Source organism: Eucyclogobius newberryi, unplaced genomic scaffold (genome assembly GCF_026437365.1).
Source record: "Eucyclogobius newberryi isolate DKJ021-1_F unplaced genomic scaffold, fEucNew1.0.hap1 SCAF_19, whole genome shotgun sequence".
Classification (NCBI taxonomy): Eukaryota; Metazoa; Chordata; class Actinopteri; order Gobiiformes; family Gobiidae; genus Eucyclogobius; species Eucyclogobius newberryi.
In genome coordinates this window covers 9,377,279-9,449,367 of record NW_027315823.1, presented here as the reverse complement: position 1 = coordinate 9,449,367, position 72,089 = coordinate 9,377,279, and the positions used below count along the sequence as shown (strand labels likewise).

Below are 72,089 nucleotides of genomic sequence, written 5' to 3'. Positions count from 1 at the left end.
CACCATCACATGATTTATACTTTTACAACTTTTGGTCATCAATTTGATTAATTTAAACATGTTTAAATGAATGGGTTGGACTAACTGACGCTTGTGGGTCTGGTCTTGTTATTTTGAACTTTAGAAAGACTGACTTCAGTGAATAATATGAACCTCATTCTAAAATTGTCGAATCGTGTCACAGGACAAAAGGCACCCCTCCATGAAGGGCATGGACACTGACATGGACAATTGTCCTTCATAGGCCTTCAGTTTTGGGCGCTGTCAATTGGAACATTTCATTAGTAACAGAACTTACCGCTCGATCAGTTGATTTGCACACTTTCATGCTAGTTTTAGAGAGGGCACAGAGGATGTCCATATGCTTAAGTTTTACCACTGTAAAACAGTAGCCTATTTATTAACAAGGCATTAAAACATAATACAAAGTGTTTATGCATATAACACTACTTTGTCTCTGGGATGGGATACAAATGTTACTAATACTTGTATTAAAGATAATTATAGCCTACTTAGAGACCTTGCAGAATAATCTGCCTTCCTGTTGTAGGAGCAATAAGAATCGCACAAACTTGGTGGCTCCATTGAAGTGATCAGTGCCAGTGCCACCAAGCTCCATTTACTCATTTATATCTAAATGTTGCCACCTAGTGGCTCTTATGTGCATGTGGCTTTTCATTGCCATGGAAGTGCCTCCAGTTCCAGTTGTAAAAGCAAAAACCAACAGTATTTGACATTAAACGTTTAGCCTACATTGCATTTATTCAATAAAGGCATTTGTATTGCAAAAAACCCTCCAATAAATCAAAACGGTTTGGCCTCTCCACAGATCTGAACTGTGACTTACCCTGGTGATGCTACTTGTGACAGCTTGCCCTCCATCAGGAAAGTGACATGTTTTTTTTTTTTTTTAGTTATTAACTTCGTTGAAGAAAATCCATGTCCAAATCTGACCAAAGATCTATGGTTTGTGTTGTGTCCTTTTTGCAGCATCTAAAAAAATTGAAATCAACTTACCACTAATGTGGACATTTTTCTTTTAGAACTAGGAAGATAATATAATAATATAATAACATAACAACATAATAATATGATAATATAATAATATAATTAGTTCCATGACTGGGATTGACAGACAAATGGGACTTATCGCCACACCTCTGACAAATAGCTGAAATGTTGATCTTTCCTTGAATTTATCAAAATGTGTGTTGTAATGTTGTTATTAACATTAGACTACTTAAAATCAGTCTTGAAATATTTAGGCTAGCACAGCTTCCAAAGTTTGCCTCGTCAGACGAAGCCTCACCTAGGCCACGTGACCAAAGATGACGCAAAGCTATTGGGCTACGTGGACCGGAAGTAGCGTCTTCGGGCTTCTGCTAGCCAGGCTGCAAGGAAAGCGACCATAACAAACAACATTTTCCTGCAAAGACATCGAAAACAGTTGGATTTAACGATAAGAACGCTATTGCGTTCATACATACTAAGGGATTTTTGTTTTTTTGATATTTTTAGACGTGGACATGTCCTAGGTAATGGCTATATAACGCTTGTAAACACAAGCTTCCTAGTGGTAGCTGATACTGTAGATAATGATTTAACGTCACGTATTCATGTTTTTCTTTCTGACTTACTAGATGGCGTTTAAACATTTCCCGGATCTACATTTTGGTCCCTAAAAGGGCTCTGTTATTCGTAATGCCAAATATGTTTGGTGGTAAACGTACAAAAACTCTGAAGACAGTTTGACTTTAAACATCTCTTGCAATTATGAGTTGGTTCAACACCTCACACCTTTCAAGCTTTGCTAAACAAGCTTTAACAACAGCCCAAAAATCTATCGACCGTGTTTTGGATATTCAAGAGGAGGATCAATGGGGTGATACAACTGTAATGCCCTTTAACGGTACGTGTTTGTGTTTTATAATGGGAATATGAAGCAAACGCATTGTGTCATACGGTGTCTATTACTAATGTTTGTCTCTTGTGGCAGATGTTACACTGCCTGAGAAGTTGTCTTTAAGTGGTGGCTGGGGATTGACTCAGTGGGAAGCTCCCCCGGACGAAAAGACCCCCGACCCACCCCCTTCATCCGAGGCCATTACTACACCTGTAACCAGAACTGTTGTGGATGAATCGGAAAACTTTTTCAGTGCCTTCCTGACACATGGAGACGTACCAAGTCTCACCAAAAGTAATGTAGTGTCTGTTCCCCCTACCAAGTTGCAAACAAGGTTGCAAGAGAAAGAAGAAGACTCTGAGATTGAAGACGTTGTCAATCTTCAAACACCAGGAACTGTTGATGGTGTTAAAGAAAGCTCGGAACTACCTGAAAGCCAACCAGCTGAACCCACATCCCCAGCTCAGTTTCCAGACACCATTCTGTTGCAGCCTGTTTCCCCTGTGTCGTTATGTACAACTCTTGTCGAACCCTTGAACACAGAACATGATGAGACCAAAACAAGGGAAGTAGAAGTGGACACTGACCTTCCAGAGGTGGCAAAATCAGAAGAGCTTAAAACTCAGGCCACTGAAAATACAGAAGAACCGTCTGAACCTACAGCTATTTCTGCTGATTCCACCGACTCCACTCCACTTTATCCGTCTCCGGCCTCAAAGGAAGTGTCTTTGGAGCAAAAGGACCCAAAGACAGAGGACCGTCAAAATGACACCCCGTCTCCTCCGGTCAGTGCGTTCTCCTCGGGAACGTCCACCACCAGTGACATTGAGGTTTTGGACCATGATAGTGTTTTGAGTGAGAGCTCGGCTAGCTCCAGACAAGAGAACGCTGAAGGGAAGGCCGGGCTTCACTTAATGCAGGGCTCATTTCAGCTCCTCACTGCCTCGACCTGTGGTGATTTCGCTCGCCTGGAAGATTACAACAAACTTACAGAGAGTTCTGGTTCCTCTTCAGATGCTTTTGAGCGAATCGATTCTTTCAGTGTGCAGTCCTTGGACAGCCGGAGTGTCAGTGAGGTGAACTCTGATGATGAAATTCCAGGCAGTCGGACATTGGCGTCTGTAACTGCGGCTCCGCTAACTGTCGTGGAATCATCTGCTGGTCAGAAGGAAGAGCAGGAAGTGGTGGATAACATGGCTCAGGGTGAGGATGAAGCAGATGAACCAGATGAAGCAGAGGGCTTTGGTGAGACATTGAAGGAGCAGGTTGTGGATGAGATGGAGGAAAGTGGGCGCAGTGCCACTCCAGTGGATTGCGAACAACCTGAGCTGTTGGACCAAGAGTCTGAGACAAATTCAACGCTTGTTGAGTCTTATTCGCAAGAAACCCCCAAAGAGACCATTCCACCAATCACAGTTGAGATGAAGAGTGCGTCTACCTTTGAGATACTGGAACTGCAAAAGGTACTGCATGTTTTATGGTACTGTAGTAGGGTAAAGCAAACTCAATGGTCATTTATATATGTTTTGTTCTGGCTTTGTTGATGAATGACGTGAGTTATTCCTGAAATTTAAATATAATTTGATTTAGCAAAACATAAATACATATTTTGTGAAACTAACATTTTATTGGTTACTTACTGCTTTCTTTTGGTTATTAATTACTGCAATGTTTTCATTCAATATTTTAGAAAATATTCTTTTTTTTAGCAAGCAAATGAATGATATTCTGTTTCTTATTGTAGGTCATACATGAGCTGACCGGTCGTCTTGAGAAGAGAGAGTCTCAGCTGCTGGTTGTCAGTAAAGACAAAGCTCAGCTTGAGGAGGAGTGTGACAACCTCAAAGAGTGAGTATACTGACACACATAAACACTCTTGGCCCAGTGCGCAGTATCAACAACTGATAAAATATCCAAAATACAGAAACATAATCGTCTCTTATGTTTGTATTAAACAGTGAGGTTATAAGTCTTAAAGAGGAGAGCTCTACAGTCCAGTCCTTAAAAGACGAGTTCACACAGCGCATAGCAGATGCAGAGAGGAAAGCCCAACTTGCTTGTAAAGAGAGGGACATAGCCAAGAAGGTAAGTTTATTGATCTAGTGTTCTCTTTATTAATTACTGTCAACTTCATGCTTGTTTCTGGATGTATTTTGACTATACCAGGAGATAAAGGGCTTGAGAGAAGAGCTTTCTACAAGACTAAATTCTGCTAATACACTGGAGCTAATAAAGGAGAAGGAAGAGCAGATTCGGGGTCTGTTGGAAGAAGGTGAGTGTTACAACTTTTCTACTACTATATTCCAATTTATTTAATACAATCAATTGATCAGTTACATTCTCTTTGCACAGGTGAAAAACTATCCAAACAACAGCTGCAGCATAGCAACATCATCAAAAAACTACGTTCCAAAGAAAAAGAGAGTGACTCTAGGATCATAAAACATGAGAAGAAAATCAAAGAGCAGGAGGAAGAGCTCAGACTACTGCAGCAGGTTTGGTTTGAAGCTAAATTTCAATCTTTCATTTTTAGTTATTGTGTAAGATGTTACACTTATGATTACAATTTGACTCTGTTAAGGTTCTAGACGAAAAGGAAGAGGTAGAGAAACAGCACCGGGAAAATATCAAGAAACTCAATGCGGCGGTTGAGAGACAGGAGAAGGAGACAAGTATGTTTCAGGCTGACTCTGACGAGCTACAGGAGAAAAACAGAAGCCTACAATCCGCTTTAGACAACGCCTACAAGTAAAACCATTCCTTTTGTTATTAAGAGCCAGCCCATATTAGTAATGTATCTTAAAGGCAGTTGTTGTTTGCTGTTCTCAGGGAACTGGCTGAGCTCCATAAGGCACATGCCAGCAGAGCAAGTGAGGCGGAAGAAGTGTCTCTGAGCCGGGAAATCAAGGCTAAAGAACAGCTAAGTCTGGCTCTTGAAAAGGCCCAAGAGGAGGGCAGAGTGCAACAGGAGGCCCTGGCCAACCAGGTACCTGAAGACAATATCATTAGGTTAGGAAGACTGAAGTACAAGATCTCCCTGTAGTTTAATCATGCTATGTTGGTTTATAGGTGGCTGACCTCAGATTGACTTTGCAAAGAGCAGAGCAACAGCAAGCTAGGAAGGAAGATTATTTACGGGAAGAGATAAATGAGCTGCAGCAGGTAAAATAAAAGCCTCTAAAAGTTCACCTAAGTTGTACAGAAAATCTTGTATTACATTTTTATTCTGTCACTTTTTATAGCGCCTCCAGGAGGCCGAGACCAGGAACCAGGAGCTTAGTCAGAATGTAACCTCAGCAACCAGACCTTTACTGCGTCAGATAGAGAACCTACAGGCTTCATTAGGCGGGCAAACTGCATCCTGGGAAAAACTAGAGAAGAACATCTCTGATCGGCTTGGTAAGTCACACACACACACAAATCACTGTGGTAAAAAAGACAGACATGATATTTGTTTATACAATTACTCTGTGCTTATTTTATTATTGCCTCTTAAATAAGAAATAAAAAGATTCAAGGCCAACAGTTAAACATATTGTATTTTTTACTTGCAAACTAGAATGTATGTTCAAAAAGTAAAATGCCAACAAAAGTATCAATAGATTATTTTTTTTTTTTACTCTGCTGTTGTGTATTTTATTTTTTTTACAATGGGGAAAAGTTCAGATAATACAGCGTTTATCTATTTAGTGCAAGTTGATATGATTTAATGTCTTCTGGTCAGGATGTTTTTCTGAATTTAACATCTTCAGATTATGTTTATCATACATATAAATATAGGATGAAGATGAACAAGGCACAATAGTAAAAGTCCTTCTCATTCCATCGCAATATTTTGCCATGTTGCTGAGTTAGAGCAAGCTCATAATAATCTTAACATAAACGTTTGAGTCCGATGTTGCTTTCTGCCCCATTCTTCCTTCTACTTACTTCTTCTGGTTACTCTACCTTAGACCTACCTAATAACCTTCATCTCTTCAAAGATAAAACCAGTTTGGAGTGGTTAGTATTCACAGTTTCTATTTGTCTTTGTTAAAGCGGATGCACAAACACAGCTGGCTGTTGCTGTTGAAAAAGAGCGTGCTGCCTCAGAAGAACTGTTGTCCATCAAATCCCAGCTTGCGTCTCTCGAGTCGCAGAATTCCTTGCTTCGTCAGGAAAAGGCCAGAGTTCTGGCACAGCTGGAGACTGAGAAAAACAAAAAGGAAAAACTGGAGGATGAAAGTAGCAGGTAAAAATACAGACTAACATGGACAAGTTCGACAGCTTTTGGGCACCATTTACAACTTGGTGAAGAAAATGTAATTATTCTGACATAAAACAACTCAGAACTGTCCAAAAGAGACCAGGAGCTTTTCTGTGAGTAATCCCCTTGTGGAATGCGCTGGCCCTTTAAACTGGGAAATAGGCCAGTGACGTAGAGCGTAAGCGGGGGGGAGGGGCGAAGCGTGTGAGTCATCCGGCCTCGCGCTGTGTGTTCCAAAACCTCCCCGGAAACCCCTGCACTGTCAGCGGGCCAGTGGCGCAATGGATAACGCGTCTGACTACGGATCAGAAGATTCTAGGTTCGACTCCTGGCTGGCTCGATTCTTTTTAAATTGGGTCTAAAAAGAAGGACCAATGTTGAGATAATAAACTTATAGAAGAATTTGATGAATAACAATGATACGTTTATCTAGAATATCAAGTTATTATCTTATACCAAAAAATAGATATGCCATCTCCAGAAAGTACATAGTGTTGCGTGAAGATAAATGATGTACAACTGATAAATAAAATACAATGCAAGTCAAACAATACTATTAAGTCCAATAAGAGGGAATGACTGTGGTGATGTACACTGCAACTGACGGAACGCTATAGCCATAACATTTTAGATATAACTTTAAGAAATGCTGTAATGTATGTAATGTAATTAATGTAATGTAAATGTGCTTATTTTTTCTATTTAAACTTCAGGCAACGTGTCGAGTTGGAAAATCTGCAAGGAGAGCACACCCGAATATTAGAGGGAACAAAAAAGGAAAAGGTAAAGCTTGTATTAGGGGATATATCTTTCCTGTTTCCTGAAAAAAAATTGTTCAAACAAAAATAAATGTACTTTTCCCCAAGATTATATTTTACAAACTGTTGGAGTGAAAACAAGTAATAAAAAATGTTCAGTCCATGGCAGCCAGTACAATTAAAGATATTTATATAACAATTGTATGTTAAAACCCGGTCCTTTTATGCCGTGCCTGAATATAGACAGTCTTGGAATATTAATATTAATAATTGTTCTTCTCCCAAGCTGCTGCTCACCAATCAACTTGAGATGGAGAAAATGAAGGTGGAGCAGGAGAAGAAGAAATATTACTTGGTACAGGAAGCGCTGAGAGAAAAGGTGAATAACAAAATATACCGTTGTCGTTTTGCAATGCATCTTTGGGAGATGATGATGGAGATTCTGATGTAATTGTTTTCCTGCTTTATTGAATTTGAATATGTTTTGTTTCCCAGGAGCGCAGGGAGCTCCCAGCCTCCTCCACGCCGTCGCTGTCCCGCTCCAGCTCCATCAGCGGGGTGGACAACGCGGGCCTGCATACTTCTGCGCTGTCCCAGGTAACAACAGCCGTTTCAGATCACCCGCGGCAACAAAACTATGACCAACCAATCGTCAAATGCACTAGTAGAATAACGGCAGCGCGAATGTACTAAAAGAGGTGATTGAAATGAAATAGAGGTGATTGACATTTGTGATTTCTTTCTTATCTGATAATAAACCTCAAATGTTATGTTTCAAGAGAAGTTTCAACACATTCCTGCTGGATTGACATACCGTATTTTCCGCACTATAAAGCGCACTGGATTATAAAGCGCACTGTCAATGAATGGTCTATTTTCCATAATTTTTCGTATACAAGGCGCATTAAGCGAAACAAAACATGTACCACACACAATCGATTCGAGGTCAGTAAACACAACCAGAATTTTTTCTTCTCCATTATGCATTTTTAGGCTGGTGCAGTTTATACTCCGGTGCAATTTATAGTCCAGAAAATACGGTATAAGGCGCACTGGATTTTACGTCGCACTGTGTTTTTTTTGTTGAGAAAATTAAAGGCATTAAAGTGCGCCTTATTGTGCCAAAAATACGGTAATATTGTCTCGGATTTGTTATCGGGAAAACTCCAAACATTTCTGATTATACCGCCCGTCCCTATTAAGTAACAACATGTATTGAAAAAAACTTTAGGCAAATTCTTACATTTTTTCAGGCAAATTCTTCTATTTTTCTAAGCAAACTCTTACATTTTTTAGGCAAATTCTCACTTTTTTCATACCTTTTACGCTCAGATTGCTGTTGTGTGAGAGGCGAGGGATTCCAGCAGGGGAAATCTTTTGAATCTTAATGATTTGTTGTTGTTTTTTTCTTCTTCAGGATGACTCTTTAGACCATTCTTTCGGAAACATGTCGATATCCGTGAGCGGGACCAATCTGTATGAGGCGGCCCGGCTGTCCGGAGGCTCCAGCGTTATAGAGAACCTCCAGTCTCAGCTCAAACTCAGAGAAGGGGAGATCGCACAGCTACAGGTGAAACCAAACCACCAGATTAACCACGAAACGAAACGAAACACAAAAACGAGACAAATCATAATAATATGTGTTTGTTTGCGGTTTAGCTCGAGATCGCGGGGCTTGAGCGGAGTCGTGCGGTGATGGCGGAAGAGCTCGTTCGACTTACCAATCAAAACGACGACATGGAGGAAAAAGTGAAGGAGATCCCTCAGCTCAGAGTTCTGCTAATGGTGAGTCGGCTCAACGCTCATTTCTATATGTAATTCATGAATAACGCTAATGTTGTTTTGCAGGATTTGGAACAGCGACACAACACCATTCTGCAGATGTACGGAGAAAAGGCAGAGGAAGCGGAGGAGCTGAGATTGGACCTTGAGGACGTGAAGAACATGTACAAAATGCAGATCGATGAACTTTTACGAAACCAGAAATAAACAAGACACTTCTTTATCGGTGCAGTTGGATAGGCTTCCTAAATACCATTCACATTTTAATCTGCACACAAAACGTTTGATCACTGTGTCATGTGTATCTATTAATATGTTTCTTTTCAAAAAACATTATTCAAAATGTGAGGGGATATATCATAGATTAAATTTTTTGCTGATGTTATAGTATGTATCATGGTCTGAAGGAAGAATATGATGTACATTACTTTAATTAAATTATATGTTAATATTTTAATTATTTCCATTGGATAGGTTTATAACATAGGATACGGTAATGGGTTTTGCACAATACAAATGTCATTTTTGTTTGATCAAAAATGCAAATTTAAGAAGAATGAAAAGCTTGCAAAAAGTTTTGTTAACTACTCGTCGATGTGTGAAAGAATGATGTGCAAAAGAGTCACAGGCTTTTGACTAAAAGATGTACAAATGTATAAATAAACATTTATTTGGGTGGTGATGACGGGTGCAAGTTACTCCTGTGAAGCTCAACTCTGACAAACGCAGATGAATCAAACGTGTGGTGGACAGCGCCCTCTTGTGGCTGCTGGTCCTGTGAATGTTTCCGGTGTCATGGCGACCACCGGCGGCTTCTCCTCGGTCTGGAGCTGAGGAGAGCGTGCAGCAGGTCAGTGGAGAGTTGGTTTGTGTTTCGCAGACTTGGACAGGATTTATGAACTCTGTGGCTCAGTTTAACCGCGGTCTACATTTGGAAGCGTCTTTTTAACGATTGTATTTAAAGAGAGAAAACAGCATCACTTTGTTACTTTGTCATTAACAAAGTGCACAAAGACCCAAATGCGTCAATCACGTCATTGCGCTGCTTTCCACTCACATAAACATGTTTAAGATTGTTCTAAACGATTGTTCTACATAACTGAGGGTCACACGTTTACACGTGTGTTGATAAACATCGAGAGGCACGTTTTTCTTACGTAAAGATGAATGAACATTAATGACACGCTTTTCATCACAGAGACAAGGGAAATCATTCTGTTGGGATTGTATTCGTGTGGATTTGGTTACACACAGTCAATATGCCACTGGATGTAAAACATCTTTGTCTTGCTTTCCGAATATTTTGTTAGAATTTTGACTGAATGAATTAGGCCTTTCCCGGGAAAAAACTTATAGTAATTGATTCATCATTGTATCAAAATAGCCACCGACCACAAAATAAGTGGCATTCATTTTGACAGAACCTATTTTATTATTCTTAATAGCCTTTTAGTTTTACTACCCATTAATAACACACCCAATGGTGAAGAACGTTTGTGCAAAGTAGCATTTTCCTTCTTTTCCCACAGCTGTATATATTTATAGTTGACCATATCCTTTCTCACGCAACAGTCGGAACCTGCAGAAATGTTTCCTGTGTTGTATCGCTGCATTGTGTCTGCCCACAATGAGTCTATGTCAATGACAAGGAATATATGTTCCCTCACAGAGGTCCTCGAGGAGAGTCCCATGCAGCTCTGGCTCTGACTATGCGGCTCTTGGTTGCTCTGGGCATAGTTTCTTGTTTCATGGTGTTTTCATCTGAGGAGACTGAGGACAACAGCCACATAGAAGCAGCACAGCAGCTGGACTACAGCAGGGTTTCCCTGCCACCAGAGCACATACCCTACTTCCTCAACAACAACAAGAGGGTCGCCAAGCTCTGCCGCAAGGACACACACTGCCCTTTTAAAGTAAGATGCCCTGACTTTGTGACCATAATACAGAGATAGATTTTGAAATGCACAGAGCATTTGACATAATAAAACACAAATACTGAAAAACAAACTGTATTTAAAATGTTTGGTTCATATTTCCACCGTAGGAAGCCCTGGAGGACAAATCATCATGTTGGGGTTATGAAACGAACTGCGATCCGAAGAAGAGCTTTGGTTATCCTGTTTGCACCAAAGTCGACACAGGATGGTATTACTCGCAGAGCATTTCTGGGACATCTAGGCTAAGTCATTAAAGCTGGGTACACAACTTTCCCCCCCTCATAATTACTAAGTTATGTTTCCACCCCAGAAAGTGTATAGTAAGCAAAAGGTGTGGAAAGATGTGAATCAGACAACTACACTTTGTCTTCATCTAAACATTTTAGCTTTTCAAACTATATCTGGCTTTGGGACGAGAGCTGATTGGCCGAAGCTTTACTTTTGTGTCTGGAAAAGCTGATCTAAAGCTGTGCTAGTTGCCACAGAAGAAAATGATCCAAATGAACAAATGTGTAAAAGGATTTGTAAGAAGTAGGAACAAAGTTTAACTACCTCTTTGTTTTGTACCCAAGCTTTAAGTCTTAGTTTTGTATTTTTTTCCAACCAGGAAAGTCTTATTTTCCAAGAGCGTCCTGGCCAAAAGACCCAGATGTGTTTAGTCTAAGAAAATCTTGCCTTTTCTGTTAGGGCACGTACTCTGGAAGCGGCCCGGGATGTTTTCTGGAAGCAGGCAGATTTTGGCTACGTGAAGGAGCGTCTCTCTGAGCTCACAGTATTATGCAAGGCCAAGCAGCGGGTGAGTACGAGCACTCCCTTCCCTTGTTCCCACAGTTTGACGTCAACAGGAAGAACGTTGGCATTCGACATATTTGTGTGCCATAATGCTGTGTGTAGAGGCCCAACTAAAACACAGCAGTCAAGCATTTTAAGATTCTTATTCACTATTGCGCTCTGACAGCAAAATGCATCCATCTCCATTTGTGTGACGAAGCGAACGAATGAGTTGTTTTTGTTCTAAATGACACAGATGTATTAGATATGTCATTCGTGTATCCAGGAAGATTCCTCATTGAAATGCAGCAGCCACGCTCGATTCTGTAAGACAACAAACCTTTATTTGGACTTGCGGAACCCTCGGCGAGGCCACGAGAGGTCAGCGGATTTGAATTTGACCCCCGTCTCTGTAGGCAGAAGTCACACATAGTTTCTTGTTTTTTGAACGCCGTTTATGTTTACTCTGCAGATACAGGGATGATTTCCTTCTGCAGGGTCAGATCGGAGGCCGCTGTCGCCTGAACAAGCGCGCTCTGGCTGCTGCAGGAGAGCACAAGAGCCCGTTACAGTCCTGGTGAGGCAAGAGTCCTCTTTTACGCTCAATGACTGAGTTTCACTGTCAGGAAATCAACCTTGACATTTCTTTGGTCGGCCATGTTATTCCAGTAAAATTGCAACAACACTTTATTTTATTTTACTCTACACTTATGCTACATAAGTACAATATTTACACTTTAGTATGATGTATGACATGTAACTCCGCCCCTCTAAACCTTATTTACCCTGATACTACATGTTCTTACAAAGTATTGGGTGTTGTTGAATAAAGTGTGACCTAAGTTCATGTTTTAATGCATTAGCTGTTGTCTAATTGTTTATGGTGAATATATATCCTCTTTTTTGTGAGTTGTTAATTTGTTATAAATGAGTAAATGTATCTAATGCATTCAAGTGCATATGACAGTTTGGAGTTATAAATTAACTAAAACATATGATTTTCCCTATTTTGACTATTTTGAAAAGGATTAGGTTACTTAGCAACCATACTCTAAACCAGTGGGGGTCAAGATATAAAAATGAACACAATAAACTACTAAAATAATTGCAATAAACCTAAATTTAAATAGTTGAAACCTTGAATTTATTACTGACATCTGTTTAATTTTGCTGTGGGGTCTTATGGTTATTTTGGGGGTCCCAGTCTGAACAGTTTAGGAACCCCTGCTCTAAACAAGGGCCAAATGTACACAACAGTTATGAGGAATTCTTTATTATTTTTTAGATTTCAGCTCCGCGGCCTGTCATTTCAACAAAAATAAATTCAATAAAATAATATTAATTCTTCACAAACTGCCATTTGACTGATGTAAACCTATGATCGCTACTGCAGATACTGTCCTAAGTAATAATAAGGTCAATATTAAGATGTGTCATATATTCCCAGCCTTAAACACAGTTCAGGAGCTTTACAAAAATAATGACTTAATAATCTTTGGTGTATAAATGTTCTAACTGTCACTTTTTCATGTTTGCAGGTTCGCTGAGCTACAGACATACACAGAGTTAAACTTCCAACCCACAGAGGACCAACACTGTGACATGATCATAGACAAGCCCACTATTTTCATGAAACTGGATGCAGGTAAATAAAATTGATAGACAGAATACAGAAACCAAGTCATATTCTTGTAATATTCTTTAAAGACATTCTATTCTTGTTGAAGGTGTGAACATGTATCATCATTTCTGCGACTTTGTCAACCTCTACATTTCACAGCACATCAACAACTCCTTCAGCACAGACATCAACATCATTATGTGGGATACGGTGTGTATCTGTTATATATATATAAGTATCTGATCACACTGTTAGTATCATGCATTTATGTGTTTTCTTGAAAAGCAAAAGTTTGCAAATCTCACAATAAGATAATACACGTTTACAGTAACTCTAAGTTATAGGAAGTGTTCTAGCAGAAGGCTGGGTAACTGAACATTGTAAGTTTAGTTTAGATCTGATGTCAGTTAATGAGGTCCTAGAATCGACTCCCGGGCGGTGTGGAGTTTGCATGTTCTCCCTGTGTCCTCATAGGTTTCCTGCACCACTAAAAACATGCACAATAGGCTCCTCCCCTCTCGGGCCAGGACTCCCCTGGTTAAATAAAGGTCAATAAAATAATGACTATTGAAAACATGCTATGGCCTATTTCATTTTGCCTCCATTTATTTGACCTTAAAGTCCAGCAAACTGACCATTGTCCCGTTTGCTCGTATGTTTGTTTTTTCCAATATACTTTGTTCTTTCATTCATTGACATGTTTTTGTCCTTTGTCCCAGAGTAACTATGGTTACGGGGATCTGTTTAGTGAAACATGGCGGGCCTTCACAGACTTTGATATCATCCACCTGAAGACTTATGACTCTAAACAAGTATGTATGACAGTTTTTCTGTTTGTTTTTCTTCTTCTTTAGTTTATTTATTTGAAGAACGTCAGTTCAAAGAACTGTAAATAATACATAACAAATACAATGGAGTTATGTTCAAAAGGAGCAGGGAAAGGTTCAAGGAACTTGTGAAGTCCTACTCCTCATGCACACATCTGTTTGTGTGATCACACTTTCAATCTGTTTGGTCTGAACCTGTATGTAAATGAAGCTAACATAATGAATAATATGTGATAATAATGTAACTTGCTGTAGGTTGAGTGTGTAGCTGAACAGTATTGCCAATATGTCCATTTCTTTCCTTAGGTTTGCTTCAAAGATGCTGTCTTTTCACTCCTTCCAAGAATGAGATACGGCCTTTTTTACAACACTCCTCTGGTGAGTTGTCTTTACTCTAACAATGCAACAGCTGCTGTCATTAAATTGTACATCTTATCAGTGTTGTGTGTAATAAACATTTAGATTAAAATGCATAGCAACATTTAAACATAATATAATACAACAAATGACTTTTTTGTCTTCAGGGAAGTGTTAGAAGCAGGAACTATTGTTGTATCTAAGTATCTAATACTATTTTTAGAGCGGTGACAGTGTGTGAATATGGCTTCATATTTGTCAGGTGGTCATGGAAATAAACACTGTGATGCAGGTAATCATACGTGTATAAATCATATGTGTCTAAACTCCTTTGATGCTTGTGTCAGATCTCGGACTGCTCCAGTGACGGGCTGTTCAGGGCCTTTTCTCAACACGTCCTCCACCGACTGCACATCGCTCAGGCCGGACCAAAGGTACGGAAACAAAGACAAACATAAGTGATCATTTTGGTGGCCATACCTGCTCGTCGAGTCATTATACCTGCTCGTCGAGTCAATATACCTGCTCGTCGAGTCATTATGGCTGCTCGTCGAGTCATTATACCTGCTCGTTGAGTCATTATGCCTGCTCGTCGAGTCATTACACCTGCTCGTCGAGTCATTATACCTGCTCGTCGAGTCATTACACCTGCTCGTCGAGTCATTATACCTGCTCGTCGAGTCATTATACCTGCTCGTTGAGTCATTACACCTGCTCGTCGAGTCATTATACCTGCTCGTCGAGTCATTATACCTGCTCGTTGAGTCATTATACCTGCTCGTCGAGTCATTATGCCTGCTCGTCGAGTCATTATACCTGCTCGTCGAGTCATTATACCTGCTGGTCGAGTCATTATGCCTGCTCGTCGAGTCATTATACCTGCTCGTCGAGTCATTATACCTGCTCGTCGAGTCATTATACCTGCTCGTCGAGTCATTACACCTGCTCGTCGAGTCATTACACCTGCTCGTCGAGTCATTACACCTGCTCGTCGAGTCATTATACCTGCTCGTCGAGTCATTATACCTGCTCGTCGAGTCATTATGCCTGCTCGTCGAGTCATTACACCGGCTCGTCGAGTCATTATGCCTGCTCGTCGAGTCATTATACCTGCTCGTCGAGTCATTACGCCTGCTCGTCGAGTCATTACACCTGCTCGTCGAGTCATTATACCTGCTCGTCGAGTCATTATGCCTGCTCGTCGAGTCATTATACCTGCTCGTCGAGTCATTATACCTGCTCGTCGAGTCATTATACCCGCTCGTCGAGTCATTATACCTGCTCGTCGAGTCATTACACCTGCTCGTCGAGTCATTACACCGGCTCGTCGAGTCTTCGAGTCATTATACCTGCTCGTCGAGTCATTATACCTGCTCGTCGAGTCATTACACCTGCTCGTCGAGTCATTACACCTGCTCGTCGAGTCGTCGAGTCATTATACCTGCTCGTCGAGTCATTATACCTGCTCGTCGAGTCATTACACCTGCTCGTCGAGTCATTACACCTGCTCGTCGAGTCGTCGAGTCATTATACCTGCTCGTCGAGTCATTATACCTGCTCGTCGAGTCATTACACCTGCTCGTCGAGTCATTATGCCTGCTCGTCGAGTCATTATACCTGCTCGTCGAGTCATTATACCTGCTCGTCGAGTCATTATACCTGCTCGTCGAGTCATTACACCTGCTCGTCGAGTCATTATGCCTGCTCGTCGAGTCATTATGCCTGCTCGTCGAGTCATTATACCTGCCCATATCTGTGATCTGTGTTTGCCACCCATATCTGTGATCTGTATGTCACCCATATCTGTGATCTGTGTTTGCCACCCATATCTGTGATATGTGTTTGCCACCCATATCTGTGATCTGTGTTTGCCACCCATATCCGTGGTCTGTATGCCACCCATATCTGTGATCTGTGTGCCACCCATATCTGTGATCTGTGTGCCACCCATATCTGTGATCTGTGTTAGCCACCCATATCTGTGATCTGTGTTTGCCACCCATATCTGTGATATGTGTTTGCCACCCATATCTGTGGTCTGTATGCCACCCATATCTGTGGTCTGTATGCCACCCATATCTGTGGTCTGTATGCCACCCATATCTGTGATCTGTGTGCCACCCATATCTGTGATCTGTGTTTGCCACCCATATCTGTGATCTGTGTTTGCCACCCATATCTGTGATCTGTGTTTGCCACCCATATCCGTGGTCTGTATGCCACCCATATCTGTGGTCTGTATGCCACCCATATCTGTGTTCTGTGTGCCACCCATATCTGTGGTCTGTATGCCACCCATATCTGTGGTCTGTATGCCACCCATATCTGTGGTCTGTATGCCACCCATATCTGTGATCTGTGTTTGCCACCCATATCTGTGATCTGTGTTTGCCACCCATATCTGTGATCTGTATGCCGCCCATATCTGTGGTCTGTATGCCACCCATATCTGTGATCTGTATGTCACCCATATCTGTGATCTGTGTGCCACCCATATCTGTGCCACCCATATCTGTGGCCTGTATGCCACCCATATCTGTGGTCTGTATGCCACCCATATCTGTGGTCTGTATGCCACCCATATCTGTGGTCTGTATGCCACCCATATCTGTGGTCTGTATGCCACCCATATCTGTGTTCTGTGTGCCACCCATATCTGTGGTCTGTATGCCACCCATATCTGTGGTCTGTATGCCACCCATATCTGTGATCTGTATGTCACCCATATCTGTGATCTGTGTGCCACCCATATCTGTGCCACCCATATCTGTGGCCTGTATGCCACCCATATCTGTGGTCTGCATGCCACCCATATCTGTGGCCTGCATGCCACCCATATCTGTGGCCTGTATGCCACCCATATCTGTGGCCTGTATGCCACCCATATCTGTGGCCTGTATGCCACCCATATCTGTGATCTGTATGTCACCCATATCTGTGGTCTGTGTGCCACCCATATCTGTGGTCTGTGTGCCAGGGCGCTCAGAGGTTCACTCACTGGATGATTTAAATTCATGAGTCTATTTGTGCTTGTGCGTCTTCCTCTCTGTGCGTCCTGGTGCAGAGAGCGGAGGTCCTTATGCGCTCACATGACATTTGTAGCTTGTTTGTACCTCTCCTATGCTGCTCCCACAGCTCGGAACTCCTTTCGATCGGAATTTATGTTGCGTGAACGATCTTGCTGAAGGATTTTTGCTCAATTTTGGAAAACAAAGAGCGAGAATCCTACAAAAATGTCTCTTTTAAATGTGTAAATGTTTTTATGATTGTTTCCCTGGCTGCGCATGCGTGGTTGATATGCCGGTGTGTGTTTAGAGAGTTCCTTCAGTGTACAGTACAAAAATGACGACAAAGACTGTGTTCGAGCGGCTCAGAAGAGACAGAAATCTGCGGAAATGAAAGCTGCGATGCGATCCGTCGCGCTAATAAACAAATGCACGTGTTGCAGCGGGGCTGTTGCGTGGTAGGCGGCCTCTTGGAAACAACAGGAGGGTGGGGGGTGAGTGTTCACATGAGCATTTTAAAAAAAAGGGAGTCGCTTGAGTTCTCAAATTTGCAAAAAATCCTCTATTATTTTTTTAATGTTAGAATATTTCTAAAACCCTTTGGCAAAAATTTATGAAAAATTGACCACGGCAAACTTCAAAGTGTTGAGCTCCATGGACGCCTCCACCACCTCTGATATAAGTATTTGTATTTGATCACTTTATGTGTGATTCATCATTGTGGTTGTGCTGCTCTTTTCAGGAGGCGACAGTTCGGGTCACGCTGCTGGCACGAAGCACCGAGCACAGAAGGATATTAAACCAAGTCCAGGTGAGCGTCCAGCTTATCCACACCTGTCTCACCTTCAACCCGGGCCCAGGCGCCGTGCTCCGCCCTCCCTGTCGCTCTCTCTACACCCTCCCTGTCGATCTCTCACCACCCTCCCTGTCGCTCTCTCTCCACCCTCCCTGTCGCTCTCTCTACACCCTCCCTGTCGCTCTCTCTACACCCTCCCTGTCGTTCTCTCTCTCCACCCTCCCTGTCGCTCTCTCCCCCCTCCCTGTTGCTCTCTCTCCCCCCTCCCTGTCGCTCTCTAACCACCCTCCCTGTCGCTCTCCCCCCCTCCCTGTCGCTCTCTCTCCCCCCTCCCTGTCGCTCTCTAACCACCCTCCCTGTCGCTCTCTCTACACCCTCCCTGTCGCTCTCTCTCCACCCTCCCTGTCGCTCTCTCTCTCTACCCTCCCTGTCGCTCTCTCTACACCCTCCCTGTCGCTCTCTCTACACCCTCCCTGTCGCTCTCTCAACACCCTCCCTGTCGCTCTCTCTCCACCCTCCCTGTCGTTCTCTCTCTCCACCCTCCCTGTCGCTCTCTCACCCCTCCCTGTCGCTCTCTCTCCCCCTCCCTGTCGCTCTCTAACCACCCTCCCTGTCGCTCTCTCTACACCCTCCCTGTCGCTCTCTCTCCACCCTCCCTGTCGCTCTCTCTCTCTACCCTCCCTGTCACTCTCTCCACCCTCCCTGTCGCTCTCTCTCCCCCCTCCCTGTCACTCTCTCTCCACCCTCCCTGTCGCTCTCTCTCCCCCCTCCCTGTTACTCTCTCTCCACCCTTCCTGTCGCTCTCTCTACACCCTCCCTGTCGCTCTCTCTACACCCTCCCTGCCGCTCTCTCTCCACCCTCCCCGTCGCTCTCTTTCTACCCTCCCTGTCACTCTCTCTCTCCACCCTCCCTGTCACTCTCTCTTCGCCCTCCCTGTCACTCTCTCTCCCTCCCTGTCGCTCTCTCTCCCCCCTCCCTGTCTCTCTCTCACCACCCTCCCTGTCGCTCTCTCTTCACCCTCCTTGTCGCCCTGTCGCTCTCTCTCCACCCTCCCTGTCGCGCTCTCTCTCCACCCTCCCTGTCGCCCTGTCGCTCTCTCACCACCCTCCCTGTCGCTCTCTCCCCTCCCTGTCGCTCCCTGTCGCTCTCTTTCCACCTTCCCTGTCGCCCTGTCGCTCTCTCTCCACCCTCCCTGTCGCCCTGTCGCTCTCTCTCTACCCTCCCTGTCGCGCTCTCTCTCCACCCTCCCTGTCGCTCTCACCACCCTCCCTGTCGCTCTCTCTCTCCCCTCCCTGTCGCTCCCTGTCGCTCTCTTTCCACCTTCCCTGTCGCCCTGTCGCTCTCTCTCCACCCTCCCTGTCGCCCTGTCGCTCTCTCTCTACCCTCCCTGTCGCGCTCTCTCTCCACCCTCCCTGTCGCTCTCACCACCCTCCCTGTCGCTCTCTCTCCCCTCCCTGTCGTTCCCTGTCGCTCTTTCCACCTTCCCTGTCGCCCTGTCGCTCTCTCTCCACCCTCCCTGTCGCGCTCTCTCTCCCCTCCCTGTCGCTCCCTGTCGCTCTCTCTCCCCCGTCCCTGTCGCTCTCTCTCTCCACCCTCCCTGTCGCTCTCTCTCTCCACCCTCCCTGTCGCTCTCTCTCTCCACCCTCCCTGTCGCTCTCTCTCTCCACCCTCCCTGTCGCTCTCTCTCTCCACCCTCCCCTATCCGCCGTCTCAGCCTCTCAGACAACCATTGATTTACTGCCAGCCTGTGTTAAAGGCCTATTTAAAATCTTATTCGCTATAAACCACACGAGTAAAGGAGGCCTGTGATTCATACTGCCGACAGCTATATTTGTTTGCGCTTTCATTGATCAGGGAATGTGCTGGTCCTTTTGTTTTACAGCTGGTAAATGCCCTGAAGACGGTGCCGTTACTGGAGGTCAATGTGGTTGACTACAAATACAAGTGAGTTATAGCTTGGCCACTATATTACCGCACAGCACTTCCACACAACAAATAGACCATCATAAAAACTCATGGGCCACTTTATTTCTTTCGTATTGCGCATACATTTTTTTTACTACACAGATCTATCAAGAGCAGTTGAGTTACCATGAAGAGTCAGTGTAAAAACCTGTTACGGTTGTTTGTCCTTGCAATACTTATTAAAGGACATGTTGTGCTTTTTTCCCGGAACTTAATATTAAACTACAATAAAGTTAGATCGCATTTAAAATTGTGTTGGTTGTAAAATGTAATCTTGATCTAAAATGGCTTAGTTAGAGAAGTTGGGCAATCGACTTCCTTTTTAAAACTCTAGAACTCTTTGTAGTGACATTTCACCGCAGCAAGCAGCAGATTCAGATATTTCGTGTTTTTACTTTTGAAAAAATGGCCACCGAACCTTTTTACCCCAATGCGTATGACTTGTACTTTTATTTTTTATTTCAAATAATGGCAACTAAGTGTGGGGACGTGGGCGGGATAGGGGGAAGGTGAAAACGGGAATTTCCTGAGCACTTGAGACTCGAACACAGAACAATACAAGATTATTCAGACCTGCGTGAATCTATCGAAACACAACGTTGAGTAAACTAATGATAAAGAAACACAATTGTAACGCTCATAAATGTTTACTTAGCGTAATATGTTCACGTGTCTGAAATCATCTATTGTAAAATGAAGTCAATTAAATGACTTTTTGACTTGACTTATGCTTTTTTGGTCATTTTCTCCCCTTATTTCCCCACTTTTTTAATTTTAAAATGTATTTATTTTTGGCTTTTTGATGAGATAAACAATGACAATAGCAACATACAAATTATGCAGAAAAAATAATAAAAAAATTAAAAAGAATAATAATCTATATAATTAGTTAAAATAAATCAAATGAATAGAATGAATAGAATGAATAAAATAAATAAAATAAATAAAATAAATAAAATAAATAAAATAAATAAAATAAATAAAATAAATAAAATACATAAATAAGACAATTAAAAAAAAAACTTATTTCCAATCTGATTGACTGACCCAAAACAAAAACATGTTCTATCTGTGAGCAGTGAATAGCTGATGCACATTTCTGCCTGATAGGGACGTTCCCTTCCTGGAGCAACTGAGGATCACCCACAACTCTGACGTGTTCATAGGAATGCACGGGGCAGGACTCACGCACCTGCTCTTCCTCCCCGACTGGGCCGTCATATTTGAGCTGTGAGTGTAATTGATCAATTGTAGACATCGGCACAGCGGGCAATGCGTGACTGAAGGTGAGAACAATTTATTAAAGCATAAAGGTTCCCGGCGCTCCCTTGAACCGCACCGCTGTGAAATATGGTTTTGTTAAGCCGGCATTGGTCACACCTTGCTGCTGTGATTGGAAAGTTTGTATACAGTGTTTGTGCGTGTGATCTGGTGAATGAGAGAGCGCAGTGGAGATAAAGTGTGTGCTTCTGTCCCACTCAGATATAATTGTGAGGATGAGAGCTGCTATCGGGATTTGGCACGTCTGCGGGGCATTCGATACGTGACTTGGCAGAAAATGGACAAAGTGTTCCCCCAGGACAAGGTAGGGGGGGAGGTCCCGTACTAAATATTAGCCTTCTGGCACCTTCATACTTTTAGTTTGCACCAGCTGGCTCTGCTGCTCGCACACCTGCTGCACGTCCACGTCCAATTAATGAACAGTAGTTTTGGACTCATTCTTCCTGTTTATGTTTGTATTACTGGTTTGTGCCAGGGCAATAAACCTCCATTATTTTATTTTATTTTATTTTGTGCTCACTTTTTATTCTTATGATCTTCTTATAATCCTTTCCCCTCACACCACACACAATAACGTTATAGTTTAGCTTTAGGAAGTATGTTTAGAAGTAAAGTCTTTAACATAATAAACATGTCTCAGTTCAACACTTTACTGTTTTTATTTTATTTAAGTATTTTAACTTTTGCCAATTTGTTAAAGGTGTACAATGTTACTTTTTTAAAATAAATAAATGATCAGTATTTGGACAAAATGCAAGATAGACAAACATTGGCGCACCCTCCACCGGAAGAGTTATAGTACACATTTAGATTACAATAAAATAAAGAAAACACATATAAGGATAAAACATGTTTCGTTTTTGAATACCTTTTTCTCCATTATCTGCCTTTGTTTGTGATTTTTTTCCCCTCCACAGGTTAAAGTTGACACAGGTTGCATCAATGACTAGTCAATTCAAACTTAACATTTCGGCTGTTCTACTTCTTCCTCAGGTTTATATCTGAGACTGACTTGAAGTCCAAAATCTAATGTCTAATCCCTTCATTTCTTGTGTAAAATTTCAGGGACACCACCCGACTCTGGGAGACCATCCGAAGTTCACCAACTACACTTTTGACGTGGAGGAGTTTATGCGGATCGTGTTGGAGGCGGTGGATTACGTCGCTGAACATCCCAAATGGAAACGTTCCACACTGCACGATGAACTATGAGGGAGAGGCTGTTTGCCCTGGACGCTCAGTAGTTTGTATGAAATGGATACCTCAGCTAGTACCAGCAGCCTGCCTCTAATTTACTACTATTACTAACTTGAATTTGACACTATTTCACCCAAGTATTATCAGTATTATCTTTTATCAGTGTTAGCACCTCTGAAGAGGAATAGACTTTTCCAAGCATTAAAATACCAGTTACATAGCTAATATATCTGCCCAGGTTATCAATTACTTCAGTATGACATAACCAGTTGGGTTACATAGTTTGTCCTTTATGCTAAAGTATTCATACTTTATACACAACGTTTGCCACTGACTGGATAATTAGTCGGGATAAGAATATGAGGATTTTGAATGGATTTAAATGTTTATCCAATATGTCTTACACAAAGTCAGTGTTTTGTAAAGATAAAATAATTTCTGTCTACAATTATTTATTTGTTGACCCTGTGTTTAAGGTGTAAATATGTTTACACATTTTTTTATATTTCTCTGTTCTTTAGCTCAAAATGTTGTATTCAATGCGTTGCTGTTTGTCACTGAAACTTTCAATGATATGTTTGCTTTTGGAATCATAGGGAGAGCACAGCAATTATGGTCTTTACATTGACAGAGCTGCTTATTTGTGTACAGTATTACGTTGCACAAAAAGCACAATTTTGCTGCTTGATGCAATGGTCGGCAATACTTCTTTCAGCTCGGGAATACTGCTTTTGGTGCCTTTTATATCATGTTTTATTTATGCATAAATGATCACCTGGCAGAGGTTTTTTTGGGAAGCTCTGGCCAATTTACAATGTGTGATGTTCGCAAATAAATAATTCTGAAAAAGCTGAAATGAACCTTGCTGTCTGTGTCAGCAACATCGAAGATTTACTGCCATTTTATGACTCATCACGTGAATTATGACTTTGCAGAGTGGCTTTGATGCCTCTGTCTCTCTCATCTTGCTGATGTCAGACCGCTCTTTGCTGTAGCATTCATTATTTCACAGAGTTCGGATCTAAGAGGGGAACGGCCTCTTGCAAAAGGGCACTCCTTCAGCTTTTACTGTCGGTGTAATAAATCTGGATGACCTCAGGTTTACAGTGTTCGGATCCGGCCACGTGGGGGCAGTACAACACCGCGCATGAGGCTGACGCTCAACCCAGAGCCGCGTGATCATCCGTGGCAGACCTATTCCAAAAGTGGGCACGCTGCTGCTCAACGCATTCCGGAATATTTTCAAAGCATCATGTTGAATAAAGTGCTGTCGGTCTCAGACTATTAACACACTTTGACATGTATGTGGCGGCGCTTTCCCTCCTCGCTCGTTGCGGATGTTGTGTCTGAACTTTCTGGTTATTGACAGGCACCGGGGCCTGTCTGGGATGGACACTATTTATGGCCCTGCTCGGGTTACTGCCAGTGACCTCCTAAAGAAATGAAGAATCTCTATGAGTGGGGTGGGATCAAAAGCAGAGGGACAGAGATGTCTGTTCTCATTAACCTTCGCAGATCGATGCGCGGACGAATCCGGTTTTTGGCCACGTTGCTTGTTCTACCAGAATGGACAAGTTGAAGCACAGTGTAAGCAACTAATCGTCAGGGTTTGCCTTTCGCCTTTCGTGTGTGTGTGTGTGTGTGTTGTTGTTTGTATGAAGAAGGTGCGCCTCGCGTGCTACAATGGCCCTGGCTCCGTGTTATTTAGTTAGTTTGGATGTGCAGCGGTCCCTGTCACGCTCGGCTCCACCCTGGCTGAGATGATCATGAAGTCTTTCAGCAGTACACCTGGGTGGCTTTGTTCTGTCACAACGTAAGTAATTGTGTGCTTCCCCACTGAAAATGTGAAATTCTATATCTCTGTCTCCCTAATGAGCCCCGTCGACTGGACCTCAAGACGCATGGGACGGGAAGTTAATTCTGTGCCTGCTTTCATCCACGGCGACAGAAGAGTGTAGTTAGGCCACACTGAACCACGAGTCAAACATTTCAATTGGGGTATAAACTGTTGCTTTGCGCGTTTGGATTACAAAAGTGCAGTTATGTTTCCCTCAAAAGCAAGTATTGGCAGATGAGCGTGCGCGCCATGATTTACAGACCTGACGCACTCGCCCCTAAGCTTCAGATGATTCAAACTAATACAAACACCCGCCTAGTCATTAGTGCTGATCCATAAATAGATTCAAAGACAGAATTCAGACAAATCACTCTCATTTGTCATTATTTCTAGGCGTAAAATGGGTACGCCCGCTCGGATCAAATGATTCAGTGGTTTCATTGTGGAAGTATTGATCGAGGAAAAGGACGTATCCATTTGGTTAAGCTCAATATATGCCCCTAATGTTGTTTTTGCCCATAAGGGAGATCCAATAACTTATGTCTTTTGATACATGACACCGCGACATCCACTCTCCATCTTACCTGCGCCACATAACCACCAAGCTGTACACTATCATTATCGTCAAGGGCCTTTAAACCCAAACTGACTGTCTATGGTTTCACTTGGAAGCATTTTAAGAGGTAAATAGTATTCCTTGTAAAAATCCAGTGTTTGTATCAGTCAACCTCGCCATCGCGCTCTCTGCCTTATGTGGGGCGTCTGGACAAATGAATTAAAGTGCTTAATTAATTCATCTTAGATGGTTTGGCAAAGGCAATTACCTGGAAAACCCCGAAAAGACTGTCCATGGTGCTGAGTATGGTAATTGTTAAGATGTTGGGGGGATTTGGAGAGTTTGAGGTGTTGGTGAGTCAATCATAAAACTTTCTTTTTCCACTGTTTTCGTGGCTTCGAAGTTCAAGTGTATGTGTAACCTCTTTTCAAGGTTTTGAACATGAAATGATCAACCCATTGTCTTACTATATGAACACAATACAGCCTGAATGTGCATTTTGCAGTCCAGAGAACAAACCCAACTTTCAAGCGTTAAGTCTTACTGGATACTCTTAACCTTGAGTTGTTTGCAGACATCGACCTCCTAGTCTTAACGACTGCGAATACAGCGTGAAGCAATCAATGGCCATCAACACACTGGAATATTCTTGGTACGTGATAATTGATAGGCTGTCTCCTGACGCGCGACACAGAAGCGGTGGTGATTCTGTCTAACATCATAGTGGGAGGGTTCGATTTACAGCACGCGCAGAGCTCATAGCCTGAGAGAGAGGCGCACAATCAACTTGATATCCAAGCACTGCATTTGTAACATGATCGAAGAGCGCGGCGCGGGGCACGGCTGATGAGGAGGGTCATCCACTCTTACACACCACCTCCACCTGTCAATCAGCAAGTAATCACACTTCCTCATTCAAAGGCGTTTAACGAAATGGCGAGAAATGATTGGCTTAGCTACGGATCAATGAGCAATCGAACGGATCCATAATCGAATATGTGATCCATACTTTTCCTTTTAACCTTGAGCGTATGCAACTCCAATGACAAGGTTATGATGTAGTTTAAACTTTGTACTTTCGTGCACGTAATGGTTTTAGACTTTCCACCAAGAGGTTCGTTACCTCTGTGACAAGGCCAATTCTGTGAACTGTCCAAGCTTTCTACAGCCTTTACTTCTGCCCTTTCCGACAAGAACCTTTGCAGCTGCCACGAAGTAGGACACGTGTAGAGTCAGCGCAAGGGGGACAGCGCGCGCGCGCGCACCTCACTTCTCACGCCTCTTTGTTCTCCAAGAATAACTGTCAAGTCACACATCCCCGCAATGTTTTATCGGCATTAACTCACCCCTTCCTCCCCAACAGTCCTCTAGTAAAGTGCATATGACATCATGACACCAGGGGAGAATAGGGACGTAGGTGGGAGACAGTGCGCTGGGCGGGCGCTGGTGTAGCGTGTTCTGAATGGGGAAGACGGGCTCGCATCGCATTCCTCATGTCCAATCGATCCGTGCTTCTTCGGGAGGAGCGAATGGAGCGCAACTATCACTCGTGCATCGGCGTACTATCACTCTCACCATCAGCCCCGCGACAAGAGGTGGCCGGAGACGGAGGACGCGTGTCTGTGTGACCGCGGAGTGCGAGCTGCGTGCGTGAAGCGACTCTCCACGGGGACTTACGCACTTTTCACGACTTTTTCCTTTCCTCGGTGGTTATTATGGAGATGGGACGGGGAGATGTGACTGTGTGCCGGACCGCGCTGCTGTGAATGGACTATTTTTAAATGCTGGCTTTTAAATTGAGTGTCTTGCGTTGGAGACTTTTCCTGAAATAGTGGATTGGAAACATCACCAAACTCCAGCTGGACTACTGCTCCTTACGAATCCATGTGGTCACGCGGAGAGATTTGGGTAAGGTGACGTTTTTACTCTTTAGGAGGCTCATAATCACATCCTGCCCGTATCACGAGTATAAATATTTTAGGGGGGGGGAAATGTGGATTTGGTCAATTGTGGCTCCAATTAAACGGCATTGGAGACAGAGGCTTTGTCTGAGGAACAAGGAGCCAAAAGCAACTTCCCAAATGTTTCAATCATGATCCAGCGAATCCAAACGGACCCCTGAGCGCGCGCGGCTCGTCCCCATGTCTTAAAGATTGACGCGAGACAAACAGTCTTCACTCTATGATGTTAAATGAATAAACGCTGCATCTCCGCTTAACATTTATCGAATGTGAGGCTTATCCGCTGACCGCGCGCCTTTTGGAAATCGCTTTGAATGTATTGACTCGTGGGGGGGAGAGACGGACAGAGTGCAGAGAGCGCGGGAACGCACTGACATATGGGAGAGGAATGAGCTGCCGCCGGCTTCAGACTGCGCACATCAAAAAAAAAAAAAAAAAAAAAAAGGAGGGAGGGTGTTCAGCGCACAGACACGAGCTGGGTGAGTGCGTAATTACTCGGTATGCACGTTAATAGGCCCGGTAATGAGAGCCAGCCCCTATCGCGTTGTAATTGTTATAGTCGTCTTCGTGCCTCCCCCTTTTCCCCAGCGCGTGTCCTCCTTCTGCACCCCACTCCCGCTGCTCGACTCTCCAATTTGTACAGTGTTGTGAGAAACTAATTATTTCCACATTATTTTTTTTTTATTTTTTTCCCACCCCCCCAACCTCTAAACGCACTCCGCAAAAAAGAAGTGCCATTAGTGCGTGACAAAGCGCGCAGGAGGCCAGAGGAGGCAGTGCGCTGGTCCAGGGACTTAATTCTCATTGACAGTCACATTAACACAGGAGCAGCACTCTTAATCCTGGGGAGATTACGCTGTCTCACCTGAGCCCCGTCACCCAGCCGCCCTACACACACATTTGGACAGGCACTTAACTCACGGTGTACATGTTGTGTTTATTAAACTAGAGAAGATAGGCTGTGTGATTTTCCTATTAACATGGTCTCTTGGTGGACAAAACTGAGACGATCAGATGTTGTGAGATTGTTATGTTCATCTATAACCATTTACGTCGACAAACAAAATCCCCTTGGCAAATTTGTATGGTTTATTTTCAGTTTGTTCAGCATGTATTGTGACCATACTCTTTCCTTCCATTGTCCAGTGGCTTAATGTAAAGTGCATGAACCGTGACTTAGGAATGTAAACTGTGAAAATGTCCAGGATTGACCCCACTTTAGGCCCATAGTTGGTGGGAACCACGGGATGACTTTCAGCCTGAATGACCTCTATTGGGTGAAATATAGTACAGACGATTCATCTGAGCTTGGATTCGTAATGCTTCTCATGTAGAATAGCCAATAAAGTGTCCGTTTAGCACAGAATAATCTTGAGGTTGCCTCTCCAGATATTTGAATATTGTAAAGCCATTTTCAGGTGCAATAAGTCACATTTGCACAAAAGTATTTTTGAAATAAAATAACCTCCATTCTCCCAATTGAAGTAAATCCCTTTATCATTGTCTCTTTTAATATGTCTTGACACTATTTAATCACATTTTTACCCTGTTGGTTTTAATGGACAACACAATTGTGGTGATGAATGGGGAGAGACATTCATCAAATCAAAGCAAACAATTAAAAAAGTACTACAACAAGACAGTACAGTGCCACTTTCAATTAAAAACACTGCTCTTCTTTCACCAAACTTTCCTCTTCGCCTCTCTGCACACATGCCACTTCACTCCCCTCCTCTGCACCTCCAACTCCCCTCTCAGACCAAAGCAGATCAGCAGCAGCAGCAGCATCGCCGTATCCTCAGAGGACCCATTCAGCTCGACATGTCTCAACAACCTCCTATCTGCTTACTCCTTCCTTGATCGCTGTCTCCGTTCGGGATGACTGGCTTGCGAATGAACATGGCACGGGGGGGATAGATTGTGCGTGCATTTGTGATTCTTGAGAGGGGGCAGCCGGGGGAAAGCGGTGAGAATAGCCCGAGGAAATGAGACGTAAAGACAGGGACGGGATAAAAGGTGGTGGTGGGGGGTGAAATGTGTTAAATGACCAGTGGTGTAGCTAAAAATTAAGCCAGTCCCAGTAGAATGTTCACTTTTGTGTTGGTATGGGAGAGAAAGGGAGGGAGATAGAAAGAGAGAGTGGTCTGGATGAGTAATAGAGGATGAGGCGTGTTGGACTGGTGTGGTGACAGCGCCACGGCAGATTGGAGATCACCTACACACACGCTGGCATTAACAGATTGACTGTGATGAATGGCTGCTTCCAGATCAGGAAGAGGAGGAGGAGGAGAAGGAGGAGAGGGAGGAGAAGGAGGAGAGGGACATGTCTACTTTCATGTCAAAAAAATGAGGGGGGAAAAAAAGCTCCCTCCATTTATAAATGACACCGTCCTCTCAGGCTTTTCATCCAATATGTTGTATTATGGTGAAAGGATGTGAATGGAGCTGGGGATGATATTCTTGTGAAATTGAGTAAAAAAGTCAATGTTCTCAAACAGGAGACGGACCAAATGCAGCAGAGGATGCGCGAGTGGGGATGGAGCAAGCAAACCACAAAACCACAAGTGCATCGAGGTCGTGAACCGAGTAGAACGAGGGCACATGAGGGATTGAGATGATTTTGTGGTGTTAATGTCACAACCACCTCCTCAACAATAATAGCGATTATAACACAGAGACTTAAAGGAGACATATTATGCTTTTCCAGGTATTTAGTATTTAAACGTAAAGAATTATTTAATGTTTTGTTCATTGTAAATCACATTATTGATCCAAAACAGCTTAATAATAGAAACGTGTTTACTGACTTTCCGTGTTTTGAAAAAGTGTGACATTTTTTAACCTTACCTGTTGCGGAGTTTACATCTTTTGAATGATTGCAAGTAAGTAGGAAAAAAAGTGGGCAGAGATAGGGGGTAGGTGAAAACAGAAATTCTCCGAGCGCTCAAATGCAAGACAATACAGGATCACGCATGAATCAATCAAAATTAGGCTTTGAATGAGTGCATTGTGATGGAACACTGTTATTTATCTGTGGAGGCACAATATACACTAACCTTAGCAGGAGCGATGCATTGTACTAGGTTGTAGATCAAGTGCTAATTCCCACTTGTAATCCCTGGGCAGGCTGATGTTATTAAGTCCCTTTTTCAGGCGAGGCTATTGTACATGTATTTAGTGGTAGAGGAAACCAGAGTACCCGAGGAAACCAGCACAATCCTTGTTCATACTACAGACTGTATGGCCTCTATACATTATACACTATGTGAAAAACATTCATGGCTGTCAATCTGCTTTCCAATCACCCAGTTCAACATTCACACATTGTCAGCCTCATAGCATAATGGCCTAAGTCATTTTTGGCCAAAATTATGTTTTTGTCTCATTCTACTCTCCAGACCAGGTATTACAGGCTCTATCCTCGGTCAATCAGAAAGATAGTAAAGTGCTTTTTTTTCTTCCCCAAATACCTTAAAAAAATCAATTACATAGACCGTTATCTCATCATGTATGGCTGAGGTTTTGGAGAATTCACTTTTTAGTATATCTATTCTAGTTTCATACTGCTCACGTTTATAACATAACTTTAAGTCAAACATTCAGTTTGTAACTTCAATCAATGTTTAAAAAAAAAAAAAGTATTTATTTTCATTCTACTTTTTGGATTCTAGTCATAATATGATCATGTAATTAGTTAACTAAATCCCTACTACATTGTATTGACCATATAATAGGTACACCTTGCACCTTAGTTTTAATAAAGCATGAACAAAGAGTAGGTTTTATAAAGTGGTACCTAATTAGTTTTAATTTGTAACCATATTACATTGCCTTCTTGACACTGAGTTTGGTTATGGTTTGGTACGAGACTCTGTGATTGAAAAGTGGGAGCTTGTGTCCAATGCATTTTCATAATTTAAAAATTTTTGGAAAATCTTTTTATTAGTGGGCAAAAATAACTGTAATTTTAGTCATAGTTTAATAGACATCACTAATTCTTTCACAACTTCTTTTTAATTTTTATTTAGTTTTAATCAGCAAAAATATGCCATTGATGACAAAATATACAGTCAACAAAATTCAAACTTTTTTCACCGCACAGTTTATCCATTATAAAAGTAGAACTCCATAAGGTATCATAAAAGTTCATCTCTGTCGCCGTGGTTCAGATGTGGCCAATCAGGGGAGACGTAAAAAGTTGTGCGGAGACACTTTACCTCATCATCGACTTTTGGGAATCGCCTCCTTTACTTTATTGTGGAACCTGAACAGTATAAGTCCCCCATCTTCCCCTCCACTGCGGTGTGTCTGTGTCTGTCATTCCTCCATTTGTCCATCAGTGAGACACCCTTGAGTCCCATTGAACGAGTCAGGCTTTGATTGACAGCACACACCTGTCCAGCAGCGGCAAACAGTGAGATCTATTGGCAACGCGTCTCCTTCTTCACCGGCAGAGAGCGCACAGACTGTGATTTAGGCGATACAAAGTGTCACGCGTGTCAACCGTCTTTACATAATTAGTCATGTACAGTGGAAAGATTATTTTTTTTAAACATCTGCTTGGATTCACACAATAATTAACTTAGTGCTCAGCTGAGTCATTTTCAATTGAGCCTTTCAGAACTGCGAAAACACCAACTTCTCCGGCGTCAAGGTGATTTTTTGCGCAGCTTTTGACCATGACAAATCTTCCTAAGTGATAGTAATGATTGTAATTGGACAATCTATCACCTTGAGTGCAATCTGCTGCCTGTGTCGTGCCGTTTGCGTCCCCCCCCCGGCTCTGGCAGCTGGCAAACGTGCTGCTGTTGGGGAGTTTTGTCTATAGAGGGGGTCTGGTGCCTTGAGTGTGGTGGTCATTACAGAAGAACTGGTGCCTCTCCTCTCCTCATGAACTGTTTGAACTGCTGGAGGCTGTGAGGGAGTGTCAGGAGGATGAGAAATGCAGGAGGCAAAAGCGATGAGGCCAAGGTCTGTTTTCAATGGAACGTTACTGATTTGTGGAGGGAAATGTAACCAAGCTAGGCCACTGACTCGCCCATTCTGACTTTTACCACAGACATTACACAATGAAAGGGACTTTGAAGTACCTCTGTCAGCAATGTGATGCATATATATATATATATATATATATATATATATAAATATATATATATATAATATATAGTGTTTTTTTTACTGTGGGGGAGGAGGAGCATTTATTATTTTGTGCATAATATAGAAGCTTCAAGACCTGCTAAGACTGGTCTCCCTCAGTTCAATTCACTTTATTTTTGTAACACCCAAAATCAAAAGCAAACAGCAGTTATGGGAAGATGAGATTATACATACATTTCTTGTATTTATCTATAAAGAAAGAAGTAATAATGAACAAATAATTCATATGCCACAAGCTAATTTCCATCTGTTGTCCCTGCTAAATGGTACTATTAAAAGTCACAGAAAAGAAACACAACAACAGTAACATTAGGAGCACAGACAACAGTTCATTCACATTAGAATATCAAACAACATCAATCAACAGCAAGAGTTAATACATACTACTGGAGTTAAATGGATGTTACACCAGGAAGTCAGGGGTGCAGCCCTATTGGTCACACATGTGAGCGCCGTGGGTGAGTGTGGGCGGGTGTTTATCACATTGTGGGTACTTATCGGTATACACACTCACATCATGGGGACCTGGCTTTTTATGGGGACAAAATCAGATCAACATGATGTAAATCCTTTATTGTTCTATCAAATCATCAATATGATTGGGCTAAAATAAATCAAGGTTAGTGATTATGTTTATAGTTCAGAATCATCAGTCTCCAATGTTTTTAAGAAACATGGAACACCAGGATGTGTCTGTGTGTGTGTGTGTGTGTGTCTATAGGTATGTGTGTGTGTATGTGTGTGTGTCTATAGGTATGTGTGTGTGTATGTGTGTGTGTCTATAGGTATGTGTGTGTGTGTGTGTCTATAGGTATGTGTGTGTGTATGTGTGTGTGTCTATAGGTATGTGTGTGTGTGTGTGTGAGTGTGTGTGTGTGTGCGTGTGTGTGTGTGTGCATGTGTGCGTGTATGTGTCTGTGTGTGCGTGTGTGTGTGTGTGTCTATAGGTATGTGTGTGTGTGTGTGTGAGTGTGTGTGTGTGTGTGTGTGGGGTGTGTGTAAGTGTATGCATGAATGTGTGTGTGTGTGTGCGTGTATGTGTGTGTGTGTGTGTGTGAGTGTGTGTGTGTGTGTGTGTGTCTATAGGTATGTGTGTGTGTGTGTGTGAGTGTGTGTGTGTGTGGGGTGTGTGTAAGTGTATGCATGAATGTGTGTGTGTGTGTGTGCGTGTATGTGTGTGTGTGTGTGTGTGTGAGTGTGTGTGTGTGTGTGTGTATGTGTTTGTGTGTGCGTGTGTGTGTATGTGTGTGTGTGTGTTTGAGTGTGTGTGTGTGTATGTGTTTGTGTGTGCGTGTGTGTGTATGTGTGTGTGTGTGTTTGAGTGTGTGTGTGTGTATGTGTTTGTGTGTGCGTGCGTGCGTGTGTGTATTTGTGTGTGTGTGTGTGTGTGTGTGTGAGTGTGTGTGTGTGTGTGTGTATGTGTTTGTGTGTGCGTGTGTGTGTGTGTATGTGTGTGTTTGAGTGTGTGTGTGTGTGTATGTGTTTGTGTGTGCGTGTGTGTGCGTGTGTGTGTGTGTATGTGTGTGTGTGTGTGTGTATGTGTGTGTGTGTTTGTGTGTGTGTATGTGTTTGTGTGTGCGTGTGTGTGCGTGTGTGTGTGTGCTGCAGGTGATGGCTTTGTAATGAAAATAGCTGGCAGCTCTGGTCAGGGTTCTCTCGCTGCTGACTGATGTCACTCACCAGGACAATGGCCTCCCTGGGGGACGGCGCCTCTCGGCTCTGTTGGTCTGTTGGTCATTACTGTCTGTGTGTGGGCAAGTGTGCAAGAGCTGACATATTGTGATCTATTCAACAGTGCAATGCACACAGCTAACTGTAGACTTACACATACAAACAGTTGTTTTATCACACACTAAAACATGTTTGATGAGTCTCTGATACACAATTTATTTTATAGATTTACTGTTATTATTATTATTATTGTTAGTAGTTGCAGTAATAGTATTAATACATTTAAATGTATTTAATTGAAATAGATTTTATTGGACAGGGCCATATTTTGCATTTCATACATTGCATTTCATACAAAATATGGAGGCAATCAGCACCTTTTTGGAACTTAGTATCCGCCTCACAAAGCTGATGCGATCAGCTTTCACTTCATGAGCAACAATGCTCCAGCATGATCATATTGGGATAAGATATGATTTACTTTCCCCAAGGTTAATTGTCTTTGTCTTGAAATTGATTTTTTTCTTTTTTATTCCCACCACTTTTTAATAGTGAAGTATGGATGGTAACATTAATTAAACTACTCGCAACTGAAACCAGAGGCGTAGCTACCCAACAGGCAGGACAGGTAATTGGTTGGGGGCCCCTGATCATCACAGGCCCCGGAGGGCAGTCCTTAAGCAGCGACAGACTCATCACAGAAAAAAACAACAGTTTATTGACCGGTGGGGGGCAACATTTCTTTGACACAGTGTCCTCAGTCATGGGTTCCTACGCTGTTGCATTATTGAAACATTATTTATCATGGTTTCAAAGTAGAAGAACCATAATAAAGTCTATAGGCAGCTTTTTTATGGTCTAAATCCAATAGTCAAGAGAAGGGGTGGGGTTTGGTTGGAGGGCCTCTGTTACTCTAGACGCCTAGAGTAACATCGATTAAAACCTCTCACAAATGGAAAATCCAGTATATTTACAGTAATTTAATTGTGCCTGGTTTAATTGCTTGAAGCATGGTAATGGAAATCAATAACACATGTCTAATAATGGAGCTAAACAACGATCTGCATCTGTGTATGAAAAAGTCGTGGCGTTAGATCCTTACAGAACACTGTGTGAACACTTCAGTGACATGGTGTCATGCTCCGGAGACCCACAGACAAATTAATTCACTTATTGACACAGCTGACACGTCTCAGTGACTTTGTAAAATGAACAATTGATCAAGCTTCCTCTCTCTCGGCTCGGCTCTTGCCCTCTACTCCATTTCCCTCACTTTCACCTAGTACTCGCTGCCCTATTGACAAGCACCGCACGTATGGCAATTAATATCATTACACACAAGCCGGTCATCAGATGCAATGGAGAGATTATCTAGATGTCTGTGTATTTGAGCAAGACCTCCTGAAAAACTGACAATTGTGTGTATTTTGTTCCTGTTACTTGTGGTTTGCAAACTGCTATGCCTGGCTCTTTTCTGGTGGATCATTTTAGTCCTGTTTTAGACCAGTTTTCATATTGATCTAGTCTTGTTTTTACTTGTTGAGCCATATATATTGACAGTAATTTGTGCATTATGTAATCTTTTTCATTTGACCCCTTGTTTGGACCTTTTTTCTGGCACGACCCCGGTCACTTTTTGTATTGAGTAAATGGTCAGTGTTAAATTTTCACACACCAGTTCGTTGAAATGACCATCCTGATGCAAGACTGCTGCTGTTGTTGTTGCCTGGTAACTTCAAGTGGTCTGAATTACAAAACACACATGTCGGCTTCAGCACTGTGAGATCCAGGTCTGTGAATTCTCTGATGAATGTCCTCCCTGCTCTTCAACTCCGTACGGTAGGGTGCTTTAAAAGTACTCACTGGTGTCATTTGAATAAAAGTACAGATACTGGAGCAAAACAACTAAAAGTAAGTAAAGTATAATGTAAAAAACAAACAATTGATTAAAAGTAATAAAGTACCATAATGCAAAAGTATTTACCACAGTTTTTGAGAATTATTAGAGTAAAACGATGATTTTGATAAAGAATTGTGCTGAATTGAGTCAACAGAAGTGACTGAATCATTAATTTCAATTTCTTGTCATTTTTTAAATTGACTTTTACTTGCTTAGAGCTTTTAGGGGGGATGTCAAAGGTGCGGTAAAATAACCCCTTGAACTATATGCAAAGCTTTTTACATTTTAATCCATATTTTCAGTAGAAAGTACAGTTACCTGCTCTCAGATGTAGTGACGTAAAAGTGTCAATTGTCAAATATAATTGAGTAAACGTGCAGTAATTTGCTACTTTCCACAACTGTCTCCATCTGACTTACTATAAACTGTCTTGTGAAATAACTGGACAGTTGTCTGATGTGCTCTATGCTCTGGTCCCAGAGAATAAAACCCATGAGCTCTATGTGATTCATCTTCTAAATGTCTCCCAAATTTGATATACGGTTATGAAAGAGACCCGGAGCTGTATCTACTGTAACCTGCAAAAAATATGACCAAAATAAAAAAGGGGCAAAAAAAGAATTACCACCTTAAGGTAATTTTTATTTGAGATAAATCATAATTTCATAGTTTATATACAAAACACAATGAAAGGCTGTTGTTCTCCAGAGACTGTCAGTGCAGGGGCTTTGTGTTGTGTTGCAGCTCTCGATAGCATCAGAGTCCAGACCGTCCCCCCCAGTGCTTCATGTTTTTAGTACAGAGAGGAACTGTGACTGTATGTCCAGATATGGTGTTTTGTTGCTCGATTAGGCTGTGCAAGACTCGCTGTTGTGGTTCACTGCTTTTCCCGCGTCTCCTCCTCTTTTATCCATTGCCGCTGTGGATTTGGAAAGAACAGGAAAAAAGTGCTGAGAAGAATGATTGTAAGTAAGAGTGAGGATTTAAGGGGAAGAAGTGAAGCTTGCCTGTATAAATGCATCCACCTCGCGCGCTTACGACAATGGAAAATGCAGAATCGTGCATTTTTGGAATGCTTTGATGGTCGTTTATGGTAATACTGCATTTTAAGTTGGAAAAAAATATATCTTTGGTTGGTTGGGCCTGATACATATTCATTACGGTCACGTTGTCATTATCAAAGACCTGACAAATCCTTAAAAACTCAACAGTGTTCACAACATTTTTCTTATAATTGTAAAACTATATAGGCTATTCACTGTTTTGAAGGAAATGTATACATTTGAAGTCCACTTATATTTGTAAGACAGAAAGAAGAGAAGGAGATTTCACAAACATGACATTCTGAACTTCTGTCTTTAAGCAATTCATACCAACTACACTTTTGAAGTTCATTTTCGAGGTTAGAGAAAGTATTGAACTTTATGCAAGTTTCAGTTTCATTTGGATATTTGTTTGTTTAGCAGAAAAAAAGGAATAAACCTTGCAATCAATAAAAAAACACACTTTACAACATCAACTACACCTTAATTTACCTTAATAAAGCATGAAAAAAGATGTAATTACTAATAAACAGAGCGGTTATTAAGAAAGATTCAGGTTTAGTAACTACCTAAATGAGAGATTATGGGTATTGATTAAGCGGTAGAACATCTGGACACGGTCTTTAGAGTCATTCTTGATAGATGGGAGTCGAAATGTATTAATTAAGTAGTTTTAATAAGCCTGAATCATTTTTAACATTATTAACATTTCTTCTTTATGATTCACGTCTTTGTTCATGGTTTATAAGGCTATTTAAATGTTACTGTAAGGTCTTGCTGTGAAAAAACTCCTACAATTTTCATTTCCTGATGGCTGGGCATGTGTCATGGCTCGGTAAAGCTCTCTTCACTTGCTCATCCAAAACATCTGGAGCTGTGGACCCTGATGCTGAATAGCCTTTTATCGCATTATCAGAGTGTGTCAGATTGATGGCGGTCTTGGCGTGTGTCCGTGGCTGTCGCTCCTGTCTGCCTCCCAAACAACCTGGAAAGTGCTAATGTTTGTCGACCTGCGAGCGCTGGTTTCCTGTCATAAAACAAGTGAGGTGATTTCTACCTGTTGTAGGGGGTCGTGGGTACTTTTTTTTTCCACCACATTTTTTAACAGGATTACATGTACTTTTCTTTACTGTTTGAGACCGCTTGAAATGGCTGAAAGGTTTGTTCTTTTTAGCAAGTTCATAGTTTATATTCCCAACTTTGAGCAAATACAAATATACAAATAAAAATAAAAATAAAAATTGAATTGATTCAGTTGTTTCTGAAAAAATAAAAAATAAAATCACAACGTTTGGTGCTTTAATTATTCTCATATCTGTCTGAAATACTTTTCCTTTTTTCTCTAAAAGTACATTTTTAAAGAGATAGTGAGGCAAAAAAGTAAAGTTCCATTATATTTAAATGGACAAAATAATGTAGTTGTTTATAATGCCAAAAACAAAACAAACACTACACTTTTATGTATACTTTTAAACCTAAAAAATAAATAAATTAAATGTTATAAAATGAGTTAATTAATTTCGACATTGATCGTCTTCTGTTTGGTGAGTCCCTGCCTTATATCCGTCTGAAGGGAGGAGCTCTACACTTCATTGTATAATGTTTTGTGTCATGATTATAGCTTCATTTATTGATCACAGTAAGTATTTAGTTTGCAAGGTTTACATTTGGTTTGAATAGTCATGTTTTAGAGGTCTTAAAGTGTGAAACGTTAAAGAGATAAAAGCCCAACACAAGTGCCCCCCTCACAGGCGGTTGTGTGGGACCTCCGGACGATGTCCAGTGGATAAGGTGGATTTGGACTTAAGTGTAGACCGATCAATCAGCTGTAATGGTACCTCAGGGCTCCAGTGGATGCCCAGCCCGGGTAATGCTTCTGGACCTGCTCGTTCCACTCTTTTACTCTCTCTCCCAAACTGCCCATCTGACCAAATAGACCAGACATGATACAAATGTGTGTTGGTTTTACTGACGGATACTGTGTGGTGCAATTGATTTGAAGTAAACACTAATTCTGTAGAATGCATTCCTTTTATTTGTTTGAATGATGGTAAACAGGCAGGAAAGGTATTGACATCATGACATCAGATTCATACGCACGACAACAAACAAGAAAACGTTCCAAAACCAACACCTTGAGAAAATATTCATTTAATTTAATCTTGAATAATATTAGCTATGTGCATACATTTTTGTTTTGTTCGATAGATTACAATAAAGATGATGAATACACTTTGTGTGTGTGTGTGAAGTCAAAGACAGTACTTAAATCTTCATAGTCTATCTCACTATTGGCAATAAAATCGAATAATGTAATAAAATATAGGATACCACTTTATAATAGCTCCTCTACTTTAATTTGCCTTAACAAATCATGAACAAAGACTTACTTTATGTACATATAGTTTAGATTCAGGTTTAGTAACTACTTAGTGTTAAATTAGGATTGTTATTACACTATTACTTAGTGATAAATTAGGGTTAGAGTATTAGTTAAATAATCACTAAGCCCGAATCATTCTTAAAAATCTAGGGAAGGAATAAGTGTAGTCATTATAAAGTGTTACCAAATATACTAAGAATGATGCAAATGATAAAACGCAGAAGCTTGAATTCTGAAATATATGTCCATTCATGGGACCTGTCCAAGTACTAATTGGTGATCCAAAAATCACAAGCTCTTAAATGCATTTTTACATCACATTATTTTCATTTTAAAAGTATGCATATATGTTACCTTTTAATTTGTTACCTTTTAATACAGATATGCTATAAGAGAGTGCCTATCTGCCAAAAGAAAATGGATTACACCCTAAGGCAGGCAAATATCTGAACATTCCACACCCAAACTGAATGTTAATACTGTGCATATCGGCAGGAATCTGAAACGCTTCACACAGGATTTCAGACGAGCTTTGTGCTTTGGCTTGTTTCATTTTCAATATCTTGCAGCCTTAAGGGAGGGACACTTTGTTTTACACTGATACACGCTTGGTCTGTGTTCTGTCTCTGGGCACATGAGCAGATTCCATTGGGTGGTCCATAAGCCTCTTGCATCACTCAGTGTGACCCGAACGTTACCAGCATTTCTTCCTTTACATACACACGCTTTGAAGAAGAATATAAGCTTACTATAATTCAGGGCTAAATGAAAACTTTTTGTTTCCAAGTAAAATATTCAAAGGTGCACTATATACCTTTTCTGGTGATGGGTCCGCTACATGTTTACTTGATATTAAACCATCCTATCTTGCATTTTTTTGAATTACAGCTGTTTATATTGCTCAAAAATATCTTAAAAATACATTAAAAACACACAAAAAACTGCACTTAACAGCAAACACAAAAAATAAACAAGAGCAGAGAGAACATAGGAGATAAAATATGAAAATGTCAGAATAAACATCATAAAAGACATGCTAAAGAAAAATTAACCAACGCAAAGTGCAAAATAAACATGCCATCTGGTCCAAAATCGGTCAAATTTGTCCAATTTCACATTAAGTCCAAATGTGATTCCCTCCATTTTCTGTATGTCGATTATAGTGTCGGTCCAGTCCTTAATCATCAGCTCTATTTATGTCATCCTTTTTTTGTGATGGCTTTTTTCTCCGTTTTTTCTCAGTATATTCTAGAGAGAACCATTTATTGAGTCCATGGCAGGAGTTTTGAGGCCCAGATACATAGTTCTGAAAATTAGGTTGAGGGTGGATAATGCCAAAAATAATCTTCAGTGCCTTTTTTAATCTCAATCCAATATTTTTGAGCAACAGGACACTCCCAAATCTCATGATTAAAGTGGGCCTCCCAGCAACCACAATGTCTCCAGAACTCTGTCCAGACATGTGATTTTGTGGTCCTAAATTGTTACGCACATATATTTTCCCATTTTTCGTCAGTCAGAACAAAATTACCTTCTCTTTCCCATTCATATTTAATATACTTATTAGAGTGGCTGTCCAGATAATTGATGTATTTGTACAATTCAGATTTCAGCCTTCATGCAGATTTCAGTCAGAGGGCTACAGTGGCCGTCGCTTTGTTTAATTTCTCGGCTATAATAATTCTTTATATGTAAATATTCATAAAGTTCCTGTTTCAAGTCAAAGGATCATTTCAAAATTTCAAAGCTTTTCATTTTATTTTCTATAACAACTTTGCAACAAATCTTTACACCTTTTGTTGTCAGAGCTTAAATCTCAGAGCCGCGCTGTCGGGAAAACACATTCTTACCGCGAGCGAGTCTCTTCTCCACGGCCTACTGCTGCCCCCTGTTTCCATGGACACAGATAAGTTGTCATACTGTGGGACATTCCAGGCAAAGCAACAACAACACCTCCAGAGAAGTTTAATATCGTGCGAATGGCCTGCTGCTTTCCTACTGTTTTGTAGAGTTGAATTTTTAGCCAATGACAAATAATTAGTGGCAAGAATAGAAATATCACTACTATTTCTATCAAAGTGATAGATTATTGGTTAGCATTTCTTGACAATAGCAGCAGGACTAGTATGTTTTACTTTATAGTCGTTATTCTTGAATTTTCCTAGAACTATTCGGTATAGTAATCTGTATTTTGACATAGTTTATCACTCATTTCGCTCTACTTCTGAAACTACACACTTGAATAGCTGTTTGTGACTGAGGAACAACTGTCCTATAGATTTGTCAATGAGCTTTATGTGTCTATATGTCACTGCTCACTGACCCAAAATGACACGTTCACCGCACGGCTCACGGACACTCAGGAAATAAGGGTAATTTTTAGCAACATATTGGTCAGCCTTGATGTTCTCAGTGCATTTTCAAACATGTCGGTGCACTGTTTGTGAGGGAATAACAAGACAATGTTAATTATGTTCCCCGTGTTTCTGCTGTTTGATGTGAGAAAGCCTCTAAACATGCAGCCATAATTCTGATCTTGAACGACACACGGGGTACAAATTGCTTTAAAAATGAAAATGGCAAGGGGCTGCTGTTTATTGCGAATGCATTGTCGTGTTGAGATCAAATTAAGTTATCACATAAAGTCCAAATAGAAGCATATTCTGTCAAATGTGTGGAATATTGTATGGAGCATTTGATTCGGTGGCTCCAATGTTCTCTCACTAATCAGAGGAAAGCCGGTTCAAATTTTGCCATAGCGCGTGATGACATTGTGTCCCGAGACAAGACACTTCACCGCAAGGGCATTGGGCGCGAAAACTGCGTTAAAATGTGCACAAAAATACTTCCATCGTGGCCTCACATTAGTAGCAATAAACCCGGTAATGACTCCCTAAATAGTCTGTTTGGTAAAGCAGATGGAGTGGCTTTATAGGTCACTGTGTTCCTGAAGTCCTTCCTCAAATGAGCGGTGTTTGGAAGCCACACATGCACTTTGTATACAGACGCTCTAATGAGTGTATGAGAGGAGAAGCTGATCAAAATGCACGCCATGGCCCTTTAAAAGAGAATAAGAAATGTGTGAAAGTGTTGTCATGCGGACGGCCCGGTAACTCCACGTAGTCAGCACAAACAGCTTTCATCACTGCTCACGCTGCAAGTAAAAACAGTAAAAGTATCAATATGCAAAAAAAGTTGATAAAATTCTTAATATAGGGGAATATAAATCACCCACACACTTTTTAATAACTTCACAATGGGGCATTTTTGAACAGCACAGTTAATCAACTGATAGAATAATAAAATAAATAATTTTAGGATAGTTGTATTGGTGTAATCCCTCATTCGTCCAGGTGCATCCATCGTATGAAACATTCAAAAGAAGTCTTCTGTACAAAGTTTTTAAAATTATTTTCAATCTGAAGACCGACTCCTTCAGATTGAAAATGGCTTTCGGAAGCAAGTTAAAAAAATATGACTATCTTTGAAACATTATCTACCATTTTAGGAGAGGAGAGGTTGTCAACAATGACACTAACGTGCTCAAAGTTACAATATGTATAAACAATTGTGATTTTCAAATTGACCAGCAAACTACATTTTGAGAAACATGTTATTGATTTATTTAGGGCAGCAAGTAACTTCCTTCGATCCTCTCAATATGATATTTGACCCTGATAAAGCTTGAGGACATCCTGATGAAGTATAATTACAGACTTTTATTTATTTTTTTAAATCAAAAACACTAAACATACATGTTTCCTGTGTCATTTTTATGTAATTCCTGCTCTCTCCAAGCAATACAATCTCTTCTCTCAGTACATGCACACTAGTTAAAAATCATAATCATAAATCATACTTTTTTAAAATTTAATTATAGTGAATAATTCCTACACATTTAGTGATTGTAGTATTACTCAGACAGTACATATTTAGTTTAATTATTGCAACACTCCTATAAATGAAAACAATTACATGTAGTGCTCTGTTTGGCAGTCTTCTAATAATTGAGTAAGACTTTGTTTTTGTTCCTAGATTGACATACATAGAAATAATTATCATATACTTTTCTCACAAAGAAATAAAGACTTTTGGGGTGTTCTGGCTTTCAGGGTTGTGAAATGTTGGAACTTGAAAATCAGACAGTGAGTGCAGTGTTTTGCTTTTTACATCCCCATTTCTCACCTTGAGGACTGACTCAGGACTGTTGCGCTTACTCGCCACATGGGGGCAGAAGCATCACGCCTGGAGGCAGAGGAGCTGACAGTCCCTGGACATTCCTGATTCCTGTTCCACACTGAGCTGAATATCAATGACTCATGATGAATAATGAAGGTTTGGGAGAAAGAGAGAGAGTGGAGCATTTTGTCATTATTATTATTAATGCGAGTCTGTTGTCTTTTATTTTGTCCACAGAGTTATAGTTCCCTTATAAAGAGAGAACCATGTTGGCACTCTTTTTTACTTAATTCACTGTGTGTGTGTGAAGTAAACGCATCAGGAGCTGTCTCGCAAATGTAATTAGGGAAACCGTCTTCTGTCTCCTGTTTTCACTCACGTTGATTGAATTTATTTTGCCAACACAGCGTGCTGCAAACAACTTGCGCGTAAATGTGGTGTTTGCGCGCTGCTATACGTTTGATCTCGCGTTAAAAGCCCCGGGGGTTCTGAGGTTCTTTGGTGGGCTTTCCCTTCCCCTACACGTGTGCACTAGTTTAGCAGTCAAGCCCGGTCGGTGCCGCGGCGTGTGCGTCAAGAGCCGTAGGTGTCCGTCCGTGTGCCGCGCGCGCTGACGCTGGTGTGTGTGTGTGTGACCGGCAGGAGTGCTTTCTGATGTGGGGATCACGTTCAGCCCGGGGGTAGGTGAACCGATTGTAAACAATGGATCTGACAGAATCTAGGCCTTCACATCTCTTGCCCCGCGTGTGCGTGTCTGTGTGCGCGCGCGTGTGTTTGTAGAGCACCTCTCCACCGGGGGGACAGAGCGACGCAACGCCCCCCTGACCTAATGCCTTTGTAACCCGTCTCCTCCAGGGCTGCTTTCTGCTTTTTGAGGTGAGGAAGAGGAGACGCGGGGACTGAGAGGAAGGGGCCACGGAGAAGAGAGGAGCGCGTGTGGATGAAGTCATGACTGCTGCGGGCCCCTGGTCATAAAGGAGGAGATCAGGACTGGACCGTACAACAGGTGAACAGATTAAAGCGTCAGACGTTTTATAGGAAGAAGAACCACCCAGTCTGACCCACTGTGATGCACAAAGAAACACAAACAAAGCATTGAATAGACAATGATTCAAAATGATTATGAATTGTGGTTACTATACTTACTACTTAGGAGTTGTATTTGAGCTACTGCGTAAGTTATATCTCTTGTGGATAAAAACTTTTGTCCTGAAAATGAATGAAGCATATTTTCCAACAAAGGAATTGCTCCTGCCAATTTTTTTTTGTTGCAGTAAAGGTGCGGTGTCACACTTTGGGGACTTTTTAGCTCTTTGCTCAGGGTCAGATTTTTAGTCCTTTTAGTGACTTTAGAGTGCTTAATGTGCAAAGCTGACATTGTTGGAAAATATCATTAATATAAAAATCATTAATTTTCAGACTTAAAACAACTTTATTGATCGACAAAATAACTGAATTAGAGACTGTATTCTTTAAGTAAAGTATAATTGTGTTTTTAATTTCATGGTTTGTTTGACTTGTTTTATACATTACAAACATGTTCAGGTTTACTGTCCTCAAAAGGAGTTGGAAAAAGGAAAAAAATACAATTGTTTTCCTAACCCTACTTAATTATTCAAACGTTCCACACTTTACAGCTGCTACTGTTAAAGCCAGTAAGACCCACTTTCAGCCACTGTCGCTGTGGGAACATAAAATGAAAACGATTCCTACAGTGCAAAAAACCCCAATTCTACAGCTCGGGTGTGAAAAGTAATAATGTTTATTTGTACTTGTGAAATGTGTTTTTAGAGCCTGTGGCGCAATCAGTTAAAATTATTGATAGTCACTTTAAAAGGAACCACAAAAGCAACTAAATTGTTCCAAATCCCATGGTGCTCACATCATATAATAGTAAAACAATGAAAATCAAGTGTGAATTGTGGTCAGAAAAAATGGCTTTTGCACAAACCTTCCACATAGCCTTTTGTGTAACTTTGAAAACTTAACTTCCCCAGAGTTAGTTGTTTTCTGTACTGTAGCCGGAGAAAATTCTCCACACTTTTTCCACTTTGTCATTTTGTGGCGTGACCTTAACGCCTCACCCTTCGCACTGTTTGTCTGTGGAAAACGCAGTGTTTTTGTTTGTGCTGCTGTGCCAGGTTTTTTAACCTATCCTCTCCCTCTGCCCTGTGCCCCCTCCCTCTCTCAGGATGAAACTGATGTGGAGGTCAGAGTGGCCTTTGCAGGTGGCCTTCCTCGTTGCCGTGGTGATGCTCTACATTGACCCCGTGTCCAGTGGCAACCGTAGCCATCGGGGACCGACAGGTAAGGCGCGTCTCACTCTGAACCCCCTCCCTCTGCCCCACAATAGGTTAATTACACTGTCACTGCAGAGACACAACACATGCTCCGCGCGCTGTGGAGCTGTGGCGCTGTGGCGCTGTCCAGGGTCCTGAAAGTCCATTGTCTCTTTTGTGATACATTGTGATCCGGACGTAGACAGATTTTGGCCTTGAACACAAACTGTTTAAAGCATATGGCCTGCATACACAGACACAACACTTAAAACTGTCAGGGGCTGTCAACACAAGAGCATCAGGACGGTGTGATCGGATCCATTCACTGCAATGGAGACAGCCATAAGCCATGAGATCTTCTTTGAGTCCAGGATCATAATATATGGACTATTTTAATATTCATAACTGTGCTTCATTACATCACATCGGAGAAAATGCTGTGTCAATGAAATGTAGCACTGATTAATAATTATCTTACATGAACGTGAGGACGACAGATGATTTTTTGGAGTGTCCTGATAATGATAAGCAGGCGATATTATGTCAATCCAACATACATATTAATAAGCTTTAAATATTTGATTTGAAGTTTAGCTATCAGATAAATGTGAAATGTCCCTGAAATTAGTCACATAGTGCATAAATGTACTTACTATTTTTAACCTTTTGGGAGTATTTTTGATAAAAACAATTTACCCGATATTCAAATGTACAATATTATCTTCATTTTTATTCAATTGTCCACCGCTAGTTCCAAGCCAGGTGTGGTGTTAAAAGACAGCATGGCACAGACAAACAAATGGTGAGAAAGGAAGATGATGTTTAGTGAATGCAAAACGGGATCGAGCATATTTTTGTGAAGCAAGAGGTTAAGCGGGTTGCCTGCTAACTGGAGGGTAAACAGTTTCATTACTGCACTCACCTTGCGCTTGGTGTGAGTGTACTCTTGTTGTGTCCCTTCAACGGCTGCAACTAACCATTATTTTAGTCAAATCATTATTTTTTATTGTGCATTGAGATGTTTTAGTTTATTTTCTTAACCATTTACAGGTTGAAATATGGGGACTGAAGGCTTGTTGACATATTCATAGACTCGTCATGATTAATTAGATTGAATTAATTGTCGCTGCCCTACTTTGAACAGAGTTGGGTGCACTACAATAGCATTTTCCCTAAATAAATCCTTGAACAAGACACACTGCCTTATTTGGGCTGAACCTAATTTGTATTTAGTGAAACAATTCCCACCGATAACTCGGCACTCTTCATAAATCTGAGTTCCCTCTCACCCCTCGACTTGTTAGCGACACCCCCCCTCCTCTCTCCCCTTGTCCCCAATTATCACCATTTCCTTAATTATGTGTGTGTCTTTGCACTCCTCGCCGTGTTGTGCAAGGTGACCTTTGAGTGGCACAGAAATGCTAGCAGCATCCAGCCTGTGCTCTGAGTGATGGTATTAGTTTCCGTTTGATGCAGAGGAGGCAGCGTGCTTACAGCGGGACACGGCTAATTGCTGGCCTAGTGCGTTGTGAAGGTCAGCCTGAATGCCCCTCCTTCTCTTGCTCTTCACTCCGGCTGTGAAATAAGATGACATGCTCCCCAGTGGACCTCTTTATTACAGCTTTATTTTAATTGGGAAGTTTTGGACTTGTTGGGAGAGGAAAGTCTATGCCACACACAGACACACTTAATGATTCAGGCTCAGAAAGAAATGACGCCATGCATGTTTTCGCTTTTCTATGTTTAGTAGTGAATACAATTAGTCTGTTATCAAATCAAATCAAATCAATTTATTTTTGTAAGGCCCAAAATCACAACAACAGTTGCCTCTGAGGGCCACAGGGAGAAATGAATCAACAATGTCTGTGGTGGCGATGGAGTCAGACAATGTCTGTGGTGGCGAGGGACGATGTCCCAGGGTCCTCTGTCCTTAGACTCTCCTTCTCGGCCAGGAAAAACTACAAAAAAAACCTCTTTGGGAAAAAAGCGTAGAAACCTGGAGGAGTTCCAGTGAAGGAGAGATCCGACTCTCACAGACGGACAGACGGACACGAGGAGACTGGAGCTGGACCCACTCTTCAGGCAGATGAGGGACCGTCTGAGTCGAGCTGGACCCACTCTTCAGGCAGATGAGGGACCGACTGAGGCGAACTGGACCCACTCTTCAGGCAGATGAGGGACCGTCTGAGGCGAGCTGGACCCACTCTACAGGCAGATGAGGGACCGTCGGAGGCGAGCTGGACCCACTCTTCAGGCAGATGAGGGACCGTCCACACAGGGCAGGGACCACTTCACCAGGGGAGGGGCATCTGATGTTATGTTGGTCACTAAGGGCAGTGGCTGATTCATTGTGCTTGTTGTACCGTGTGTTACCACTTGGTGGCTCTATAGGTCAAAAAATCCTACACATGCAGCCTAAAATGCCATGTGCTTTTTCAGAAATGTTTCAGAGATTTATAATTTTCTCTGTTGTAAGATTTCATTTTAGAGTTAAGAGTTAAATACGCAAATTAATAGTTCAATTATTTTCATTCATTAATAGTTTTTTTTTTTTGTGTAAAATTCTAAGGAAGTCCAAGAAAGTCTAATGAAGCAAGACAGTACAATTTATCACAATTTACATCCAAATATATTTTCTGTTTGACTAAAACAATTATGGATTTAATCAACTAAAACTTACAATTATTGTAACAAACTGCCATAATTATTTGACAAAAATTCTAAATAATTTTAGTGACTAAACCTAAATTAAAATTTGTTGTCAGAACTATCACTGCTGATTGGGACTATAAAATACAACAATGAGTCAGTGCATTCTGCTTAACTTGGGCCCTTTTTATTCCCAAAAGCCTTTTTTAAAATGGTCACACCAGAGTTTGTACAGTGGGCGTCAGAAGAACTGGACTCAGACATTAATGATGCGACAAACCAGTGACACTACAGAGGGCTTTTTGAGCTTTACTGTATTTGCTCATTGCTCAGACTGTCCACTGCTGCTCTGTTACCGATTATATTTTGCTACAGTGACTTATTGTTTCAGCCTTTGGAGCACATCGGTCTGAAATACCAAGTCCGCTTCACTTTTTACTTTAATGAAAGTTCCTTTAATGAATCATTCCTGCCATAGCTTGACATTTACTATTGACTAAGCAAAAATATTATTAAAGGTGTATAACAGCAAAGCAAAACTACACTTTTAATACACAAAAAGGTTTCATATTGTTATTTATTAAAAATATACCTGTACTTAGAAATCAAATACATTGGATTCGAACAAAAATGTGTATTCATCAACATCGAGTGCTACTTTGCGTTTAAAATAACATTCTATTTACAGTATTGACCAGATAGATTTATTCTAAAGTAAAGAAATGAAATGATGGATTGACATATTATTCAATGTTGCTATGGTGCTTTGGATGTTTAATTGCACCTTGCACCTTTAATGAGGAAAAGTACTTGTACAAGCAGACATTAAGTCAGTAGACGATAATTATTTTAGACAAGTTACCAATCAATCAACTCTTACTTGTTAAATGTGTAACAAACTACACTCTAATTTGCAGATGATTTGAGTTAATAATCTGGACAGCTTCAGTACTAAATATATTAAAAACAAATGGGAAAAAGAAGGTGACAGACATATTGTGGGACAGTGTATGCACATCCCAGTGGAGGGCCACACATGTCTGGAGGGAATTTGATTGGAAAACCGTCATATTTTTTTGCAACACTATGCTCATGGCAGGAGGCACACCATTACCACGCTTTATGGGACTGTCCTGTTTCTCAAATATATTCAACTAAAATTAACAAGGTTTTTTACATGCCTAAAATGCCAACTCCCTCACACTTTCAACTCAAATGTTATATGTAACTTATAGTATATTAAATGCAACTTAAACCATGAAATGGCTTTTAAACACATTTTTAAATTCACAAATAATATTTTAGTTGCACAGTTACAGGCAGTGAGTTTGTCAACTATTTGCTATATTTTGTGTCTGTCAACAAATGACTGTCAAAGTCTTGGTTGTTGAAGTCACAGCTGAAGTGGAGATGTGTGACTCATAAAGAAACAGCTCGACGCATTTAGAGGAAAAGTGGAAAAATAATCCCACCTTAGAATAGTACATCAGTCTTCCTCTTCAAAGCTCTTTTATTCTGTTAATCATCTGAAGGTGAAGCAATATAGAGCCTCATTCACACAACTTCCCTCCATCTAACGCGCTCATATAACTGGCAATAACCCCAATAACGAGATGCGTCCCTTTAGTGCGGCGGCGACGCCAGTTTGATGGCGTCTGAAGCCCACAATAAAGTGATGAGATGACTGACCTCTATGACCTTATTATAGCACCGTGAATTCTTTGTAGTCTTCTATTTAGCGCAATCCGTTTCCTGCTATGAAGCTGCATATTATATTGAGTGCCGCTGACTGACCACTATACTGTATGTGCCAACAGTAGATATACACATATAAAGGACATATCAAGAGGCAGATTATACCCACTGTGGAATTAGATGTTTATTCTGTGCATGGCAATTTCCTGCTTGAATTAGTGTGATTTTCACTGAGTTCAAGGATGTGAGTGCGTGTATGTGTGTGTGTATGTGTGTGTGTGTGCGTGTGTGTGTGTTGGTGTGGACAGAGAGAGAGAAAAGGAGAGAGAAAAGAATTGAAGGAAATGAAAACAGAGGGATGATATGGGGGCAGCGCCCTCCAAGAGCAAGGGATCATTGATGGGGCTCTCTGGAGAAGAGAACAAACAAACTTTAAATCAGAAAAGATGAGAGAGGCCATGGCCCGCCGAAATGGAACCCACTCCTGCGCGTGTGTGTGTGTGTGTGTGTGGACGTGTGTGTGTGTGGACGTTTGTGTGTGGATGTGTGTGTGTGCGTGTGTGTGTGTGTGTGTGTGGTGGCCAAGGCTTATTCCGAGCATGTACCAGTTTGGGAGAGTGTGGCCGGAGTCACGTACCTAAACGCGGCGGCGGCTTACGGTGCTGTTCGAGTGAGGCTGTGGAGAGGCTTATGGGTAGTAATGCCGGTCGGATGTGGTGCTGATGGAGACTTTGAGGACATTGGGTTCCGAAGAGCGCAAATAGATACAGATAAGACGCCCAGATTCTGTTCACGAGCCATAAGCAAAGATTAGATTTACTAAACATTTGTGGTCGCTCCCGGTTTGGGCTCTGTACGGATGTGAGGTTTTCGCCCGCAGAAATGTTTTGGGTGTAATGTGCTGGAACATCATATTACGTTGGCCTATTCACAGCGCTCTTGTGGAAAAAGGCAGATGTGCTGATCCTATGTGATTGTCCTTGTCAGCAGTGTTTGCAGGAAAATGAGGCCACACACCTATTTAGCATGTGGCGCGTGTTGTCTAAATAATACAGCATGATAATATAAACAATGTGCTGTGACACTTAACAATACAGTAATGTGTATTCAGCAATATGGCATATATGAATGTAAATTATGAACAGACTTAGCCATTTCTGTATATTTGAGTCCCCCTACTACATGCAATTGCCTTAATAGTGTTCAATGCTATAATACAGCAATGTTTAAATACTATTATTTCAGTTACGATTATGATTATTGCTCTAATAGATTACAAAACGTGGGTGATTGAGTAATTGAGATTATTAGCATTTAATGGGCGTGTGCGTCTGCTTCTGAGATACTTCTTCTATACTTTAATTTAATCGGCTCATTCTCTTCATTTTAGGCGCACTAAGCAAATAATAATTCAAATAATCGCGATTTCACTTATTATTGTGGTCGTGATTATTATTTTTTCCATAATCAATAAGCCCTGCTCTAATATATACAAATTAAATCAAATAAAAAATAGATGATATAACTTAAAATGTATGTTTTATAATGTCTTGTGTTGTATATGTTTAATAATATTTTGTACATTTTACATAGCAAAAAAAGAGAACTATATTCATTTATTCTCTTCCGCTACATAAGTTGTGTTAACGAGGGCGCCATTAATTAAATTGAATGTTAAACTTTTAAGAATACAATGCTCCAACTTGGGATATCACAATTATATGATAACAGGGGTAAAATTGTGATGTTTCTTCTCACATTAACTACCGTATTTTTTGGACTACAAGTCGCACCTTTTTTCATAATTTTGGCCAGGTTGCAACTTATACTTATATTTATACTTATAAACTTGTACTTATAGCAACTTATATGTGATATTATTTGTTATTTTCACACTTGCAACCGCATTTCATACTCCAGTGCAACTTATATATGTTTTTTTCTTCTCTATTATGCATTTTTTGGCTGGTGCGACTTATACTCCGATGCGACTTATACTCCAGAAAACACGGTTATAACACAAACATTTTTTGTGACATCCCTTGCACCAGCTCCACGAGAACAGCCTTATATTCTGCTTGTAAACGTTGAACTACTCTTTATTCATTGTCCCGTGCAGTCGAAATTCAACCATTATTATCACGCCTTCCTACAAAATCCTCTCCTCCACAAAGACGGTCTCTTTCCACCATATGCTGTTGTGCCGGGGGCCGTTTCATCCACACCACAGTCATGCACCTAATTGTCATTGCGCCGACAACAGCGACAAAGACTCTTGAGCGCTCGGGACGGAGAAGTTTAGGTTAAACTACGCTTTATCCCGCGTGTGTCCTTGTGTCCTATTACTGTCAGGCTGGTGTTATAATTAAGCCCGTGACAGCCCCTGGAGAGGAGTGATCACCGCATTAGGTCCTACGTGTGTGTTCCAGGCTGTCAGCGGCTGCACAAATACTCGAAATATCCTGGCACACATAGCGACTTACACGCCAGGATAAGAGATCTTGTCCCTTCTCTGTTCTCTTGTATCCTAATAATGTACTTTACGCCGCTTATAAAAGGCGCTAAGGTTTATTTATGTGTTATTTATCACAGTTATTCTCATGGCAAAATGAATCGCCCACAATAATTGATTCCTTTCTTATTCTTTTCTTACTTTTGTTGAGCAAGGAAATAATAAGAATCAAGCTTTTGAACAGAAACCTTTAAATAAATCCAATTCAATTATTTTTTTGTAAAGCAACCAAAATAGTAGTTGACTTGCAGAAAGTTGGAAAATCAAACAATGAAACAGCCATTGGTGAATAATAGAGACTGTTTGTATCCAAGTGTTACATTACCGCCACCTACTGTAGTTGTACATCTTAGACTTTAGACTTTATTCAGACTTTATTCAGACTTCACTCTTCAGACTTCATTCTTCAGACTTCACTTTTTAGACTTCACTCTTCAGACTTCACTCTTCAGACTTCATTCTTTAGACTTCATTCTTTAGACTTCATTCTTCATTCTTCAGACTTCATTCTTCAGACTTCCCTTTTTAGACATCACTCTTCAGACTTCACTCTTCAGACTTCATTCTTCAGACATCACTCTTTAGACATCACTCTTCAGACATCACTCTTTAGACATCACTCTTCAGACTTCACTCTTCAGACTTCATTCTTCAGACATCACTCTTTAGACATCACTCTTCAGACATCACTCTTTAGACATCACTCTTCAGACTTCACTCTTCAGACATCACTCTTTAGACATCACTCTTCAGACTTCACTCTTCAGACTTCACTCTTCAGACTTCACTCTTCAGACTTCACTCTTCAGACTTCATTCTTCAGACATCACTCTTTAGACATCACTCTTCAGACATCACTCTTTAGACATCACTCTTCAGACTTCACTCTTCAGACATCACTCTTTAGACATCACTCTTCAGACTTCACTCTTCAGACTTCACTCTTCAGACTTCACTCTTCAGACTTCATTCTTCAGACTTCACTCACAAGTCTACCTTATTGAGGACTTAACTGGGATGAGTGAACTATATCAAATACTAATGTTACCAGAAAGTTGATGAACATTCAAACCCCACACAGAAAGGACACAAAGGAAAAGAGTCAAACCCAGGACTTTCTTGCCGTGTGGAGGAAGTGCCGACTGCTACGCCACCACGCCACCCGACTATCGACCGATCAATTACACCCCACATGGGAAGCTGACTGTGCAGTTCCAAGGCCATTTGCTGCACTTGTTGTGCTCTTTTCCTCCAGATCTCCTAATGAACTGTGCAGCCGTCGTGTCATCGCTCACATCAAGCGCCTCGTTCTTTCTGAGCGCCGTCCAAGAGAAAAGCGTTTTTGATTTCCCGCACAGCCTCTTCCTCTCGCGCACAATGACAACGACCGAGGCGCGCTTGTGACAAAGTTAATGAGGGCACTGGGCTGCAAATGAAAGCAAAGAGCTGCTAAAGACTGTTTGCTTGCGAATCAAAGACGCTGCGCCTGGAATAAACCAAAGACTTTATACAACTGTAAATAATTCAGCGGATTCATTTCATCCTCCCAGTGGCTGCCGTGCTGGATATTTGCTTATTTGTCAAAGCACTTTGTTTGAATTTTAAAAACAGGAGAATAATCATCAAAACTGCGCTGAGTCGCACTGAAAACATTTCTTGTTGCTAATAGTTTTCCCCTCCTTCTCTCTCTCTCTCTGCTCTCTGTGTTGCAGTTGCTTACCAGGTGAAGCAGGGCACATGTGAAGTGGTGGCTGTGCATCGCTGCTGTAATAAGAACAAGATTGAAGAGCGCTCCCAGACTGTGAAGTGCTCCTGCTTCCCGGGACAGGTGGCTGGCACCACCAGAGCCAGGCCCTCCTGTGTGGAAGGTAAAGCTCACAGTGTAAATGGACATTTATGGGCTTGATGTGTTGTAAGTGACGCTGTGAGAGCAGGAAGGCAGCCCAAATACTATTGTTGGAAAGTGTTTTAAATCCATTATAGCACTTGAGCTATGGTTGGGCTCAAATTTATACTTGAAAAGCATTTCGGTCGTACAGAAGCATTTAATATCAGCCTTAAACTATGTCTATGCCTTTATATAAGATAAGATGACCTTTATTTGTCCCACAATGGGGAAATTCCAGTGTTGCAACACAGAGTAGGTACAGAAGTATACTTTACTATACTATACTATACACTGCACTCTACTTCACTTAATACATTTTATAATGATTATTTATGTATGTATGTATGTTTGTATGTGTGAGAACTGTGTTAAATGACAATGGCAATAAACCTTTTCTGATTCTGATATATAAAATATACATTTAAAACATATATTAAACTAAAGTCCTTGCGTGTGAGCTGCAGTCACACAGTGGACAGCCCGTCATGCAGCTGAAGGTCTCAGACTTTGCAGCAGCAGCAGGTAATGGAAGTTCAGTGCCTTGTCTTCCCTCCCTCTGCCTTAAGAGTGAACACTCATACGATATCTGTGCCACTGCTGCAGACAGGAAGTGCCGACCCCTGGCCTCATTTTGTTTGGGACATTGTTTTATAGCACATCTTGATGGCCTGTCCTAAATACATGGCAGATGGTGATGGAGAAAGTGTTTAGCTCTTATCTGGTTTAAAGGGCAGGTTGTAGTAGAACAAAAGTGTGAGAAATCATATTACCACATCCAGAAGAAAAAGTTGAAATGTTTGTAAATGTATAGAAAATAATGCACACACACAGACACAATAAACAGTAACATTTGTAGCATACTTTGAGCGGCAGTAAAGAAGGCCATCACAAAGAAATGGCTGACACAAACCACACCAACGATCAAGGTCTGGACTGATATTAGACAAATGGAAAATATGACATTCAGACTTAATTTGGAAAAGACACGTTTGACAGACTTTGGACTAAATGGTGCTTCTGTTTTCATTTAAATGTGGCATGATTCTGTTTCTGTACATTGTCAAAGTTGTGGTTATTGCATTTTAGGATTCAACTTGTAATTAGTAAGTATGCAATACTTAATTATGTTTAAACAAGAATAGAAATATATATATTTTTTGTGCGTCCCTCATTAATGTGTTCGGAGCTTTACCACGGACCCCAGCCCTGTGGGTAAGAATAATTCGATTAGAACAACAAATGCACAGAAAAACAGAGATTAATGTCCATTATGTTCATTTGAATGACTTGCAAATACATCATTATTTTAATGTTATAGTCAGTGGGCTTGACTCAAGTTGTAATACTTGTAGTAGAATACTTCATCTGGTATAGAAATATGGTTCTTGTACAACTGCATTGATCACATAACAGCACAGTCATTTTATGGTAGGAAACAGCATTGACAGGGATTTTAAGAGACACTAACACATATCTTGTATCCATGAGTATTTAATTACTACAATAAGGCTTTAAATTACCACAGCAATTACATCCAATTACTACGTATGTACAGTAAAGTAAAGAGCTACGCGTGAATTTGAGACTGAGAATGAGACACATGCTGTTCTTATGTTTGACCAGTAGACGGCACTTTCACATTGTGCCATAAACCAATCTGCTTCTTTTAATCTTGCACTATTCTTCTTGAATAAAATCTAACTCAATATATTGTTCAGCCTTGTGATAAGATCTTTGGAGGGAACAATTCTTAGATAATGATGAAATCAAGCAACCATTGCAAAGATAATTGGCTTTGTAATGGATTTTAGGGGAATAGATAATAATTTGAAACATTTAAAGCCTTTTCAGACAGGACTCTTTTTTCTTTTCTCAATAAAAAAAACACAATTTATTTTAGCTTAGATTTCTATGATAACATTGATGATTTATGATTTATAGTTGATAAGTAATGACTAAGCCTGAACACATTAAACAAAACTGTCACAAACATCAACCTCTTATCTGTCAGTAAGAATGAAATGATTTTATTTTTTTACCGTAAAGGCTAAAAGTTGAGGCATCATTCAATCACGAAAAGATAACAGCTGGAAGTCACAATTTAATAAAGGATGTTTTCTTGCTGACCCAATTTCCAACAAATAATAATCTGACTCAACCTTAAACCTCCTTCTTCCTTCATGGCATCTTCAAATTCAAGAACGGGAATGCAACCATTTTAGTTGGCTTTTTTTTATTTAAGTTTTTTATTCTTTTATTATAACATAAATAACAATAAATGAAAAAAGAAAATAAGACCAGATAGAGAAACTACAGAATAAAAAACACTAGACGTCCAGCGAATAATAAAGCAAAAAAAGAGAAAATCAAGGCACACAAAACTCAAAGAAAATCCCATTTATTCCAAAGTATGTCAAATATTCAAATTAAGTCCAGATGTAATTTTGTAATGATGTAATTTTTTCCATGCTACAAATTTCCCCTTAACCAGTACAACTCTGCCCTCTTTATCCTTACATTCAAAACTCAAAGCTATTCAGTTTTTTTTTAACAGAATTTTATTGTTTTTCAGTATCATTCAAATGTCTCTCTTGTAAAAAAAACAATGTTTTTCTTATGTTTCTTTTTCTTGTCTTTATTTTTTCATTTTTGTTAAAATTTTAGTTCGTTTGATTGAGTTCAGTATGCCGTTCACATCGAAGGATGCTACTTGTAACACTTCTGATGCCATTGGCTTGATTGTGTTGATCTTACCGTTGATAACTTTAGAATATTTTTAATCTCTCAGAAACATACACAAAATACACAAGAACAATAGGAACACAAAACAGCTGAAAGGGTAAAAAAGAAAACGAAAGGGTTCATGCTGGAAACTGACATCGAACACAAACTGTGATCAAGAAAATGATCGTTTAAAGGGAGGGAAGTCCGATCCTAATGAAGGGCCCCCCAAAAAACTCCCCAGTTACTCCTGACACCAATCCTCTGAAAGAACTGGATATTTGACCTCATTAACTCACCACATTTCCGCTGCAATCTACAAATATTTTCCGATCTCCCGCATTTGGCACATCGATGAGTAGATGTATTTAGTCAAAGTTTCTCATGTACAAAAGCAGACAGCCAACATGGAGCGTAAAGTATTATATTAAAAATAAATAAATCATGTCATCAGTCTCTTCAAATTAACAGAAATGTATCACCATGTGACCACAACCCGAACTCACATGCCCCACGCATCTCGTACTTTTCAGGTTGTCTGAGGAGCACCTCTGCTTCTCTTGGTGTTCTGAGCACGTGTTTTTTTTACCTTCAAAAGTCACCAGAAGAGTCGCGTGGAAAGAGAACCCAGTTTTCTCCCACGGGGCTCCTCACAGATAGTGTTGAACCTTTGCCGTTGTTGAGGAACCTCGTATGGAATATCTAGAGCAAAGAAGATATGCTTGTCTTTGTGCTGGTCTTGGTTTGCCCAGGTCATTTGGCCCAGGTCATTTCGATTGTGATGGGGAGGGACTTCAACTCCTGAGCCTTCAAGGAACTCAGGACTAATCTTCTCCAAAAAGCTTTCTGTATCATTTCCTTTTTCTCCATCTTCTCCTTTTTCTACGCCCACAAGTCTCAGGTTAGGCCAACGTGATCTGGACTCCAAATCCAGGATCTTATTTTTCATCTTACTGTTCTCCGACTCCAGCGTTGTCACCCTGGCCCGCAGAGCCTCCATCTTACACCCTTACAGTCTGCAGATCGTCCGTATTATCTGAAACATGCTGATCGACTTTGTCCATGTGTGCTCCAGTTAGTCCTGCTGCCTTCAGCTCACCAGCTACTGCAGCAAATACTGCAGCAGATACGGCCGGAGCAATGGCCGCTGTCATTTCCGCTCTGAGAAAGACCATATCATGCTGCATGTCGCGTCTTATTTCGGACATCATGAGCAATAACTGATGATTAGTTATATTCTTTCCCAATTTTGATGCAAAGAAGTCATGAGAATCTCCATCTAGGCCAGCGGGACGCCGCATCTCCGGCGGGAAGGGACTGCGTTTCTCCACATCAGGTTTGCTAGCCACGTTAGCCATGTTAGCCTCATTAGCTTGTGCTGCGGGCTGTTTTCCAATAGGGCCGTGGGTCGTCAGCTTTGTTTGCTTTGGCCCCATAGTGTTAACAGACTTGTGTCTTCCTTGTTTATTCATCTTTTGTTCGTCCTCTTTGGGTTTAGGTGGGTCAAACGATGATTTTAAAGCTGAGTTTTGCTGTGGCGGCGAGAGGTGCATTTGCTCAAAGCGTCACCATGACCGGAAGTCGAATGCAACCTTTTCAGTTTTGTGTTTTCTCTGCTTCTCATGGCCTTTTTCATTAATAACAGCCATCTCCCGACATTTTAATCTTTCACTATTTTAATTTCCTCTTTGGCTCTGATGTGTGCCACTCGCCTCCTCTCATGCCCTGCTCCACAGCACAGTAGCACTTATCCCATGAGTCATGACGACCTTCTGGCTCACAGTGACAAAGCTCGCCTCGTCCCACGCTCTCTCGCGCACACACGCTTTATTGTAAGACTGTATTTATTCATGTTTTGTTGCTTGCTGTTTTGTGTGTGTGTGTGTATGCGTGTGTGTGTGTGTGTGTGTGTGTTTCTATGCTTTTGGGCTGTAGGGAAATCAGGACAAAATTAGTGGTAGTGTGAAATGTTTGATGATTAAACCTATTACTCAGAGTGAGACTGACAAGATGACTAGATGTGACTGTGATCACACAATAACAAAATTGGGACTAAACAAAACCCATACTTAAACCTAGATCAAACCAGGATAAACCAGGACAAGTGTGAATGCAGTCAGTGAGTCAGCCCCAAGCCTGGATAAATGAAGGCAAAGGTACAAATCCCTTGTTATTTGGTTTGAACTTTAACTGGGAAGCAATTATCACTGTTTAATAAGTGAATAAAATATTGATGTTATGTTTTGTTATGTTACGTGGAAACTATAGTAGCTCATCATCTTCACCATCATTTTACATTCTGTTCGATGTAAACAATATTGATCGGAATTGGCTTAGAAATAGTATTGTGTTCGTTGACTTCCTGTTCAAAACTGCCCAACAGATAAGCTCCGCCTCTTCATTGTGACATTTCACCGCATCAGATTTTCATTTAAATGTTTTTATTTTTGAAAATTGGCTACATGATATTTTAGAACTCTACTTGTATCACTCAGAGTCAACGTTTTACAAATAATTGCACAATAAAATACAACTTTGAGCAAACTAATATCGAGAAAACACCGTTGTTACAAGGCCAAAAGCTTATTAAAGTTGATTTTGCAGAATATGTCTCCTTTTAAAATGTCTGATATGCCTTGTTGCTCTGTCACTATCCATTGGTGCATAGCTCAGCACATGTGTAATCTTTTCCTTGACATTTTTTGAGCGGGGCTTGTGCTTGTGTTTTTTGCCATGCGTAGCTGAGTGTGCTGCCACGCTGAGGTGAGCCTGAGCAACAGAGACACAGTGTATTAGTAAATCAGTGTGGAAAGAGATGGATGGCCCTCTCCTTGTGCGCCTGCTCAACTGAGACTAGCCAGCGGAACAATGCCTCCAGGAGGAACCTTGTGTGTGTGTGAGTGTGCTTACATGTGTGTGTGTGTGTGTGTGTGTGTGTGGACTTTATTTTAACCCAGAGCAGAAATGACCTGGGGGTAAAGGTAGTAGCCATTCTTACAGTTGGACGGGTCTGTCAAAGCGGTTAAAGGAAATGACTGAAGTGGTTGCGTATCACTTTTGAAGAAGCAGAGACACAACTTAGGCGATACGATATTAAAGGTGCACTCTGTAACTTTCTGGCCGGAGGTCGGTCGCTTGCTTGACTCCGCTGATATTTTATTGCTATTTATTTTTGTGTCTACAGTATTCGATTACATGTGTGTTTTACTGCGGCTGAATGAACAAAGCCTCAAAAACATGCAGCCCTGCTGTGTGCGGGGTCGACTCTCTGAAGAACACACACAACTTTAAAGCTGTACTGTGGAACATTCCGGGCAAATGAATTCCACCAGAATAGTTGAATTATGCATTTTTTAAATCATGTTAAAAGAAAGACCGTGCCATGTCATGATTTAATCTTTTGTTCTGTTTCAATGCTGCTCAAAAATCGATGTGCAAAATGTGTGACAGAATTGAAACGCTTTCCAAAGTCTTCAATAAGTATGATCGACTTGGTTTTAGGCGCAAAATTACTTCACTAGAGCATTTTTTAAATATAAATTGGGTGGTGATGAGTCAAACCTGATATATGTGCTAAATATTATAATGATAAAATAATACAGAATTATACTATTGGCATAGCAGTAGTAATATTCTATATAATATGTTATTAAGATAAAGTAAACTATATTTGTATGCTTTCACTTCTATGTCAGGGGCTTCCATTAGACAAGGACGTCTCTATACATTTACTGTAATCAATATGATATATATGATGTGTTAGCATCACAATATGTCTCTAGTTAATATGGCGAACATCTGAAAGAAGTACTATTTCTAAACATATTCAAAATAACACAATAACACCACGCTCCAATTTACAGCAAAGTATGTTAATATCCCCCACTCTAGGCCTAGACACGTGTATTATTGCAGTGTACACAGGTTCAATTATTCTTGTACAATGTTATTTAACACAGCACAATGCAACGTGATGTGAGCTGATTAAATGTCTATAAGAGGTGAGGATCTGAGAACTTCACTTGCCCCAAGGTGAGGGAAAACAACAACTTCATGTAAGTGTTAATTTGCACTGTTCAAGCAGATCCTGTTGCGTTTTACGTAAGTGTGCATCTGCTTTAGTTGGGTGTGAAATTACACTATGGCAGAGGTGCAGTTTTTGATTTGGCCACTTGATGTCACAAACATTACAATGACTACATAGTGCAGTGCCGCTGGATTCATTACATCCAGTCAAATACAGAGCTACTTCTAAAACCACATACATTTCTTGTTGTTTTTTGGTTTAACGGTCGTCATAGTTGTCTGTGCTATGTGGAAGCAACTTTATAGCATAAACATTGAGTAAACTGTCACTATCTATCTATCTATCTATCTATCTATCTATATCTCTCTCTATCACACATGGTAATAATAAATAAACTACAGATAATATCATGTATCAAGCCTTTTTATCAATTTAGTATCAAAATTATATTAGATTTTTATAGTATTGACATTATGTTTATCTTTTTTTATATTGTGAAATTAATATTTAAACACAATTATGAAAATTAGTAACAATGGAAGCTGTATTCAATTTTCTAAAAAATATATTACAATTTCTTGGGGGAGATTCAATTGTACAACTGAAATAATTAAAAAGCCCAACTTTATATACTTAATTCTTCTTTATCTTACTTGATTGCATGTGTTTATTTTAACTGAGAACAATTAAATTCACTCTTACAAACTAATTTATCGTGCTTGATTGGCAGTAAAAGTTGTCTCACAAGTCTCAACAGACAAGTTCAGAATTAGCTCAGCTGCATTATCACATGACGAGCATGTTATGATCCTATTGTTATGGCAATGCAGCAGCTGTAAAACCTTTTTATTATAAAGTTTGCCTTAAGATTGTAATGTTAATTAAAATGATGTCACTATGAGAGGTGAAAGTGTAAAGCACAATTTCCGATTTCTTCTCTCTTGTGTATGTATCTGGAGGAAACAGGCACGAGTCACGACGTGTTGGCTTATCATCAATTCCCCAACCTCATCATCTGATTCATCTCATAATCAGATATGGTGCTTGATTGAAATCAAATCATAATTGTGAATAGACAGCTTAGCATTGAGTACTAAATCTAACCAACTCTAAATTTCAAGATTGTTGTGCTTGCTGCCAAATAGATTAAAAATATGTGATTATTAAGAAAAGCACATTACTCATAGCAGTAAAAAGTAGTCATACTTAAATATTCTAGTAGGGAAGAAAATACAGGAGAAAAATAAAATGCTGAACTAATCTGCTGAAATTAAAAATACAATATTTCTAAACTATACGTAAAAATCAAACAGAAATAAAAAAAAATGAATTATGTTGCCAAAAAAGTACATATTATTCAACAGTTGCATAATGTGTTTGCCAATTCCATATACGGTAAAAAGTGTGTTTGTGTGTAGTAGTAGAAGAAAGACCTTTTTTGTGCCACCTGTTGTATTTCCCCCTTTTACTATTCATTAGACATTTTTGAAAGAACCCACTTTGTAAAGTAGGTTATCTTTAGACTAATTACATTCTCATAATTTCACAAACACTATGTATCATATTTAGCTTTTTAACAAGAACAAAACCAGGTTGTTGTATGAAGTGGTTGTCTAATAAAATTTGTCCCTACCTACATATATATTTTTTTCAGTCTTATCTTAATTAAGGGCAAATGTTCCTAACACTAGTTCTATGTAAATAAATTGAGTGTCCACATTTTCAAATCTGGCAACTAACCCCTATTATCCAGGGTTTACAGAATGACAAATAAAATCTATATAGGAGAAACTTCAGCCTCCTGCCAACACTGAGAAAAATAAACAGACTATGGATGCAGTTACTGGCATCGGTTCACATATGTTAACTTACCAAAACACCAGAGTACGCGGCCTTCTGTTTTCACTCTTGCTTTCACACTTTCTTTATTTAACTAGCGCTGATTACGCACCGTCCACTGCAGACTGTATTGGCCATTCGAGGAGTTATTCTAGGACAACTCTGTTTACTTGTCCTCGCAGCACCTGGCCATCCCTCTTTGCTTTTAGTAGGCCAGCGTTAATGATGGCCCTAAAGGTTGACACACTTCAAACGACCCCAGTCACAGTCCAAGTACCACTTTGACCCTTTTTATGATGCGCCCGCGTATTGCCCCTGAATTACGGGCGACACCGCAAACTCTGTCACTGGGACGGACAGCGTGACAGGTGCTTGGGTGTCACGTAACCGGCTGTAACTTGATCAAGGCACTCCCGGGCTGTGAACATTAGCAGTGAATAAGTCTCCATGGCCGCGTGAAGTGCTGTTGCCAACACTGTAATGCGGGCATTAAGGCACATTACACAGCCACTGGTTTTAAAGGGCCTGTGTGAGTGCATCAAAACATCCCTCAACATTAGGCCCCTCCACGGCTCCCAGCGCTTTATCCACACTGTCGTCTCCCCCTTTATGTGGCGCCACCGTTGGCTATTTTCCCCTCCACGCTTTAAAATGTTTTTGATTTTATCCGTGTTCTTTTTGTTCTTTCAAGCTCATCCACTCCTGCTGATAGTCATTCAAAGCGCTCCAATCCGACACTAGAACCATGTTTTATTTTCCCGCTGTCCTCCCCATTTATTTTTCAGATGAGCGGTGGATCTGTAAACATTGTTTTAATTTTTTTTTACATTTTAGAACCAGCATGGAAACAATTGTCACCCGAGATTAAGTTCTTGTAAACATCCATCACTTCAGAATTGTAATGAAATTTGGTCTTTTATCCTCTTTCCTACATCCTCAGAGGAGACGAGAAGAGTAAATTAAGTTTTTCTCCTCTTCCTCCTGTCTAGACGTAGGGTCAGTTGATCTAAAAGATTTAAGTGTCAACAGTGAGATGTGGGGGTTTAAATCTAGATTAAGAATGGAAGCCGTGGAGTTGTAAAAGATTGTTTATCCTGTTGGAACACTGTAGACAATTGCTTCTTATTCTTGTAATTGAGTGGCAATCTCAGGAGACATGTCTCCTCAATATCTCTTTTTATTTAGTTCACGCTATGAGTCAAATAGTGTCTGAACATCAATTGGAAAGCTAATGCCTAGTTTCTTACGAACTAATATTTTGACTAGTAGCCAAACTTGACGCAACGTAGGATTAACCAAGGATTAAGTCCGTCTCATTGTAACGTTGAAAAATACAGCATTTAGTGATTGCCGTTTTACGTGTATGTCATGTTGATATAATTAATAGAGAGTTCAAAGACATGCCGATGCATCTTTAACAGTAGCATATTCTCATTGTTGTACCTGCAGTATTTTTTTTCATTTTTTTTTTTTTTTTCAGTGATTGCTGCTGGTTCTATTACGTACTGATACAATTACTATTGTGCAGTTGTGTCTGTGGGCAAGACCCAGATGTGTGAATGAATGATTGGCAGTGGTTGGTGGTGCAGTTTGGCAGCCTCTATTCAGCCAGAAGCGTGCGGTCAGGGCAATCAAGCTGAAGCTTGGCTGAAGTCACGGTTTAATGGTCTCTACAGACCGCTGTACAATACTGCGCGGGAAGCTTGGTTCTTCTTTTCCCACAGCGGCTCACTCCGTGTTCGGAGGCCCGTTCATGCTCCACTCTCTAACATGAGCTGTTAGAGCCAGAGCGGACAGCAGCTTCTTTTAGAGGCCTGCACATGTGCACAACCACGCTGAATAAAGCTGTGTAGGAATCTTGGATGGTTTTGCTCGGACTGCGCATGTGTAGAGAAGTGAAATAACAGCAGTACCAAGTTTCAGCAAACTGACTTAATTACTCTCTTTTAGAGACAAGTCTTTGTTAGTAGCTCAGGCTCTGTTCATGTTTCTCCAAGCAGGTATGGGAGTTTAGCTCTGTAGGGTAGGCATTTGCCCTTCAGGCGGGACACTGGGGTTCGAAAGCCATCTTTTTTCACTTTTGTGTTATCCACTAAATATTGATGAACAAGTCTGCTTGCCCATCCATAAAAGTTACTGCACGCTACTTCAGCCAGTCTATCTGAGGGATGACACAGAAGTAGGTTTTTAAGCATGTTATTGTTTAAATTGAGATTATGAGAATTCATATATCCTTGGTCCTAAATATCTTTGGAAATATTTAGGTTTATATAAGGCAAACCTCCGTGCCATAACAATGTGTAAGTAAATAGCCATTATAGTATAGATTGAACTGAAATAATGAATATAATAATAGACAATAATTTTGCTTGTAAATGGTCACAATCATATTTTTTAGTTTGTAGGATTATATTGTGACCTGAATAGTTATGATTATCTATTAAACATATAATCATGACATCCCTACTGAGAACTAGCCAGAATGCATATAGTCCCTTATAATTATTTTTTTTCTTCTGTAAAATAAATAGCAATGCATATTGTAGTTATTTTCTTATGTTTAGGATTACATTATTATCTAATCCAAAAGAAAATAATTCCTCGTCCTCTTCCTCTAAAAATGACTCATTGGTCAAACCTTGGTTGAATTGTTGAATAAAATGATTAATACTCACTTGTTATTACAATACAATCTCCCAGGCTTCATGGCTTCAATACCTCTGTTCATTTTCTCTCTTGTCTGACTCATGTAGGATTTAACATCTCATGTCGAGGGATCAGAATAATCAGATTAAAATGAAAAAGGTAACTGTTATGCACTTTGACTGTGGGGAAAATCACTGTAATCACATTAAAACTGTGCTGAGATCCAGTCAATATGAACAGAAGAACATTGTCTCGATCTGTGGTGCTGATCTGATTGTGTCTGGCAAAGGAGTTAAAGGAGAGCCATAGCTTAAGTATAAATGGGACTCATGCATAAAGCATACTTATGAACAAATGTGTGCAAAAGTATTTTATATGACGAAAAAAATCAGCTGTATCTCATAATGCAACACAATATTCTAATTCCTGTATGATTAAAAGCTATTACTCCATATTGACCTCTGTTACACACTCCTGTGCCTGGTCTCTATCCCTGGACTCAACATCCCCACACTCCAATGACCAGAGAGCAAAGTGAAATGGTCAGACACCTACTTCAAATTTGGTTGACGATATTGTGGAGTTTATGGTATGCAGGAGGCAGACAGAAACAGACACAAATAAAATCAGCCTGTTGGTGCTGTCCATGGTGCTGATCTGGCTATTTGCTCAGTAGCCTTGATATGGTGGGGAGATGGTTGAAAAAATGAAAAAAATAGTATAATAAAGGCATTAGACGTGGGCGGGCAATATATCGAAATTTAGATTAAATTGAGAATGTTGTTTTGAAGACATGTCACATTTATACATCAAGTATATCGTTCATAGTTCATAAAGCTACAAGAAGAGCTGATAAAGAAAAGTTATGTTCTAATCTTCAAAATAAGTATATAAAAGTATATTTCTGCAGACATTTCACATTTTCAAAGTTGTTTGAAGACACCTTTTAAGACACCTTTTCTGTTGGTTTGACATAATATTGCCTCGTGTTATCAAGAAACTACAAAATAATATGAATCATATAAAATTATAAAAAAATTTTGCCCACCCTATATTGCAATTGCTGTTTTTGAAATATGTGAAAAATAGATTGCTGAGTGTTTATTTTTTCCAGCATCTCCCACCACGGCTCAGAAAGTAATTACTCAACTCATATTCATGCCATATTTTTTCTTTTTTCACTTGCCTATTGTTATGTGCTTTGTTAGGTAAAATTAACTGTTGGTGTTTCTGTTTCTGTGGTAGCCTCGATTGTTGCTCAGAAGTGGTGGTGCCAGATGGAGCCATGCATGGACGGCGAGGAGTGTAAAGTCCTGCCCGACCTGACTGGCTGGTCCTGCAGCACTGGCAACAAGGTCAAGACTACCAAGGTGAGACCAAGTGACCAATACTCCAGCTACACCTCGAAGTCACCTTTCAGATGGGAGGTGAAACATCTCATCATCCCAACATCATCTCGTCCAGTGTCTTTAGGTTTTTCTAAAATGATGCAATTAGATGGCTATTTATATGCTGTGATAATTACTGTTACAATACATGAAATAAAACCAAACATGGCTATTATAAGAAAGTTATATAGTATATACAATGCATGCTGGCTTGCCTGATTTTCAAACAAAGGGAGTATGTACTTAAAATCTCCTAGCTCTCAGGTGGGCCACCAAAGCAGAATTATCCTAGTACTGCTTACTGCTCGTGCTTCCTGGATGGATGTATTTCAATATGATATAATGTTTTAAAATGTATGATATAAATAAAGTTTCTCAAGTAGGCCTGTCACAATTATTATGGACTTATTGTTCAATAAAGTTGATTTTTTTTTGGGGGGGGCTCAATATTTTAACCATGTTCTAATATTGTTCCCTCATCAAAAAGATACCTGGAGTAGCATTTAGTTCAAACCCCACTTGTTTGATGAATCGTGGTCAGAAAATCCTCTCCCTCAGTGTCAAAAACACTCTGTTCTGAATCTCCTCGATAACTGAGTTTTTTGCTTTGTGATGTAGCTCTGAGAATCTTCTCTGCTGTCCCTAAATCCTTGCCAAACTCATCTGTGAATTTATTTTATGGATGGGCAAGCAGACCTGGGGTGTTTTTTTTTTTTTTTTATATTTCAAAGGTGGACTTTGAACCCAGGTCTCCCTCGTGACAGGCAAATGCCTAGACTTGTCTCTAAAAGATAGTTTTTAATTCAGTTTATTGAAACTTGGCGCTGTTGTTGCTTTGCTTTGCCTCGCACATGCTTAGGACAGAGCCTGTAAACATCCTTGATTCCCACACAGGTTTATGTAGCCAGGTTTGAGCATAGATCCATCGGTTTGAGGCTGTGTGGTACTCAGAGCATGTGCAGACGTCTAAAAGAAGCTGCTGCCCGTTCTGGTTCTAAAAGTTCATATTAGAGAGCGGAGCATGAACGGGCCTCTGAACACGGCCACACAATGAGACGCTGTGGGAAAAGCAGAATCATGCTTCCAGCGCAGTATTGCCCAGCGTAGCCTGTAGAGGCCGCTAAAAGACACCGTGAGTTCAGCCAAGCTTCAGCAGCAGAAGTGAGGGGAAAACAGGCTTATTTGAATATATATTAGAACAATTCATATAGTTGTGACACTTGGCTAATCACTGATTGCCTTGATTCCCCTGACTGCATGCCACTGGTACAACTGGCACACACAGCAGTGAAAAGCCAGCTGAAAATGCATTGAACTCATTGAGCTTTGTTTATCTTAAACTGTGTGTGATTCCTTCTGCAGCCAGTAGCTGGCGCCAAAACTCCCAGGTTGTCCCGGGGTAAACAGAGATCCATAATATGAACAGTAAAGGTGTTTAAAAATCTCATATATCATAAAACCTTGTTAAATGAACGCGGTATCCTTCAGCCACTATATGTACAGAAAGCATTTCATATTGTGATTGGTCTCTAAATGAATTCCTCTTGAGCGTCTGCTTTGTTCACACCTCTGAATATGAGTAGTAAACCAACATCATGTTCAACCATTTGTATCTTTTCCATTCACACTTTAAATAGCTGCTTATAGAAGATGTTGTCATTGACTCATCAATATGTTTGTGGAAATTCTTTCACTAAAGCCCTTTCTGTGATGAACCAGGCAAGAGAATTGTAAACTATTCAGATTCACTTTTTTCTCCATATCAAATTAGAATCTAGTTTTAATACATCGTAGTGTCGACTAGTAACTGGGTTTTGATATTTTTCTTCTATCACGTATTTGTGATTTGTGAAGCTGCCAACAAGCAGCATCAAAACTGCATTTACTCCAATACTGTAAATTTGTGCTATAATGTCCAGTTTATGAATTCCTATACATTCCTACGCAGTGTGTGGGAGGAAGAAGACAGCCCGCTCCAGATTGTCAGTAAATGAGACGCAGAGCCAAGAAAAAGAAGATGGCTCACAAAGGCGTGTGTGTCAATAGTGTCAGGAGGGCAAGGCCGCGAGAACCGTTGCCAGGTGCTCGGCGCATCCAATGCAACTATCTTCCGTGACATCTGCTGCCACCAAGTCTCTAAGTGACTGCACCCTGATCCCAATGCACCCAACTGATGCACAATTAATGTCCACTGACGCAGTCGCAGCATCCTTGAGTGATAAACCAATGGGAAAAAACCAAGCAGAACAAGAGTGGCTGAAGCAGGGTAATTGTTCCAAAGAGTCCCATTAATTCCACTGCAAAGCCAAACAGCGCCTGGGCTCCTCCTCAGCCTATCCCTCTCGCCAATTTAATTATGACTGTTAATTGTACAACTCAGAGGAAGGCCCAGCCATAATGTGTCCTAATGAATGCGACAGATGTTGTGCTGTTATGCCGTCTCTCAAACAATTACTCTCACAGCATTCGCGCCACATCCTTCACAACTGTTTCTCTTTTATATATCACCTGGATGACGAATGGTCCCGTGAAACTCGGCGTTCACAAGAGCCCAACTCAAAATTAATGTAGTGCAAATAAACTTAACACACATGTGTTTTAAATGTGACTTTAATTAAACTATTGTGAGTGAATTTGTTTTATATTCTCAATTAAATTGACCCTATGGGGTAAAGATATGCTAACTGGACTCTTTATTCTATACAAAGAGGTCAGTACAGAGGACAGTGAGTGCCAGGTAGAAAATAATAGCTAATAAATAAAGTTTTTAAGGATTTGATCAACATATATACACTTTTTATGATAATATATATTTTTTAAAAGACTATTTAATAAAACAATATATTATTATTTGCTTGGACTTAGCCAGGAAGACCAGTTGTGACATGAAAAAGCTAAATGGAGAAGCTATGAAAAATTATGTTTATAGGCAGATGATTGACAAATGTAACCAGTCACAGAAGTATGTTGCATATGTAAAATGTGAAAAGTATGCCTAGTATTAGAAGTTTGGGGCTTAAAGCAATAAATTAGGTGGAAATTCAGTACATCCAAATGTTGATTACCTGGACTAAGGTTCTGGTTGGCTAAATTGGGAAGTTGAACTGAATTCTGGCTTATAAACACACACATTGGTTTGTGAAAAGGCTCACAAATTGTGCTTGATATCTAAACTGGAACTAATCAAATACTACATAGTCTCAACTTTAAATTAGGCAAAGAGTTTATTGAAAACAACTTCTGTATGAACTGTTGACTAAAAAACAAACCAACAAGCACCATCTATTTGTCTGCTCGTCCCTTGAGTAGCTTCTTCTGGTTCATCACAGAAAGGGCTTTAGTGAATGAATTTCCACAAACATATTGATGAGTCAATGACAACATCTTCTATAAGCAGCTATTCAAAGTGTGAATGGAAAAGATACAAACGGTTGAATAAGATGTTGGTTTACTACTCATATTCAGAGGTGTGAACAAAGCAGACGCTCAAGAGGAATTCATTTAGAGACCAATCACAATATGAAATGCTTTCTGTACATATAGTGGCTGAAGGATACCGCGTTCATTTAACAAGGTTTTATGATATATGAGATTTTTAAACACCTTTACTGTTCATATTATGGATCTCTGTTTACCCTAAAAAGAAAAAAAGAACCTTTAGGTTGTGATGTCTAAGGAAATATTATTTTTTAATATAAATTGGATGATTTTTGTTTGATACATTGAAGATAAAGTTTAAAGATTAAGTTTTTTTTTACATTTGTTACCTTAAGCTCTTGGGAAGTCGAGGATAAAAGTTCAGTTTCACTTTTGGTGAATCATTTAGTTTAGTACATGTAGTAGTCATATTGCATATTCAAATACCGTACTAAATACCGGTAAGCATTGGTGGACTACGGTGCTACGTAAGTCCGGTATCCAATAGGCTACTCCTTATAAACCCTTTAAAAGCGTGTATACAAATACAGTCTAAATTCTGGAATAGAGGTAAAAGTGAAGTGGAACATTACATGATTTCTGTGGAGAAACTGGGATTATGCACAGAATATTGAAAAACATGAAAAATCTAAATTATTTTGGCATAAAGTGTATCAGACATTTACTATAGTATTTTATATACTTAGTTTTTTTAAAAAGAGACTTTATCTAGAAAAGTAAACCAACGTTTCTTCCTGGGAAATTCAAAAACAATGAATCGTTAGATATGATGTCAGTTAATCTTTGAAAATATGTGAAAACATCTTCTTCATTTTGCATTCCGTCACCTCCAGTCTGGAATTTTGAACATTCTGACGACGTATTCTGCATTTTACCTACCGGTATTTCACTTTTTTGTCTTTCAGGTAACACGATAGCAACAGTCATCCAACCACGAAGAAATCCAATCCAAAACATATTTATTCTACAATGGATACAAAAAAAAGAAAAACAACATGGACTGCTTTAGGGCTACTCACAAGTTAACTAACTATAGGACATAATGTACTCATCATCGACTGTGGACGAACATGCTGCATCTTTCCTACGCTGTGAGGGATCAGCGGACATCCAGGGTACAAAAGGAACACTTCCCAAACATGGCACCAATGCAAGCTGATCAAGACTGGTCGATTGCAGACTCGGATTAAACATTTTAAAGTATATAGTAAAGCATTTATGGACGAGCGTGTGCTTCTAGGGCTGCAGCACCACTCCTTCCCCAGCCGTGTGTATGTAGTGCTTATAATGGAATCGACATAAGCAAAGTGAAAGAGGTAGCAGCTCATAACTAGCAAATAGCAAATTAGAATCAAATTGCTCTTGTGGGTCAAGTCGCCGTCGCAATGAGACTGGCGTCGTTTCGCAGTTCTCATTAGGGATCGCAACGTAGGAACATAACGGCATATTATTAAAAATTCATGCGAGATATTTGCACTAGTTACAAAGGAAGACTTTTTATTCTACCCATTTGTTTGCTGTGGATGTGACATGCAATTAAATTAAAGATGAGCTTTTTTCTAAAATGTTTGACACTAATGTTTAAATTAGGGTGCAATTCATCTCGTCTCATTTTAGTATTGAACAAAAACAGGGCAGCAGGGTTCCGCTAACTTATTCTGTGTATCTCATTGTGCGCAGTGCCATCGCGTTATGATTTGCGGAATTATTTATTTGATTATTGTTTGTGACATAAATATTTAGTCCCCCCGTGCACATTTCAAACTCATCCAGGCATTTCAGAAAATAAAATATGACCTGTTTATACATAATTTTAATTCCAAGAACACGTCTGAAATACAAGATTAGCAGGTTTCGAAGGAAGAAGATATTG

General features: G+C 40.5%; 3 protein-coding genes and 1 non-coding gene across 4 annotated transcripts; all 4 read left to right on the top strand.

Annotated features, from left to right (window-relative positions):
- The first annotated feature begins 1,686 nt into the window (after window positions 1-1,686).
- tmf1 (TATA element modulatory factor 1) lies at window positions 1,687-8,912 on the top strand. The gene is made up of 17 exons (XM_072451664.1): window positions 1,687-1,909; window positions 1,997-3,366; window positions 3,648-3,751; window positions 3,862-3,988; window positions 4,070-4,175; window positions 4,256-4,398; window positions 4,485-4,651; window positions 4,733-4,889; window positions 4,973-5,065; window positions 5,146-5,302; window positions 5,942-6,134; window positions 6,863-6,932; window positions 7,194-7,286; window positions 7,403-7,504; window positions 8,325-8,477; window positions 8,567-8,692; window positions 8,756-8,912. The coding sequence occupies exons 1-17, from the start codon at window positions 1,774-1,776 to the stop codon at window positions 8,894-8,896; spliced, it is 3,438 nt and encodes a 1,145-aa protein (XP_072307765.1). The 5' UTR covers window positions 1,687-1,773; the 3' UTR covers window positions 8,897-8,912.
- On the top strand, window positions 6,417-6,489 carry trnar-acg (transfer RNA arginine (anticodon ACG)). The gene has a single exon. It is a non-coding gene; the product is annotated as a tRNA-Arg (tRNA).
- A 1,467-nt stretch (window positions 8,913-10,379) lies between the features above and the next one.
- eogt (EGF domain-specific O-linked N-acetylglucosamine (GlcNAc) transferase) lies at window positions 10,380-23,293 on the top strand. The gene is made up of 15 exons (XM_072451671.1): window positions 10,380-10,602; window positions 10,734-10,834; window positions 11,314-11,422; window positions 11,684-11,778; window positions 11,870-11,974; window positions 12,936-13,042; window positions 13,125-13,228; window positions 13,738-13,830; window positions 14,152-14,223; window positions 14,550-14,636; window positions 17,950-18,018; window positions 19,887-19,948; window positions 21,080-21,199; window positions 21,452-21,554; window positions 22,316-23,293. Exons 1-15 carry the CDS (start codon window positions 10,399-10,401, stop codon window positions 22,460-22,462), a joined length of 1,578 nt encoding a protein of 525 aa, XP_072307772.1. The 5' UTR covers window positions 10,380-10,398; the 3' UTR covers window positions 22,463-23,293.
- Window positions 23,294-26,159: 2,866 nt separating this feature from the next.
- On the top strand, window positions 26,160-71,853 carry tafa4b (TAFA chemokine like family member 4b). Its single transcript, XM_072451678.1, has 5 exons — window positions 26,160-26,748; window positions 45,326-45,441; window positions 53,982-54,137; window positions 66,636-66,760; window positions 71,122-71,853. Exons 2-5 carry the CDS (start codon window positions 45,327-45,329, stop codon window positions 71,131-71,133), a joined length of 408 nt encoding a protein of 135 aa, XP_072307779.1. The 5' UTR covers window positions 26,160-26,748; window position 45,326; the 3' UTR covers window positions 71,134-71,853.
- The last annotated feature ends 236 nt before the right edge of the window (window positions 71,854-72,089 follow it).

Bases quoted from the DNA above. Each gene is read 5' to 3' on its own strand.
- tafa4b (XM_072451678.1), top strand. From the start codon at position 45,327: ATGAAACTGATGTGGAGGTCAGAGTGGCCTTTGCAGGTGGCCTTCCTC. The intron at 45,442-53,981 runs GTAAGGCGCGTC...TCTGTGTTGCAG, and splicing joins TAGCCATCGGGGACCGACAG to TTGCTTACCAGGTGAAGCAG. The intron at 54,138-66,635 runs GTAAAGCTCACA...TTTCTGTGGTAG, and splicing joins CAGGCCCTCCTGTGTGGAAG to CCTCGATTGTTGCTCAGAAG.
- tmf1 (XM_072451664.1), top strand. From the start codon at position 1,774: ATGAGTTGGTTCAACACCTCACACCTTTCAAGCTTTGCTAAACAAGCT. The intron at 4,399-4,484 runs GTTTGGTTTGAA...GACTCTGTTAAG, and splicing joins AGCTCAGACTACTGCAGCAG to GTTCTAGACGAAAAGGAAGA. The intron at 8,693-8,755 runs GTGAGTCGGCTC...GTTGTTTTGCAG, and splicing joins AGCTCAGAGTTCTGCTAATG to GATTTGGAACAGCGACACAA.
- eogt (XM_072451671.1), top strand. From the start codon at position 10,399: ATGCGGCTCTTGGTTGCTCTGGGCATAGTTTCTTGTTTCATGGTGTTT. The intron at 10,603-10,733 runs GTAAGATGCCCT...TTTCCACCGTAG, and splicing joins ACACACACTGCCCTTTTAAA to GAAGCCCTGGAGGACAAATC. The intron at 13,831-14,151 runs GTATGTATGACA...TTCTTTCCTTAG, and splicing joins AGACTTATGACTCTAAACAA to GTTTGCTTCAAAGATGCTGT.